This window comes from Populus nigra, chromosome 3 (genome assembly GCF_951802175.1).
Source record: "Populus nigra chromosome 3, ddPopNigr1.1, whole genome shotgun sequence".
In the NCBI taxonomy this organism is placed as follows: domain Eukaryota; kingdom Viridiplantae; phylum Streptophyta; class Magnoliopsida; order Malpighiales; family Salicaceae; genus Populus; species Populus nigra.
The window spans coordinates 6159934-6222623 of NC_084854.1; the positions used below are offsets into that span (position 1 = coordinate 6159934).

Genomic DNA, 62690 nt, shown 5'->3' on the forward strand with positions numbered 1-62690 from the left:
AGTATTTTTGAAGGCGGCTCCTTGGAAAGGCATCATTCGATTTGGATTAAAAGGGAAATTAGCCCCGAGATATATTGGCTCTTTTGAGATTAAATAAAGAATCAGGCCAGTTGCATATCGATTAGAATTGCCTGTATATTTGGATAAGATTCACAATGTGTTCCATGTATCATTACTGCGAAAGGCGAAGATAGACCCCTCACGGGTATTGCCACAAGTTCCTATGAAGATTAAAGGGAATCTAACCATGAAACTAAGCTCGTCAAGATCTTAGATCGAGATGAGAAATTGTTGAGGAATAAAAGAGTTCCCTTGGTGAGAGTATTGTGGAGAAGCTCTCGAATAAAAGAAGAAACATGGGAAAGAGAATCCGAGATGAAGGAAAAGTTTCTGCACTTATTCTTCGATATAGGTAAGTAACTTGAATTTCGAGGATGAAATGTTTATTAGGAGGGGAGATTGTAAATCCAGAGAGAAAAAAAAAACCAAGGCTGGATTAAATTAAAGAAAATAAACTAAAATAAAAAGAAGTGGGGGCAAGAACGAATACACTTCAAAAAAATGACGCCTAAATGCAAATAAGAATAATCATAGAGCATAAATACTCCTATTCTCACCAAAAACAGATCTGCAGCTACGTAAAGAAAGAAAAGATGAAGTTTTTATATCTACTTTTACAAATCCAGAGAGAAACACCAAATTTTTTTTAAAAAAAACCCATCTCAGATTGAGGGTTATAGGTAAAATAAACCCTGGTGGGAAAGGGATTAACAAGAAAAATTGAACAAGAAGAGAAGAGGGGAGGGTCGGCTGTCATTAGAAAGAAAAGGAGGGATCGAAGCCTTGATTCACATCAGGTAAGATATTCTAAACCTGGTCTTATGAGTCATTTCAAGTCGATTATGAATTGATGCCTGGATGTTAATTTATATATTGAGTTCTTAGACTTGAATTGAGGAAAAAGTAAGAGTTGTTAAAGTAAAGAACTTCATGTGTTGTGTGTCAATGGAAAGGTTGATGAATCTGGACAGTTTCATCTCTTGACCTTCAAAGAGATTTTAGGTAGGAGAATGAAGGAATTAGGATCAAGTTCCTTCATAGAAATTGTAACAAATTTCGCTTGAATCGGAGTTCTATAACTCCAGATATAGTTAAAAATCTGAGGATAGGTGAGACAGTAACAGTTCAAAAATGGACAGTAACAGTACAAATGTTTCTTAATGAGCGATTTTGACTACCTTAGAGGCAGAACTAGGTTCTTCCCAAAACATAGAACTTGTAGCCTCATGTCTTACATTTCTAACGCCATAAATTTCGCTTGAATCGGAGTTCTATAACTCTAGATATAGTTAAAAATCTGAGGAGAGGTCAGATAGTAACAGTTCAAAAATGGACAGTAACAGTCCAAGTGGTTGTTAATGAGCGATTTTGACTATCTTAGAGGCAGAACTGCGTTCTTCTCAAATCATAAAATTTGTAGCCTCATATCTTACCTTTCCAACTCCATAAATTTTGCTTGAATCGGAGTTCTATAACTCCAGATATAGTTAAAAATCTGAGGAGAGGTCAGACAGTAATAGTTCAAAAACGAGGCAATAACAGTTGGACAATGATGGTCCAAATATAAAGAAAGGAATGATAACTAGGATTGGACAAAGAATGACAGTAATAATGATTGAAATGAGAAAAACATAAAGTACTAAGAAATGACTGAAAGAAAGACTTATTGGTTGTTGATATGGTTATTATAAAACATATCCTTGAGTGAGGAAAATTTATGAGATAAACCTGTGATTTGCAGGAGGGACCACAGACGTGGTGCAACAGCAGCAGCAGAGGAGCACGAGTAGAGCTTCTATTGCAGGTAGGTGATTCACACCTACGCTTTCTAGTTAAAATTCCATGATTTAATATATTTTGATGTGAAATGTGAATTACTGAATGTATGTGTATTCAAGGTGAAAAGTTGTTATGTGAATTGCGAAGTGATGAAATTATCACTGACAAAGAAAATATGAGAAGTGTGATTTGAGGCATAAACTAGCATACATTGAGTGTATGTTAGAATCCCGGGTAAGGGGATCACCCTGTATTGGCTAGCATATATTTAGTGTATGTTAGGATCCCGGGCAAGGGGATCGTCATGAATGGACTAACATACATTTAGTGTATGTTAGGATCCCGGGTAAGGGGATCTCCACGTATTGGCTAATATACATTCAGTATATGTTAGGATCCCGGGTAAAGGGATCAGCATGTAATGGCTAGCATACATTTAGTGTATGTTAAGATTCTGGGTAAAGGGATCGCCTTATATCGACTCCTATGGGGTGGTGATGACGATACCAGTGAAATTGGTATCGGTAATGTGATAAGCAAAAGTAATCATGTTGATCTTATAAGGTCTGGAATGAAGGTTGATAGTGGTAGAGGGAACGATTATTAATAGTTTGAATAAGGAAGATATTTTAAATAAATAAAAAACTAGAAGGGAGAAGTAAATGAAATATGAATGTATGTTACCCTGTTGAAATTATTAGATATTCATATTGTTATATTTATGGTGATATTCACCTTGCAATAATATGTATTTTGTTTCAGGATCATCGCATGCACGACAGGAGTAGATCCTAGCTTATGTTCCCTTTTTGAGATCTAGGTTCTAGGGAGTATACCCTTGTATTTTGTAAACATGAAAATGGTTGTATAACTTAATTTGTATAATAAATATTTAAACTTGATTGGATGAATTTAACGTTGTAGTTTATATAACCCTATTTCATGTCTATGTATTTATATTTATTTAAATTATCCGTCCATAATGATATTTTTATTATATCATGCATATCATAAATATTATGGTTGATAGGTGTCAGTATAATTGTGGAATTGAAGCCCAGGTTAATTTGGGTCGGGAATTAAGTTATGAGATGCGAACTGTTAGAAGTGTAAACAGGTTACATGCCAGTAATTTGGGACCTTCTAGTATAGGGGGGACTCCGTCGAAATTCCGGTAGATGTTAACACGAAGACCATGATCGAATATGTATGTAAAAAAAAAATTTTAACTACTCTGTTTTTCTATTGACATGAGATTGTGGTTTTATCAAAGAAATGGGGGATGTTACAAAACTACAATGGATATTAGTGTTATTATTGGCCTTATTGTGATATGTATTATCAATAAGGTGAATACAAGAATCATTGCTTATGAGTTGAATAATAAAGCTTGTTAGAAATAAAACACAAAAGTTTTTGAACATTTTTAGTGTTTATTGATCGATTAACACTCTTAAATTCAATATATATTGGCCTTATATCTATAGGGAGATTACAACCTCCAACAATCATAATCTAATAAGGAATGTAACTAACACGTTAAATAAAAATTGTAATTAACTAGTTTAAAACAAATCCTTTTGATCAAGGATTCCTATATAGACTATGATTTTATCTAACGCTAGTAGTTGTGATGAAAAAAAAAAGCTTATTTTTTTTATCTTGGTGGTGGTACTTTTCATGTGTCATTTCTCATATTTGAAGAAAGTATTTTTAGAGGTGAAAGCTACTATCAAAAATATGTTTATTAGAGGTGAAGATTTGGAAACCGATAGGCCAAAGACAAGTTACTTTGTAAATAAACTAATTATAATGTTATATTCAAAGTATTTTTTTTTTATTTTATTATTTTTGGAATGAAAGAGTTCATTTTCTAACCTTGAACATAAGGATGATTTTTTCTCAGGTAGAGAAGTCTAATGCGAGATATATATCGACAAGTCCAAAACAATATGGATGCATCAAATGAGTTTTCTAATGAAAAAGAACATAATTTTTTATTCAATTGTTGAATCAGGTTAACAATTTTCCAATGCATTCTACTATGAGCTTTAGCCTCTTTAGGTTGTTTTCATGTTCAAATTCAACCCATAAAATGTTGTTTATGATTTATTTTTTTAATTTCCCTAGATATTTTAGGATTTTGATTCTTAATTAAGTTTTAGAGTTTTATTTTGTTTAGGTTTCTCTATGCAAATGGTGGTTTGGCTCCTATTTAAACAATTTTATGTGTTATATTTTTATAAGAGATTTTATATTATTTAGAATTTAAAAATTATATTTTTTTTCCATAATAATTTAGAATTGTAATTTTTAAAACTTGAAAAATTAGAGTGTTTTTTTTCTTAAGCTATACACTAAGTCAAATATGGCACCACATCCTACATCTTTGGGATCCATTAACCTTGGCTAGTCCTTTGGTACTTGCAATCATATTATTATTTGTGCCATTAACAATTTGCATCTTTCCATGTGGCTATTAGCCCTCAAATTTCCTACCTTGTATAACTTATCTCTAGATAAATCAACATTAATATTATAAAATAAATTGATTGGCATGTACAATTCACTATTTTTCTAGACACAAATTATTATTCATCATAATAAAATAATGTAATTATCATTTTTCTCTTTTTTAAAAAAATCAATAAACTTTTTATTGAAGATAATATGATCTTTTCCATAAGAATTATTAGTTATTATAAGAATAATTAGGGATAATTTGGTCTTTTTATTTTTTAAATACACGATGTAAAGATTATATTACTCTTAAAAGCAAAAAATTTTAAAATGTTGATCGGGAACAATTCAGTATTTTTATCTTTTATATGAATAATGTAAAAACTATATTACCCCAAGAAGCAAATTTTGTTAAAAGGATGATAGAGGGGAATTTTTTATTTTTTTTTACATTTTAAAAACACAATGTAAAGAGTATATTAAATTTAAAAGAAAAAATTTTCAAGCTTGTATCCAAGGACTTTATTGTATTTTTAAACTGCTTTTTTATTTATAAACAAGTTGACCGTGAGTGATTTGGTCTTTTGATAAACATAATTATTATTCTAGAAAAAAGTGGTGTATGATACGCACGAGCCATTGAATTGGCAGCACGTGCAGTGTCATCTCATGTCCAAACACCGCCTCAGAAGGCGGTGTTGGAAGCTTCTCATTTTTTTTAATTTCAATTCTCAGAATTTGATTTCAAATTATTTTTATATCAAATTTAGTCTCATTATTTTTATTGCTATTTATTTTGTTTTAAATCTTTTTTATTATATTTTTTTTTAATTTTATCCTTTAATATTTTGTTGATTTAGAATTTTGCTAAGGTATTTTTTACGATTTGCCTTTTATGAGATAATGTTTCAATTGAAGTTTTGGAACATTTTGAAATTTTTTTATTTCAAAATATTTTTATTGTGTTTTTGAATCGTTTTAATATGTTAATGTCAAAATTAAATTTTAAAAAATAAAACAAAATATTATTTTAATAAGTTTATAAATCATTTTGATAGAAACGATTAGATCATATTGTATTTTAACCTCATTAAATCTACACTAACTCGAGTGATACAAGTATTTTTTAAGGCTTCAAGCCGCAATCTCAATTAAAAAAAAAAAAGTGTCGATATTAATTCTTGTTAATCGAGGGATTACAAAGATAATTTTTATCTGATCTCAAAAACAGAAGAAGCTTGATTTCCTTTTATTGGATCACAACAAAAGCTTGACAAGACCATCTTAAAAGGGAAAATAAAGAAAGCTGAATTACAAAGATAATTTTGATCCCTTTCGTCTCCATTATCTTCTATTCCATATCCGAAGACCCCACTCGTTTCGAAGTACTGTATAAAACAAACAAACAGGAGGTTTCCAGTCTCCCATAGAAATTAAGGGGTTTCACATGCCTCTGTTCACTCGTACACAAGATAGAAACTTGACCAAGTTAATTGATACAACATGGTTCGAAGACAAAAATGATGAAAAATCGGACTTGGATTTGACAACGTTTTCCATGGTTCACGCTTTCCAGCACCCATTTTTCATTGACTCGTTTCAAAATTATTTTCCTGAATGTCTTTTGATTCCAAATCCATTTGGGAAAAAATTGATAGTTTCTTACCAAACATTCACAAGTGATAGAGACAGTGGTTCCAGACAAACGACATACGTAACGTTAGCTTCTTTCTCTGCCTTCCTCTCTATAGCCGCCGGGGTCTTCACCATACCCTACCGGGGGCAATGTAACGTGACCTCTTTTATCGTGATATGCATCTTATCATGTTTATAGAAGAATCCGGGACGACTTCCTTGGGCAAACTAGGCTTCAAAAAAAGCCTACTCATTTAGGTTAGGCAACCTAAGACAGCAGGTTCCACTCCACTTGTTATATAGACCATAGAGTGGGGTAAATGTCTTATTATAATCAGTATTTAAAAAGTAAAATAAAATTAAACAACTTTTAACACAATGCCATAATGGCAAAGACTATCTATCATTTGAACAATGTTTCTTATGTTATTGTTGTGAATTGTGCATATCTAAGCTCTACACCAGCGCCATCTTCATCATGTATGTATTGAAATAAAACTGGGAACAAAACAAGACCATTGAAATTAGAGTATCTTATAGATTAAATTCCGATGAAGTTTAGAATCCTTAAATCCATTTGGGCTAAAATGCTATGTCCTGTAAGAGCTTCATACAGACACAGGTGTCTGTAGTTAGATATAAACTAGATGCAACTGAATTAAAAACACCCCTCAAGTATCTGCTTTGATGGTAGGCTGTGACTAGTAACCAAACTTCCATCATGCAAAGACCTCGATCTGGCACGCCCAAGAACATTGATCAAAAGTTGCTTATATCACTACACCATCTGATATATGCGCAGCAACCTACAAATAAGGAGTGCGATCTTCCAACCAGTAAGACCAGATCATACACTAGAGGAAAGTTCCACCTTAACGTTTCCTAGTAAATCATAAGATTAAGCCAGCAACATGATCCACGTACAACAAATTTGTCCCTCAGGTTCTGTAATATCAATTGGATATGCAGATGAATAGTCTATGCAGTATGCACATATCAATCACAACAATCAAGTGATCCATAAAATCGCTACACGCTTAACGTGGACGTCCTAAATCTAGATTAATTCATGACCCTCGCTGTTTCAATTATATTGATTTCCTTTTTCTGCCAAGGATTTCATTAGGCATAACATCATAGTACACAACAAATAAAGCATTCCCTTGCAATCCTGTATAGACATAGCAGCATCCTGAAAGACGCTTACATCGGAAAATGCCCAACAATGTACCAAAACCACATGGTGCCTCGTCAACCAACTGAATAGAAGGCAAGGACATTAATATAAATATTTGCAGCTCACACAGATCTCCACTTCAGTAAATGTCCTTAGGCCATCTGACTCAAGTGCTCAACAGATCAAATTTTAGTGCTTATATGACAGATGGCAGGTTGATTTCAGGAAGGAACAATTACCGTAGAAAGGATGCTTCAAGACAATCCAGTTCATGCGAGTGCTATTAAAAAGCAACTTAAAATGACAGTCATGAGGCGATCACTAAATTAGAAGCAAAGCTTCTACAGCAGCAGGCGAGGGCTAACCCAAACTTCAGATCTTCATGCAGTCATGCTCTTGAAATGTAGTAATCAGAAGACCAATATATATGCTCTTCAATGCAAACCGAAATTAAGAAAAACAATTAGAATTTTAGATAATCTAAATAGGGTTAAAATAAAAAATGAAATACTGGAACAAATACTGAAAAAGAGTGAGTGTTGAAAAAATCAAGCAGTCTTGCAGGCTAAAGCCATTTCTACTTACCTAGGTAGCACTGTGGCCAAAGCTTGTATCCGTTCATGTGGACAAAACTAACCATACATATCAGCTGTGGGCTTCTATAAGGACTTATCTTCATCCATATTCAAGAAATCAGAACGAAATCAGAACAACATGCATCTTGGAGCAAGACTATACATAACAATCGAGGTGAGTTTGGCATTGTCCCAACACATTCCATACTATCAAAACCATTTTAGAATGTTAAAATGATTGACAATCATTCAACAACAAGCAACAAACAAATCAACCTTGACTCCATCACAGTATCATCCTTGTCAAAAAATCATCATTTTAACATGCCTAGGTATTTAATATTAAAACAAAACTACAATCAGCAATAAGAAAAAATGTGGCGGAAAAAGCTATAACTCGCAGACAAATTTTGGTTTAACAAGAAACAAAATGCGATAATATAAAGTGTAGAGCAAGGCCGATTCTACTTATTCAAAGATCACATTGTTAAACTCTACTTTAAATAGATTTGTGTCCTTTTAAACTAGCAAGTTCTATCCTTTTGTTTTAAACGTTACGTTAAAATTAGCTGTCAAAATTGCCTATAAAAAGAGACAATTATGACATGGTTTTAATAAGAAGAAAACTTTCTCTTTTGTATTCCTTCTATCAAAATTCTTACATAAAGTAATATATAAATTTTGATTCGCAGTTTATTATTGGTTATGCTGCCAAGAATATGAGATCAAGTAAGCCGAAGAAACAATATTGCAATCACATTACTAGTATTAAAGAGCAAACAATAAATTGAAGACCAGATGATTGATCATTGCCTCAATCTACTTCTTCAAGTCTATTTTCTATCAACAAGTACTGCAAGTTGATTTTTTGTTTACATGTTGATTAATATGCATGTTTTGTGTTTTGTAGAAACCAGATCATTAGAGTAAAGAGGAACAACAAACTTAGGAGCTATTTAAAGTGTTCCAACACACATTTCAGAAAGTGGGGCACAGGTTCTTTCATGAATCAAACAAGCTCCTAACTTCTTTATCTAATGAGATAATCTACCAGCTGTTACAGAAGCAACTGCATTGAATCCGCCATACGGTAGCATAGCATAGGGCTCAGAAGAGATCGAGATCAATGAAACAGAAATAATATAACTTGAAAAGACTCCAATGTCAAGCATTAGCAAGCTTAGAGCCTTAGACACAATTCAAAAATCCTACATAAGAATAAACAGGAGATACAAAATGCTAGTCAAATTAAAAACTAAGAAATTTATATGATTTTAAAAGATGCAGTTTATATGCTAACTTTGCCATGATGTTTGATGGGGTATATCATACACAAATGATCAATCAGATAAATTAGTTTCACTCTAAATTAGGCCTTTCCTCCAAACCAAGACACAGGCAGATTCGAAGACATTAAAGAAAGCAGACATGTCTTTTCAAAAGGTCAAAGAACACTTGAGGTGTTCATAAACAAGAATATGGCCTTTCCTCCAAACCTCAACTCAACAAAACACTCTGATCAGAAAACTAGAAGGCATCTTAAAGAACAACTCTATTTATCAAGCAAAAACTGTCCTAAGAAATCCGTGGCCTGATTGAAACACTCGACTTGGTAATATAAAAATCACATACATATATTTAAAAATCTACGGAAAAATCGAGAAAGAAACCAAAAAAATCCTTACAGCCAAGTAAATGCAATGCTTCCCATCTCAACTATCGACACTAAGAAGTAGCAAAAGTGTGCATTTTAACTAGAATATGAACAATATGATCGACAGTTTGAAAAAAGATGTAAAACTAAAAACCTCATTTCTTCGACAGCTAAAAGAAAAAAAGAAGAAAAGAAAATCAATGTGTCGTAAGAAAACTCACATTTCTGTGATCCACCCTCCGAAAACAGGTCCCAATATTCTTGTTCAAATACCAAATTGTAATCGGGTCACGTTAGTGTAGTCCCTCTATGCTTCCGCGTTCAAAAATCACGGATCACCCCGCGTCCAAACTCAGCAAAATGACTCGGTTCGTTTTGTCTTCAAGAAACAGCGTCAGCTGAGTCCTTGGGCGGTAGCGACCAAGGGAGGGAATCCTAGCAAGTGCCTTTTTTTTTTCTTGTTTGTTTTTTCCTGGAGTTTGGATTTGTAGTTTTTCCTTGTGGTGTAATTGAGCAATGTTAAGTGTGGTTTCAGTTTGGGCCTGGTCTTGGGCTATGTGTACACGTTTGTGTTTAACTTTGAAACACACACACTCGTTGTTTTTGCCCCATTTGGGAAGCAGCACAAATGTTGAGCAAAGTTGTTTAAGAAAATTAATTTTTATATTATTTTTATATACTTATATAAAAAAATAAATTTATAAAAATAAAAAATATTTTAATATATTTTTAAATAAAAAATATGTTAAAAAAATAATCAGTATATAATTCTGCTTGTACTCACTAGAAAAAAGCTTTTATTTTATTATTTTTTTTAAAAAAACTCAACCACATTACATTACAGTTAGAATTAAACAATATTAATTACGGTCTCATTATTTTTTATTAACATTAACTGATGCTTTTAGAACGTCAGGGGCAGGACAAGATAATTGTACAGTGCTACACGCAGCTTGGATAAAAGAAATCTTGAATATTAAAAAAAATATCCAAATATTTTTAATATATTTTTCAACTGCAAGAAAGATTTTGACCAAAATCCAGCTTAATTAATTAACCTTCAAACCTTATGAACTTAATCATTTTGTAACATGATTTCAAATTAAATCATATGAATTATTTTAAAATAACTTCATTGATTTGATCACAAATCCAAATGTAATCTAGATGACTAGTAAAATAATAATTTGACTTTAAAAAATAAAATAAATATTAAATATTAAAATAATAATATATTAGGTCGATTTAGATTAACCTGTCAAGTCTTCATCGAGGTAATAAACCTAGCAACTAAATTAAATTTAAACAAAAGATTACAATGGATTGAAAAAAAAGTTATTAATATTACAAAAATATTTTTATTATTTTATTTGAGAACAAAGTAAATAATAAATAGAGTTTAATAAAATAATATCTAAAATATATTATTAATTAATTTAAGAATTTTTTTAAAAAATATTAAATATATTTTAAATTAATGTGCTCAACATGGTTAGGGTTTAGTATTGGGTCAACTTCTGAGTACAAATGGTGCACCAACCTCACATACAATGTTATACCAACACTCGGAGCTCCTATTAAACATTAAAAAAAAAAAAATTAAGTGTCCAAGACACTTGAATCCAAAACTACACACACCTAGAAAGGCACCACTTCAAGGGTGTCACTTTTCATGGCAACAAACTTATCAACAAAAATAAATATAATTTCCTTATGGTCAGGGAGGTAGTCCTCAATTACATCTGTTTTGCTTTTTTTGCCATTTTTTTTCTAGTTTTGAGAGGGATATGAGGTTTTCTTGGCTGAAATTAAAAAAAAAATTAGGCCACATTAAACTTCCATTTACTATAAAGGTATTGGACATCATCATAATAAATTTATAATATAAATTCCAGCAGTCTCTCCACTTCTCTTTTAAACTCTTCATATACTATTTAAGGCTAAAATCTTTAAAGATGATAGGGCACTGAAAAGTAGACTCACTCATGTGAAGAATAATATTGCATATATTTAAGCAACACGACGTTCAATGCAAATATTGATCCACTATTTGATTTTCTTCAATATTTGTTGAAGAACATATAACTCTTTTGTAAACAATGAACAACAACTAGTTGAGCATGCACACCAGCATGTCATGAATTTCCAGGAAAATTCATTAAAAAAAACTTAGGCACTTCCATTTGATAAAGATTTGCTTGAAATTTTATTTAGGCATCTTTATCAGAGATACAACTCTCCTATAAAAATAAAAAAGACCAATCCATGAATAATGAAATGCTCTCATCATTTTCAAAGAAAAGTTGTTTTTTTACTCAAAATTTATCAAAATTCAACAAAAAAAGATGCATTTTCTTTAACCAAATGTAGAGAATTAGAATGTTGGTTCACCTAAACATGTATTATTTATGAATTTTGTGTTGAGAAGACATAAAAATATTAGTTAGGATTTACTACTTCCATGTTGAGTTGGATGACTTTGGGAGAGATTAATAAACTCAAAACTTTTTGTGAATATAATTTATTTTTAAAGATATCAATAACACCAAGGGGAGGTATGTTTTCTTTGATCCAATTCAATACAATTTAATTACTTATAAATTAGACATGATCATAATCAAATCAATCTATGCCTATTCTCATGTATACCAAGAACACCAAGTGAATTACATTCTCTCGTTTTCTATGCTTCAATTCATATCATTTGATTGTCGGTGAAATTATCCACATTCCAACAATTTTAGAATGAGATACCAATATTGTCCAAAAGATTCATATAAAACTTTTAGAGCTTTACCTGGAATCAAATTCATTTCTACTCCTTTTTCAAGTTCTTATATTAATGTAGTAAGTTCAAACATTAAGTAACATGCGAAGAAAATGGTAAGATAAATATTTAAAAGAGAAAAAAAAAATACACCAAGAGATAACTTCTTACAAAGGTGTTGTAAACAAACCCCAACTCAATTGAGAATCGAGTAGAAAAGATGAAGAACCAAAATTGACAAATCTAACGATGACGGTTAATAAGGCAAAAAACAGAGACGAAAAAAATCAATCAACTTTTATATTATAAATGAAAACAATGGAACACCATGCAAAGAGAAAGAGAGAAAATAAATTGCCAAACCAAATACAAGATTTGAGGAAAAAAGACAAGAGTTTCACAACAAATTGCATGATAAAGGTCTCTCAATGTTAGGCAAATTATAGTCCAGACAAAAAATTGATTCCCACCTTCAGCCAAGGAACAGTAAAGCCACAATTGCTTCTGCAGTAAAAGAATGTTCTTGGTTTAATGTTTTTTACTAACCTATCTTAAATTTGATGTTAAAAAAGAAAGAAGCATCACAGTTTCAAACAAAGCCAATTATTGCAAACCAAAATCATTTAAATTCTTTATATTTTTACACCAAATTCATTAGACAAAATCCAACCCACCATAGAAACATCACTAACAACACCATCATAGAAACCAAATACAGGATATGAGAAAAAAAAGACAAGAGTTTCACAACAAATTGCATGATAAAGGTCTCTCAATGTTAGGCAAATTATAGTCCAGACAAAAAATTGATTCCCACCTCCAGCCAAGGAACAGTAAAGCCACAATTGCTTCTGCAGTAAAAGAATATTCTTGGTTTAATGTTTTTTACTAACCTATATTAAATTTGATGTTAAAAAAGAAAGAAGCATCACAGTTTCAAATAAAGCCAATTATTGAAAACCAAAATCATTTAAATTCTTTATATTTTTACACCAAATTCATTAGACAAAATCCAACCCACCATAGAAACATCACCAACAACACCACCATCTCCCACATCAGCCATGTAGGAGAAAACCCTCTTTTTGAACCATTCTCTTCTAAAAAATAGCTCTTTTCTTTTATTTTATTTTTTGTTGATCCAGTGCCTACATCCCTTCTATTTCTTTTGTTGGTTTGGCTTACAAAAAACATGTGAAATGAACATTGTCAACACCACCATGTCCCTAACCAATGATGCAAGAGCAAGGCCTCCTCTCTACACCTCTTCCTTGTCTAGTGAGTCTTCCTTCCCTCTTTCATCATATGTCTAATTTACCTTCTCACTCTCCTCTCTCCTCTACCATTTTAGTTCGTAAAAAAAAGGCATGGATTTGAAAAACCTGCATCATAGGTCATTAGGTTGGGATAACCTAATAGGTTATAAATAAAAGAAAATTATATTACAATATTTTTATCCAATTAATTAGGTTGGGTTAACCTGTCAAGCCCTGATTTGCCAATATTTTTTTTAAAAAATAATATTGAATAATGAAATCAAAAAAGAAAATAAGATAAAAAAAAAAAGATGTTAACCCCCGTTAACTTTTTAAATATGTGAGTTTCATCATTAGATTGGAAATAACATGCATGAAAACACCATAAACCCAATTCCCAACAAATCAAACGCTAAATGATGAAATAGGGGAAAATCAATTACACAAAAGAATTCAAAACAAATTATAGTAATTAAAAGAATAAGGATAAAAATTAAAATATTAAATACATTAGATGGAAACTATAATTTTTTTATTGGAGGGTGAAATCAAAAAGAAAAATAACTCTAACGAAAGGATAAAAAAATAAAAAATGAGGATCAAATTGAAAAACAAAATAATGACAAATTGGGATTGAAGGATGAAATTGAAAAGAAATAAAACTTATACAAAAAGGCTAACAACAAAAAATAGAAATCAAAATAATGACTAAAGTTGAAATACCAACAACAAATAGGACCAATCTGTAATTTTTAGGGGAGAAGAAAGAAAAGAAGAAAAAACAAAAGAAAATCTCACCGACAACAAATTGTCTCACCATTGTCGACGCGCGTTGCACCAACATGAAGAGCACACGAAGGTGATTTCAATGACACGAGTGAAGGACTTTTTTTTACTACAAGGAGGCGCCACATGCACCACCCAAAGTGCGAGGGCACCTCCCACGTGATAGTGCGTTCTCTACACACGCAAACAACTTTTTTCATTAAAATAATATTTAAAAAGACTAAATTCCCCTCCACAAAACTGATAATAACATTAAAAAAAATATAATGAAAAGACTAAAATGTCCATGGACGCTTGTTTTATTTATTTTATTTCAAAAGTAAAGTTGTCATTTTACTGTGTTTTAAAAAGTGAAAAGACATAAACACCCATATTTTTCAGTTTCAAAATTATGACTCGGAGGGTAATTGAGTTATTTTACTCTGTTTAAAAATTGTAAAAGAACGTATATTCCTGGTCAATATACTTTAATGATTAATGGACCATGCAAAAAAACTAAAATACCCCAAGATCAAGGCTATTAATTTTTTTTATAATAATAAAATGATAATTACACTGTCATAGCAAATAGTAAAATGTGTCTATGTACATTATAAATTTTCCTTCCTTTTTAGTTTTTTATTTTTAAATCTTTATATGTGCTATACCTGTTAATGGATGTTCTACTTAAAATGAAGATATATACCAATTGAACAAAAAATATATATATTTCTTCTCCATTTTAGTGTACTGCATGGCTCTTTAGGTTTTGTTTTAATTTGCAATTATAATGATTATAAAAAAAAATAGTGTTACACGCATGGTAATATAAAATTTTAAGTTGTATCCTTTCAAATTCCTAAGTTAACACAATTGATTATGCTCAAGTCTCTTTCTATCATACACTAAAATCATTACCAATATTCATTATAAATTGGAACACATATATTGTGTAAAAACAACCAGGAAAATAAAAGAAGAGAAAGGGGGAAGATTTTTCTTCTATATATCACAAGGAGCTTGTCACTTTTGCTACTAATCTTCCTAGTGATTCCAGAATCTCAAAATAATACATCCATCCATGGATGATGATAGCTAAGAAGCTCAAGAGGAAATTGAAAGAGGAAAGAAATCCGTTTTCATATGGCGACTCTTTTTTTCTTTTTCCTTTCTGTGACATACAAATTAACTAGACAAAAACTAAGCAGTCCCTAAGTCCATTGGCTGCAATATTCCCATCACCTGAAGCACCCACAAAAGTAACCTGAATATCCTCACACATAACTTTCATGCTTAAATGCCTTTTCCACCATAAACCTGATCTAAACGTAGTCCAAACCAGCATCCTGAAATTGAAACTCACTGATCCATTGCTCCTTTCCTTGGCCAATTTATCCACCACCCAGTTCTCCACCAAGTTATCCTTGTTATTCCCTGATAGCTTGGCATTTATTACACCGCTCGTCTTTGTTTCCAGGGAGAAAGGCCGGGAAGTTATAGCTGAAGCAAGAAGATAATCTTCTTTGTAAAACACAAAGTTTTGTAATTCACTAAATTCTGTTTTCAACCTGGTATTCGGATTTCGAACTGTTAAATTCGCTTCCCAATTAGCCGTGAAGGTAGGCAAGGTGGCATTAAGATTCGATACCGAGAAGTTGTCAACGTGAAAAACAGGAAGTTGAGGGCGCAATACAAGCCACATAATGATGCTTGACGTAAATATTAACAACGTCAAGAATATTATTGTTGTAAGGAAGCATCGTGAGAAACCTGATGACCTTTCATATCCTTGTTGTTGATGTACTGTTGCGTTATAATAGGCTGCTGCAGGTGGTGCTTGTGCATAGGGATAATAACCTGGCGGTGGATAACCTGGATATTGCCCTGGTGGTGGTGGTGGATAGTCCATTGAAGGAGGATAACCCATAGCTGGAGGACATCCTGCCCCTGGATTAAGATCATGGCTTGCTGAAGGTGGAACATGATGGGTGCTTTCGGATGATTGATATTCTCCTTTGTTGTGTTGTTGATTGTGACTGGATTCAGAAGCCATAGTGATCAATGATCTCTCTCCTCGAACAATTCCCCGGAGAACGAGAGAGAGAGATCAGTGGGAGGCAGAGATTTTAATCTTGGGGGATGGAACCAATTAGGAGAAAACAAGGAGAGAACAGAGAATTGTGGGTGGCATAAACGCGTATAAAGGGTTTGTTGCATGCTAATTTTAAGCTAAAATAGACAAATGGAATAGGTTCACATGTCGATGATATTGATGTATTTAGCCGTATTGGGTTTCCTTTCTTTCTTTGGCAGTTAAATATAACTATCTAATTAGGTTAGACAAACACTAGCACGCGATTTCCAGCTATATATATATATTGATATGATACGAAGATTCCAAGAAATTGAGAGATGCATTGTTTGTAAATCAAAAACAGAAATCAAATCCAATAAATGTTTATAAGAAGATACTCATTCCTGTTGTTTCGTCTATGTTTTGAGAAGAATCCCATATATATAGAAGGAATATTAAAAGCATTCATATTCATCCTCACTATTCTCACTACTAATAGAGTGTTTAGAAGTGTAGTAAAGATTTCTTTTTAAAATATTTTTCACTTGAAAATAATAAATAAAAATATTTTTTTTATTTTTAATATTTATTTTTGATATCAGCACATCAAAATAAAAAAAAATACTAAGAATAACTAATTTGAAATAAATTTTTTTTCAAATTTTGATGAAAAATAGATTCAACCTGAATTTCAAACGGAGATTAAGGCTTTTTAGCTATTACTAGATTGATAGCCTGCGCTTCACCATGAGCTAGACCAATTTCTTTACAGCATAAAAAAATAATGTTAAAGCATGATTATTGTATTTTAAAGAGCAAAAAAAAATTCAATGACTTGACATAATAGAAAGAGAACTAAAAAATATAATTATCTTTAAATCCTAGGAATCAAACAGTAGAAGGATGAAATAAGAAAAAAAATCAATGAAAAAAAATTATTAAAAAACAAAACACCAACAAAATCAAGTGAGGTTGTCAAAACCCGTAGTATCATGCGAACAAGATAATCCAATAGAAAAAAAAACATATATATAAAAAAAGAAGTTTAATTTTAAAAAGAATCAAATTTTAAAGGATAAAATAAAAAAAATAACTTCTAAAAAAACTTAGGTCATCCAAATAAACCCCCCACCTAGATCATGAGATAAGAATAACCTAACTGAAAAAAAAAACTAAAGAAACTAAAGAGGTTTTTGAATGATGTAATTAAAAAAAGCAATATTAACCCGTGTTAATTTTTCAAACCCATAATCTTATATAGTGACTAAACTAGAAGCATCATATTTAAAAAACAACTATTTAAAAACTTAGCTCGACATGACTTGAATGGTTGACACATGTCCTATACGACCACTGGCTTAGACTGACTTAAGTTTCAAAAGAAATTAAAAAAAAATAATCCAGGATAATATAATCAAAAACCTGGGTTAATCAATGTTTTGATTAAACTGGAAAAAATTCAGTCAAAACATGAAGGGATTTCGTGGGAAAAGGAAAGAAAAGGGCTTCAACAGTGTTGCATGTACATGGAAAGAAGAAGAAGGGTGGTTTGTAGAAAGAGAAGGGTGGTTGTGTTACTAGCATGAGGAGGAGAAGAAGTTAGTCTTTCAAATTTGAACTGCTAACCACCCTCCTCAGCGTTCACGGCTGAACATTGAAAATCACTATTCTTCTTCTCATTCCTATCAGCAACTCTACTGGATTTCATCCAGGTTGAAGATCATTACATCAAACTTGCTACACAAAAGAGCATATCTTGTTTGTAAAAGATGCGAGTAACCATCCATGTCTTCCTAGGAAATATCCGAACTCAAGTTAGGATTAAAGATTGTGAGATCAGGCAAAACATTCTTCGAGTTTATTTAGTATTATGATAACATTTGTTTTTTAAAATATTTTTTATTTAGAAATGCATTGAAAATATATATTTTTTATTTTTTTAAATTTATTTTTAACATTAACACATCAAAACGATCTTAAACATAAAAAAAAATTTAAAGCAATGATAAATATAAAAAAAATTATTTAAAAAAAACATTTTTAAAATACAAAAAAAAAGGGACTTAACATCTTTATTCACGAGATTGCAAGATTTGAAATGAGAGGAGAATTTAATCGGATTGTCGGTGATTCTGGGTCAAGATCAGAATACATCATGAACATGTTTACTGATGAATTAAGGATTATTATTGTTGAAACTAAGGTGGGAAGAAAGAGAAGAAGGATTTGGATGATGCTCGAGGACTCGTTGTTGGACTCTGAAGGGTATATTGGGTGGTTGGCGCTGATAGGAAGTTGCGGGGCAGGATTAGCATAGGTTTCACATTTTTTGATTGAAGATCACCTGAAGAAGACATGGACTATATATTAGGTAACTAGAAATTAACAGGAAGAATTGGTGATCATTTTGGCCATTAGCTTCAAAATGATTAAGTAACTCCGTTTCAGGATAGAATTTTTGAGGCTTCAAGAGAAGAATGTTTGACTCTAGCAGTAGGATAAGGACTGATACATGTTCTAGTACCATTTTTAGTTGGAAAGAAACTTGCTAGGCTAGCTACACATTGTTAAGCAGCAGCCATGGCACGATGACGAACCCATATATAAACCTATCTAGAAGATCTGGTTGGCCATTTGATAATATTTGACCCCCCGAAATTGTTCTTCTGTTGCTAAAGCAAGAGAAGGCACCGATCAATCACAAGGAGTGAGAGCATGGTGACCAGCCAAAAATTTTTGGCTGAGGGCTGATGTGCAAAACTTCACTTTCGGGAAACTAGAATGGAATGTATGTGATTTTGGAGTTCCCCACCAGTTGGTGATTTGTACCGAAACAAGAAAAAGGAAGAAAAGCAAAGGAGAGAGAGTGTAAATGTTTTGTTTTCGTTTGTTTATCCCCCCAAAGGAGGTAGGTTGTCCATTTTGTTGGTAAAGTGTGCTTAGTACATATATGCCTTGACTGAAACATACTCAGGACTCAGTAGTTGGGAAATAACAGCAAAACTTAAAGAAGAAGAATACAAGCCTAATGTGGATCATGAATATATCAAGCCACCTATTATTTGACCTTGTAGTTGTACAGGAAAATAAATGGTGCCAAATGCCTAAATCTTTCTCGCAAATGTTTACCGTTTTTGCTCATTCCATGTCTTACCCTCAAAGAACTCGTTCATCATGCGATCAAGGACTTCAGGAGAGTACCTAATATACTTCTGAGGGTTTTTTCCATTCTCAACCATATGCCTGTAACATGCAAAACAGTATATCTTTGTGCTGTGAGTAAAAGAAAGAAAGGATGGATTCTTTTGAAATGTGATGATAAGGAGAAGCAAGGAGAAGAGGAGGAAGCAGGTCCCAAGGATGAAAACCATACCCAAAACGCTTTTGAAATGACCTATATGCAGGCAAGAGAACTTCAGCAACAGCCAGCCTCAAAGACTCGCGCAACTCGCTGTCTGGAACAGTCCATTGAGATTGTCTTTGATGAAGCTCCTCAAATTGGGCATTGAAGGTCTTGAATCTATCTTTCACCATTGCTCTTGAAATTCCACTGGCACTGCCATCAGCTCCCATTGCACTGCCACCGCCTGATGCACCAACTTGAACAGAGAGACACTGCAGGATCTGCACATCAAAGACAAGCTGTTTAGCATGACTTCTTATTGACTAAGATACAAAAAAAAAATTCACTAGAAACCATATAGTCGAATACAATTTTGGGTAACTACTAGTTCATGTCAATCACAAGCGCAATTGTCAATCCTGAATGAAGTAAAAAAGGATAACAATCTTCAATACGCATGAGGACACCAAGGAAAGTTTAATGTTATGCAAATTGATATGCAAAAAAGGGATGCCGTAGATATTCATTCATACAGCATGTATCAGGCTGTTGTAATTTTTATGTAGACAAACAAAAGTTCCATTGAGAAATTGTAATGAGATAATTAAATACAAATTAACAGAAAGAATCAACAAATGGGTCCTTATTTATGCCAAGTAAACATGTCAGCAAAGAACAATCCTAGAAGGACAAGATTAGTGGGTTCAAGTGATATCCCCAGCATCCTAGTCAAAGGAAACAAAGATTCTGATGCAGGGTAAGTCTAGTTAAAGAAACGAACCTTTGCCCAGGAAATTCTCTTATACTGATTAGCATGCTGTTGCACTATCCTTCTGTGTATTTGCACCCAATCATCACCCAATAAATCCTTCGCTTCTGACCTGTAAATAGATGTTAGAAGGTGGCAGGCAGGCAGAGCATGTACAGAGTATCAACCCTTGTTGTATAAAACACGAGAAATATGAAAAAAACCTCTGCACGGATCTCACTATATAGTGAATGTTGTTCATAAGAAATAATTGGGTCAGAGCAGGATCTCTATACTGCTTTGATTTCCCATCTAGGCTATTTTGAAGAGCCTGCATAATCCTTGTTGTTACAGATGCCAACAGAGCATCCGGATCACTTGCATCAAACTCTCGAAAGAGCTGTTTCAAAGTAGATTGGTAACTGCGAAAATTAAAAGATCATCAGATGCACGAAATTTGCAAGTGGGATGCAGAGAGCAGTAAGAGGAGATGAAGTATGGCACTAGTGTGCCAGGCTTAAATAACTTGGAGCACTGAAGACTGAAATGCAGAAGCTCAGATAAGAACAAGTAAACGGACAGTTGAAGCAGCAAAAGAGAGATGGTCAAAATACAACCAATTTAATGAAGGGGAACTATATATAAGGCCCTGTAGATCAGCTTACCAGCAGATCTTATGATCACAGTAACCAAATGAACAAGCAGTAGACTTGAAAAAAGTAAAAAAGATGATAAAATTGACAAACTTCACCAGAAAAGAAACTAGAAAATGTAGCAACAATAACTTACTCGAAGAGAAACTTCACGTAATTTATCACATAGCTAGTCAGAGGATGGACGGTTCCATCTAGAACAGTGGTTTTGGTAGCATCTTTTTCTACAGCTTCTTCAAAATCAACAAAGGTCTCTTGAACCGTTTCAGCTAGTCGCTTCGTTAAGCTCAATGCAGCCTCCCGCATTTCAATGCAGGCTTTACTTCCGAAGAGTAATTCAGTCTGCAGATGTAATCCCACCCCCCATGCCAAAAAAGAAAGAAAATGAAACAAGAAAAAATAAGCATCAACAAGAATTGAAGAAAAAGATTGAAGGACAAGAATGAGAAATTATCTTATCAACACATTTTCCACAGTGAAAATTCGTAGTGCCATTTTTGAATGCCTTGAGGTTATCAATAAACATGAAATGTTGTTAGCTCCATCATAAAGAAAACAGTTGGTTTTCTATGTTCTTATTGTCATTTTAGTTGCCTTCATTAATGAAGAACTCAAGAATTGATGCCAAGAGGTACAGATGCAGGATATTTTTATGCATTTCGGTTTTGCTTAAATGGATCTTCATCCCCGTGGACTGTGAGCTCCAAGGCGACCTTGCACACCATGTTCAATTGAAATTCACATTTCAATTTGCCCCCATTTTCATCTCTTGCATAGTTATATCTGCTTTCCACAAGACTATTTTTGCATACATAGGGCTTAAATTTACTTATCCTTTCATTTTTCTAATTCATTTTACTTGCATCTGCAACTAATGATTCATGGTTTAAATTCTACGCACTTTGAAACGACTTTCTATCATCATCATAGTATCATTACGTCCAAAAATATTTAGAATTCACATGATAGATTATTTAATATTCATGATTTTTCAGCACAATTTGTTAAAGCTTTCAAACCTCTGAGTGAAGTTCCCGCATAATCTCATACATATCTAATAGAACAAATAGTTTTTCAGGTGATCTCTTGCTTTTGGCTATGGCCTCTCCAAAACTAAGAAGCACAGACACACTGTTTACGGTGACTTCAGCAAAACATTGATCCCGGAGTGAATCAACCCCATCAAGTATTTGATCACAAATTTTCTTTTCGCCAGCAAATAGCAGTTTAACCTGTTCCCAGCATTAGAAAAAAAATGAGAAACCAAATAAACACGAATACCAACAATTGAACAGTTAAATCCTCACAGCAATCCGCATATAATGTATCCAATTCCCAATCTTAGCCTCCAGGACCTCCCACTGCATTTTCTGGACATCATCTTTACCAAGTCTCTCAACTCCTAACTTCCTGAGGCTTTGTTCCAAAACTGAAGCACGAGTGTCCCTGGAATGTGTAAACAGCATGGATCATCGTCAAAACTCCAAAGTCAGTGATAATAAGAATCATTAGCTGATAAGGACAGTCATGAAACTTTACATTTGTTCTTCTGTGTGATTTATTAGCAAATAATCATTTCGATAATAAAAGCAATGTTCACTTCCTCCATTATCTCTCTGTGAGGCAACATTTGTCATGCGTCATGTTCTTGAAAGGTAATGTATCCGCTACATTAATTGCTACATTTCCATTAAAGTAATTCCATTTCTTATCAAATCCAGCAAAGACATGTAATGATTTCCCAAACTTTGGTGCATTGAGCAAGTCCATCGCTCATTGTTGAAGACTCAAAACTGAAGTCTGTTCCAATTTATACTAATCTACACAAGATTGTCCAAGAAAGATTATCATAAAAAACCAAGCTAGGATTTTTTTTTCCAATTTCAAAGTCTTTATCGTGGATCAAGAAAGGTAGAGCAATGCAGATTTTTTTATATTCCAAGTTTCAAGCATATCATTAGCTGCAAACGATAAAGACACCAGAATTGGAATAAATGAATTCTTTGACATGTATTTGTCTTGAGAACTTGTAAGAAAGAAGACAACCTAGTTAAGATAACTCTAATTAAGAACAAAGAACATGGTAATGACACCAGCAACAATAACAAAGTAAAAGAGAAATTACCTGTAGATTCTAAATAGCTGTTGTTGATGACCAGCTTGAGCCATTTGTTGAGCTAAATCATGTAGCAGTGGCAGAACCCTCGGCGGAATAAGAATTGGGAGCGTGTAAACAGCATTTTCTAAGCTCTTTTCTTGGTGATCAATAAGACTCTTGCCGCTGCCATCACCATGGTTCCTAGGCGATCCAGATGATGATGGACGTAGAGAGTCAGGAAGACATTCAAAAAGTCGATCAGGTTCCACCGGCTTGCTGTCATTGAAAACAATCCTAACTTATTTCAAAACCATTATTGGAGATCATAATAAATCACAGCTTGCATCAGGCACAAACTAACAACGAATCTTTCACAATTAATTGGCGCTTTGCGGCCGCAGAAGTCATTACCATTTCCAATATTCGATTCATTACTCAATTCAAAACACAAAAAAAAAAAAAACTAGTCTTTTCTGTTCAAGCTAATCTAAGGACACCATCTAACCAAATATACTGAACAAATATCATAACTTTCTATGTCATCGTTCATTTCTTGAAACAAAACACAATTGAAGCTCAATAAAAAAAGAGCAAGAAACGAAGACAACGAACCTGTAATTAGATAAAAGCTTTCTAAACTCCTCTTCAAGCTTAGAAATAGCTTTAGCAAGTAACTGATTGGCATGATTAAGCACACCATCACTGCATTTAAAGCTTTTGTTGCTGCTAAAAAATTTCACATTGCTTCTTAGCTGATCAATCGCTTCTAAATAACTTTCCAAATCTTCATGTGGCCCTCTCAGTATCTTAGCCTCTGCCTACAACATTCACAAACACACACGCACATCCAAATTAATTAATTACTTGATAGCATTATAAAAAAAAAAAATTAAGAAATCATTTTCATTAAAGAAAAAAAAAAGTACCTTTCGCGTGAGGTCAAATTGAGATAAAATGACCTCTGCTGCCTTCAACGTTTTATCAATATTTTCATGTGCTCTTCTAATCGAATGCGTCCTTATCTACAGAAATTAAAAAAAGAAAAAAGATTTACCTTTTTCTAACAACAATGCAGATCCGTTAAAACAGAAAGGTGAGAAGTAGGGGTGATACTTAACGTACCTGAGTGGGACGCATGGCGGTTTCTAAGGCGGAGAGACGATGGTCGAAGGAGCCAAGGATGGAGACCATGTTATCAGTGATGGTTTGGCTTTTTTGTAATGATTCTTTTATGAATTCAGCTCGTTCTCTTAGCGCCTCCATTGTTTGAGGCACCCCCATTTTTTACAGTTATTTTATTATTTTTATTAGATTTCTAGTGATTTGGTTATTGAAACGTTGTTAGTGTCTGGTTTGTATTTCTGTACTTCTGTTAAGGGATCTAGGATCCAGGAGAGGAGACAAAACATGAAGGGATTTTGGGAAAAAGGGGGATTTGATGTTCTTTATATAAATTTTCCAGTCAATGAGCCTCCTCTGCTTTGTCGCTTTGTGCATCACTTCTCTTCTCTTCTCTTTTCTTTTTTTAGGAGGAGGGGAACTGGTTTCATTCATGCACTCGTAAATTATTCCCTTAAATGTATTTATACGCTTACCATGGAGAGGTCTTCCTCCTTTGTCTGTGTTTTAGAGGATAACACGATGCCATTTCGCCATAATTTTTTTTTTCTTTTAATTAATGATGCTATTGCCATTTCCCTCCATCTTACATCTGATCCTAGATCATCAGTGCATGCGCTTAGCATAAGGATTGAAGCCCGGATACAAAGAGTCGAAGACCTTGGATAGATGGGGAAGTTTACAAATAGCCCAAAAAAAGGGGCCACGATGACCAAAAAGAATAATAATAAAAAAAAAAAAAACCCTCTACGGTGTTTGAATTTGGGATGTATGTGGTGCTAGCTAGCCAGCTCTCTCGGTCGGGAGGACACGAAGATGTTATAAAACAGAGAGAGTTTGTGAGTCACAATCGATGGAAATACAGAAGATCTTCAACATATAAACAATCGAGTGGTTGTTCGATATTAAGTTACGCTGGCCTTATGACTAAAGATGCTTCACCAAGCTCCATACCATTTCGAAGCCTTGAGAGCAGGTGGTGAAGGCTGGCTGTCCTGTGGTCCTTCCGGAGATTTTCTGCGTTTCATTTTCATTTTTTTTTTTCAAAACTTTTATGGAGTCTTTTTCATATTTGCTTCTATTCTTGGTGAGCTATTTTTTTTCATATTCACTTGTAGATTATAATGACATGTTTATTTATTTGGTTGGATTATTTTACATTGGTAAAGATCTCATGTTTAGTTTCGTAGCATGTTTTAGTAAGCTTTATTGCTTATTTGTAATTGTACAAACTTTATATTTTTTGAATTTTGATTCCTCTATCATTGCTACTATGAGTGGTGATAACTAGAACACAACCAAAAAAAAATCAAAACATTGGCAGAATATTCTATTAATATAAACAAACAAATTTTATCCGTATAAAAATCACTAATAAATTTACCAATGATAATGTATTGTCATGAAATATCTCGTCACTAATATTATATTTATCGGTAATTTCATCAGTATTTTTTATATTAATTGATATAGCGACGAATTATCTCAGTGTCATGACCGAGGTCATGGGTTTGGTGGATTGATGGCTCGGGTTGTTTTTATATTCTTTTCTTAATTAATTTCTTATTTTAATCTCATCCTTCAATATTTTGCCACTTAAAAATTAGACTTCGTAATTTATTTTAATTTACTTTCAATGAGGTTACATCAGTCTTATGATCCCGATTACAAATATGACAAGTTAACTCATTTTTTTTAGATTTTTTTAAAATTTTATTCTTTAATGTCGAGTTGATTGAGAATAAAATTTTATTATTTATTTTGATTTGTTTTCTACAAAATTATCATAATTTCATAACCTAAATCTCGGATTTGATATATTACTCTTTTATTTGCAATCTAGATTATTTTTTTATTTGTAAAGTTAATTAGATCACATCAGGTTACTCCTCATTTACTAGGTTAATCCAAGTCAATTCAGGTTTTTCATTCAATAGGTTGATCCAAGTTAATCTAGGTTATTTTTTTACCCGCAAAGTTAAGTAGATCATATATATCAAGTTAACCCTTATAATTTTAGAAAAAATAATTTTTTATGTTAAAAAAAAAAAACCCGAGCTGCAGAAATGAACAGTTCAATAATCTCATCTTTTCCTATTCGAGCTAAAACTAACCGTACTAGTATTGGAAATGAACTTGACCAAAAGACAGCTTAGATGAAGAGAACATGCAAACACTTTTATTTTTATGAACAAGCTCAACACTTGCATAGACAGCCTAAACACAGCTTTCTCCTTCTAAGCAAAACGACTAAATTTCTTTAGTTCAATCTACAGCTTAAAACCGAAAAGCATATTAATGATTATTACCCATTTCTTTTCTTCTCCTAAAGATAACTATCTTTCCTGGACACTTTTGCAATAGACATTAGTCTTAGCTCAGTAAGCCCAATCCTGAGGCAAAGCCATCTCAGGGGAGAGATGATAATAGCAATCCTCCTGGTTGCTGACACCAACCCTTTTCCGGTCATTTCTCTGTTGAGTGAGTGGGGACTCTTGCCTATTTCTCGGTCCAGCTGCTGTAAGAACAAATGTGATCAGCTCATATTGTGATAATTTTGGATGAAAGAGGTGTTGGTAGAGGCTAATATATAATAGAAAATCATTATTGTATCCTTAAAATATGTTCTTCTCAACTGCCTAGTACGCTCTTTAGTCTCTAGTCTGTAACCAAACAGACCATTCTGCATTACGCACTGAAGCACTGACAGCAACAAAAAAAAGCAATGCTCCCTTGGCAGCATTTTGTAATTTTGTCAAGGAATACAATTGTAGAAAGGAAAACAATAGGGGCTCACGAGTCCCAAAAAAATTGTGGCACTAATCATCTGGGACCATCCATTCGATATATTTTGACAAGGTGTTTCAATCAAAATCCATAGAAATACAAAGACTAAGCAAGTAACTATCCTTTCTAATGTGATCAAGAAATTTCTAATACCACTACTATCTTCTTAAAAACCAAAAACCCATAAAAAAACAAAAAAAAACCTGCACCATATATTTAAGAGCAATTAAGCAGTATTAGGGAGTATTATCTGTCTCATAAACCGTAATTTACTAACCAAGAGTCCCAAAAGCTAAACGATTAAGCAACTGACCAGCTTGCTTCTTTTTAAGTACATTAGTACTGGTTCTTGTGGTGGGGTTTGCAATGCGAGGATGGAACACACCAGTACCTCCAGATTCTTTCATATTGCCGCCGCCAAGTCCAATCACATTTGCCTGAGACGGATAAATCTGGTTTTGAAGAAGGCGATTTTGCTGCCTTTGCAAAACCCTAGCTCTTGTTTCCAGATAAAAATCATTAACCTGCACACATATCAAATCAGTTCCACCATTAAGACCTATCCATGTTATTATTAGTATTACAATTAAAGCTGCAAAAAAAGAAAAGCCTTGGCATGACATATCATAAAAAGGCAAAAAAAGAAAGAAAGAGAGCCCGGTTCAAGTTCCTGGTTCTTCACCCGTTGTTTAACTTGGAAGCTATAAACCGGGTCAAACCGGGTGGAAAGCTGTCCAGTTCCATTCCCACAAAGCCTTTGACCAACTTCAACACCGCGACTGAAACCGAGATCATGATACGCAGGTAATAAATGGTTCACTGAAACATCAGGAACCACTGGTCTGATACACTACGTAGAGAACCGCCAAAAATACAAGTTAGATGTCATGCAAGAGTAGTACTAGTCCACACTAGACAGAGAGAGAGAGAGAGAGAGAGAGAGGAAAGCAAAGAGAAAACATGAAAGAACCTGTGAACATGGAGTTGCTTCTGGAGCAGAAGGTCTGTGGAGTAAAGCAGGCAAATGGTGATCCATATTGCTAGATAAGTAGTGAGAATTAGCAGTATATCTAGAAGGAATGGCTTCACTTAGGAACATGTAAGATGGAAGCCAATGTTTAGCTTCATCATCATCCAAATGTTGCTGATCCATGAGATAAAAAGAAGAAAAACGGATTGCAATCGGGATAATTTTCCTTAAAACTCTGGTGGTTTTATACAGGGAAAAGACCGGGGGTGGTGGGTTCTGTTCTGGTTTCTTGACGTTACATGCACATCTGGGTCCATTTTCTTTTTGGTCCGTACTTCCCTACCAATAAACGAGTGAATCAGGGCCGTATCACTCGCTTTATTACTCTCCCTCTCTGCCGTTTTAGGATTTTTTTGTCCTTTATCCAACTCCAGCGTGTGGTGTTTGAAGGTTACTCGCTGGGTTCTTTTGAAATGTGGGTGATTTGACATGTGGTGGTCTGATAAAGCGAGTAGAGCAGCGCTAGTAAGTTTGTTTTACGGAAAGTCTGGACACAGAGTGTGTCGAGGGGTAGAAAATCAACGCAAGCGGATGCGATATCTGGCTATCAGTATGTCGTGTCTCTGACACGTGTCAGTCTAGAAATCATTATTTAGGGGTTACCACCATGAGGTTAGGTTCACTTTACGTACTGTGAGGTCTCCATAAAAACAAAAAAAAGGGATCGAGAATCAAGATGACAATTGATTGAGCAGATGATAAATGGTTCCGTCTCAACGGTAATGGAAGGAAATGATCCTCGATGCTACATTCTTTTAATATGAAAGATAATTTATATTGTATCCTCTCATTTCATATAATTATTATATTCATTACTATAAAAATTATTTATGAATCTCATCTTTATAAATAACATGAAAAATTAGGCGATTTTTTAAGACTTGATCACAAGCTTTTTTACAAAAACAAGTTGCATATTGATATATAAGATATTCTGAAATTGAAATTAATAAATATAAATAGAAGTTGAATGCATGTATGAAAAAAATTTGGATAGAGCATACAGAGTAATGTATGGTGTGAGCTTAAAATAGTCAATCATTTCTATTCTCAGTAATTCTTACTTTTTATAGATATTTTATAGCCAAAAGACAATAAAAACTAGTTGTAAGTCTAGAACGAGAATAGAATGGCAAACTTATTGTTGGAATAAGGTTGCAAACTTATTACTTGAAATGGTGTTGTATGTTCTTGGTCAGACCATTATGCTAGGTTATTTGCTTTATAATATGAAAGCTCAAGCGAGGTGCCTATTTTGATGACCGTAAATTATTGCACTTGTATTAAAAAATAATATAGTGGTTATAATAGCATCCAGGTTGCTTGCTCTAAATAGTAGGGTGGCACTTGAACTGTATTGGTTTTGTCAATTCAATTGGGGGTGCATGTTTTTTGGGCAATGAGTTTTCTCTTTCTCTATTGTATCTTTTTTTCCCATTTGGTTTAAGTCCTAAAATTGAGGGTTTCTTGAATTAGATGTAAGGCTTAAGTTGGTTTAAGGTTAGGCTTGTCCAAACCACTTTTTCTCTTTAAACATACTTTTTTTTTTCTCACTTTCGATTAAGCTTATATTAGAAAAGGTTTGGTTGGGTTGATGACCATATTTTTGGTGAGTCAACCAGATGTTAGGTTGGTTAATCGAAAGTTAGGTTCGGTAGAATTGTTGGTGACCGAATGTTCGACTAGATGTTTAGTGGGTCAATCGAATGTTGGGTTAGCTAACTAGCTATTGGGTTAGGTAGGTTTGGTTGGCCTATTTAAGAGGTTATGTTGGGCTGAGTTGTGCTTCTTTTTTCTTCTTCCCTATTCACCTTCAGTTGAGCTATCAAAAGTTGGGTCGCCAACCTCTTTCCCCTTCTCCCCTTTTCATCTTCGGTTAGGGTTGTCGTGGGAGGTTTGATTAGGCCAAGATCCTTCTATACTTACCTTTGATTAGGTTGCCAACTTGCTTCCTCTTCTCTCCTCTTTATCTTCTCCCTGTAACTTTGGTTGGGTCAATAGGGTTTGGTTGGGTTGACCAACCTTCGTAGGGTTTTTTTGTCCCATCAAATATAATTTTAGAAATATTTATATTTAAACTTCATGTATAATTTATTCTTAAATGAATATGTAATTTTAAATAATATATTGACATGAACATTTTCATATCAAAACATATTGAGATGGATGATATATTAGCTTAATATTGTATCATGATATTCAAGACTTGCGTTGCTATTTATAACTATTGCATTAATATATTTATTTAAAAGAAAAGTTGGGTAATCAAAGTATCAAAATATAAAATAAGGATAAAATAGAATAATAAATTGAAATGTTAATCAAGTATGTTTGATAAAAAAAGAAAAACAATCTATTTTCATTTACTTTTAACTAATACAGTTAAATGAAAAGGTCATGTTTATATATCTAAATTTGATTAAAACTTGGTTTTAGTTAATAGAATGGTTGATTTTTTTTTAATTTGTTCAAAAGCTAATAACATTGAATAATTTATTTGTAAACCTATCAAACTTTTTTAAAAAAATAAGATGGTTTTACTCTTTAAATAACTTAAATTTAAAATAAATTACATTCGGTTTAATCCACTAAAAAATCCCATTATTTAGGCTATGCCCAGACGATTAAAGTATGACCAGTTTATACGGCCAAATTATACATTGCATGACTACAAATTCCATGTTCCATGCAAGCTAGCCTTCTCCCTCTTCATCTCACTCTCTCTCCTTTCTCTCTTTTCTTCCTCCCTCTCTTTTTCTTTTTTTCCTTACCAATTAGTCATGCCATGCAGATACCTTTATGCATTTGTTTTAGTCCCCGTGAATATGGAAGACAAACTTTTCATAAGCACACATTTTTTTATGTACACAATATTTTTATACATGCACAACTTTTCTACACCAGTGTCATTTCTTGGTATATCTTCACAAATGATCACAAGCACAACAAAAAAAAACTTGCTATCAATATCTCAACAAATGACACTATACCCGATGACTTAATTTTCTATGAAAATATTTTTCTTGTCCAAGAAGTAAGCTCAAAGACTGGGAGTATAAATATACTTGGTCACCACGTAAGATAGAAAAAAACACAAGCTCTAGCAAAAAATCCTAGGTCTTGGACTTCATACACATGCATTAAAAGTTATAGTCATATATGACCATTAACCTCTTAACAATTTCAAGAACCACCATCAACAACCCAACAATTCTATGAACTATCATCAACCATTCAACAATTCAATGAACTATCAATAATCAATCAACAATTTTTATAACCATAATTAACCACTCAATAATTCGTAGAACATATAATTTCTGTATATTATTTTTGTATTTACTATACATTATTTTCTTCTCCTACATCTTACTAATTTAAGCATTGAAGTATCCCTTACATTTATAGAAAACTTGTTTAATAGGAAAGCTTTCAGACCAACCCAAAATTACAGTCTTAAAAAGCTTAATTCATATCTGAGGTATTTTCTTGACTTTACCAATTGTGCCATTTATAAAAAAAGTGAACAAAATATAGTTCATTATCTTTCACTCTCATCAAAATTCTTTTCACAATAGATGAAACTCCAAGACATAAGAGAATGGTTAAACTCCACATAAAAGGTACATCATCTCCCTAGGTTTCCAACAACTTTTCCATCAAGTGCATATACTTAATGATAATATCATAACTATCTAATTGCATCTTCATACTCTTTCTCCTATAAAAAATAAGCTCATATGCATCCACTGTTAAATGCACAAAAACAACTCTATTTCTCTAAGGATACAAGGCAGAATAACATGCAAGCAAGTAGGCATGAAGACACTCACACTCCTACATTTAGAAAGAGATGCAACTATCATAGAAAGCATTTCCATACTAGATGTTTTAAATGAAGATCCATTTATCTCCATCTGAAACACCATTTCTAGGAAAATACCCAGACATGAGACTAGATCAATAACTTTATGAGTTACTAAAAACAAGCAACCCCTATCAAGTTGAAGAATCTCTATTTTTTCATATAATATTGCATACTTATCTCTCCAAGATTGTGTCTCTACAAAGGCTAACTTAGAAAATTATAATGGATTCATGAAACCTAAAGAACACATACAAAATATGAGAAGTATTTTAGAGCTTGTCACACAATATAATGATCTTATATGCAAAGTTCTTTCAACAACACTTCATAGATCTACTTGTTCATGATACCATAGCCTAAAACATAGCTTTATCATCAACTTTCATGATCTAAGTGCCAAAATTATTTCATGATTTAGTATAAGTATCCCAACTAAAAAAAGCACAACTTAGCTCTTTGCCATCACACATAAAAAAAGATAAAAGCTCTAGAGCGTATATTCAAAGGTTCAATAAGAAAATTCCAATTGTAAAAAGACTACTTGAACTCATTGTTACAAAAGCTCTGATTAATAAAGTCTATAACTATTCATTACAAGAAAGGTTACATATTCTCTTTACAAAACTCTTTTATATATCAAACATACAATGGAAAACTATATCAATGTAAAAGAAGCAGGTGTAACAAAATAAGAGCATCCTCATTTCTAGCCGTATAAAACATAATCTCTCTAACATCATCATTCTCTTACCAAGACATAAAAAAGAAGCATCAAAAGACATATTTTTTATCGTCTAATAATTTATAAGCTCTTGACCGAACCTCTAGCCACTACACATACTAAGATGCTAACTACTATCAAAGAGAAAAATTATGCAATATCTTCCTACCATGAAAAGCAGTGCGAACACGAGGAACTATAATAAAGTCTTCCATTTTCATCGTGACATTAACATGACAATAAGGAATGCCACACAAAAAAAAAGATAGAAAGATTGATTGTTATGGGTTATCTCCAACAGTTTGTGAAAATAAAAGAAAAATCATATAAATAAAGAAAGGGAATTTGCACACTTGATGAGATACCTGAAATCAAATGATCTTTAGGAATTACATCTCCACTTGTATGAAAAATATTTTAAATTTTTTAATAAAAGCAATAGTTCTCTATGATCTTTAATGAAAAATCTTTATGTCTCCAACTAAAGTCTCAATAAAAAAAATATTAATGCCCCAAACAAAAAATCTTCATAACTCTAATGAAAATTTTGTTGTCTCCATTATCATAACCTGATTTTTTACCCCTATTTTTTTTTCAAAAACTATATAAAAAAATATCTTTTCAATAAATTGAAGAACCATGGATGAATTTGAAATACATTGTCAAATTAGAAAATTAATTAGGGATTTAATTAAAAAAATTAAAATTAAAAGCTAATTTGATTGAAAATTGCACAAACTAAAAACCTAAAAACTAAAGTGAAAAGGCACCAAGTTATGAGGTTTCAAGTAGGTTAGTTAAGGGTTCAATTGATAGAAAAAAGTTCTAGATTGGGACCAATTTAGACTAAAGTGAAAAATTAGCAAAATAAGGACCAAGATTAAAAAGAAAGATATGTTAAGGGATTAAACTGAGATTAAACCTAACAAAATAATGTCACTTTGATCATAAACGATGGATCATTTAATACCATCAATATAAAATCTTCAGCCTTATACAATCTTCTCTCAAATCAATTTTTTTCTCTCCAAATCCAAACCATTTTTCTCTCTAATCTAATAAGTTAATCATTGGTGAATTAAAAAAAATAGAAACAAACTTAGCTAATTTTTTTAATCCCAGCTAGCAAATTATTTGGTTTACACATATAATTTTAGGGATATGATAAGGAGAAAATCAAATCTCTAATTCAATGAGTCATTATTCATAACAACATGTTTTTAAAAAGGAATTAAAAAACTAGTACAACTCTAAATTTTTTTAGAGAAATAATACAATTAGTGGGTTACCTTGTTGGAAATAATGAAATCTGATGGGTTAGACTATTCTTAATAGCACAACCCATTTCTTTAAATATACAGGTTGCAAATATGTTTTTAGACTAAATAAATATAGCCAAGCTCATGAATAAGTCTGAATGCGTCAAACATTTAGCTTGATAAAAACATTTATAATTTCAGATCTGATTGTTGGATCATGTTTAAATTTTGTCAAATGATTCTAAATGTCTAATTTTATAAGGGAGCTAACTTACTATAACTAAATAAGTTTCAAAAAACCTTCGAATTAGACCTAAAAGATGTTATTATTTTTGCTATTTTAATTATTTTCCTTATTAATTTCATATTTTAATTACCTTGGCTATTTAGATTTAATTCAAAAGTGTGTAACCTTGCCACCGTTATTGGCAAATACTATCTTGGCTTTCTTTATCATTGTAATTACAATGAAACCTTTCTCATGACCATAATTAACTATTCCATAATTGGATTCTCTAGGCATGCTACTTTTTCGAAACTCTCTTTTTATTTAATTTTTTTTTAAAAAAAGATTTTGATCTCTCGTATTGTACATAACCCTCCCTCCTCTTATCGAACTCCACCCTAAACAAAAACAGCTTGAAGAACAGTTGAACTCCCTCGCAACTATCTTGTTCTGTTCATTAAGAATACTACAGAGACCATACAAATTATTTTAACTAAAAGAAAACAAGAACATGAACCTAAACCTGATTGCAATAGTTCCTATTAAAATTAAAAACCCACTCCAAAGCAAAGAAAGGAAATGATCCTCATTTCAATCATGCGAACCTCTCAGTTATTCCCTTATCATTGCCACTCTTCTTTCTTCAATTACAAGCCATTACTAAACCATCACATGCCTTAACGTGTAAGATGTACCATAATTCCCCTACACCACAAAACACCATATCCATCTTTCTTTCCTTGAATTTCGACTATTCGATACCCGACATGGACCCGGATCTCCTCTCAAGCAAGTTTTTTAATGAGCCGTGCAATCAGACCCGCTGATGACCGAAACCCGAAAGTAACAGCATTGGAAACACACCAACAAAACCCAGGGTCCATACCCGTTCTTCTCTCATACTCGACCTGACCCGACCCGACCCAAATCGAGGCCTTGGCAACTCATTTCCGTTAATTGCAACACTTTTATCATCCCTCCGTAGAAGCATCAAATTTCCTTGTTGAGGATCGAACCTGGACCTCACGGTGTTTCCAGTCATCATCTCGTGTCCCTTTACCCTCCTCTCGCGCCTCGATCTTTTCAACGCCACGAGAAATAACCAGTCCTTCTCGCGATATATTTTCGAAAAAATAGTTTTGGCAGCCACAGGAATCCTCGATCCCCTCTTCTCGCGGTTTACGAGAAAAATAGAGAACTGGTGTGGAGAAATTCCGATTCTCTCGCTGATTATCAACTGCAAGCCCTTGAAATTCAAAGTAGGCAAGACGACCAAATCTTACAAAAAAGAAAGCGGGCAGTGGATAGATGCTTGGAGACCAAGTAATTTTATTCTCTTAAACGACGGGTTATGGAGTCGTGTCATAGTGTTGTCAGGAGTTATAATATCTATCGATTTGTAACCCCAAATTGCCCTATAAATTTGAACAAATTTGCGAGCGTACCACTGTCTGGCTCTTCTCGCGCCGCCTTATCCTTAACAAGGAGTAGAAGGAGAAGCAGAAGAAGGGAGCTGCCGCCGTCAATGGAGACGCCACCGGATGGGTATAGAAGAAATGTGGGGATTTGTCTCGTTAATTCCTCTAAAAAGGTTGATTAACTTGAAATTGTTTATTTTATTTATTTATTTTTGGTTTTGAAATAAATTTAATTGTTGGCTTTGGGTGTAGATATTTACTGCTTTGAGGATAAACATCTCGGACACGTGGCAGATGCCTCAGGTAGTGTTGGGTATTTACGTGAGCTGATTTTAGTAAATGCTGGGATTGATGGGGGGTTAGAGGTATCAGATTTGTTCAATGAAATGATTTTATTGGACTTTAGATGTAGGGTATGAGTTTTGATGGGGTGTGGATGGGAGGAGCTGATGACCGCTTCTCTTTAGTGACTGATTTTTTGGTGTATTGCTACAGGGTGGTGCTGGTGAGGGTGAAGACCTATTGACTGCAGCCATGAGGGAATTGAGGGAATTGAGGGAAGAAACCGGTGTTACTTCAGCTGAATTTGTTGCAGAGGTGGGTTTTTATTATTATTATTTATTTTCCCCTTGTTTTAAGTGTTAGGGTTGTGTATGAGATGAACATCTAACAAATTGAAAAGGAAAGATGTGTCTTTTGCTACGTGTTTGAGTGAACTGAAATGATTTTGATATTGGATCGGATGTGTAGGCACCCTACTGGCTTACTTATGATTTTCCCCCGCAAACCAGAGAGAGACTCAGTCGTAGATGGGGTACCAATTACAAAGGTCAAACACAGAAGTGGTAAGGATACATTCTCACACAGAGAAACAAAAACAATCAGATGGATCATATCATGGAAGCTAATTTGATTGACCCAGATGTGTGTTTGTTACTCCTGACTACAGTTTTTCGTTGCTTTTAGTTTTGCTTTCATGATAACCACTGCCTTGCCTTTTGCTGCCGTTAATTCATAAATAGGAGTGATTCCATGTAATGGTTTTGAAAACAATGGTTTCTTTGAGCATCCTTTGTTATTTCGGGAACATAAATGTTGCTAAAGGGGGGCATGTCTCTGTTTCTGCCTTTGTGTACTTATCATGATTGAGTCTTTTTCTCTCTACAAATTGTCCTCGCTTAATCTCAAAATGTACCTGCTTTCTTCACGATCTCCTTTAAATAATTGCAGAAAGTATAGATCTGCCCCTTTCTGATTCTAAGACCAAGTTGCTGGATTTTTCACAAAAGTATGTCCTTTTCAATTTGTTCATGCTCGTAAAGAACTTTTGAAAACAGGTTTCTTTTCAAGTTCACTGGGAAGGAGGATGAGATAAATCTTTTGGGTGATGGAAGTGAAACTCCAGAATTTAAGGACTGGGCATGGTTGTTGCCGGAAAGAGTATTGGAGCTTGTGAGTAAAATATTACTTGGAAATATATAACCGGAAATCTATGTTTAGATGTTTGATACTTGTTTGTTCATTGAGCAGGCTGTGGATTTCAAGAAGCCAGTCTATGAACAAGTTATGAAGGTATTTGGTCCATATCTTCAGGCAGATGCGGATGAAGATAGCGCAGCACAAAATGAAACCGTGGCCGAAGTGTACGTGGAGTCAACTCCTGTGTAAATTACCTGAAATTTTAAATTCTTTACTTTCATTAGCAAATCTCATGACATAATAAACTATGGTACTTCGCTAATTTTTATCTTAATATAAGCCAACCTCAAATAGAAACGACCCCGATTTTCACTCGGCCATTTCAATGGATGGTTTTGGCTTTTGATTTAGGGCTTGAACGCGTTCCAACATGGGTCAGATCCATGCTGCTCCGAACTACCTTCTTTGTTTGCTAAAATATCTTTTATGATTATATTTACGGTAGATCTTAGAAGAGTTTATTACCCATTTTGCATTCTGCAGATGCAAAATCACTCACTGTGGTTTTACTGCCCGGCTCTTTCTGAGAACTAACAACTGCATTTCTAGATGAACTTCTCTATACTCACATAAGGGGATAGGTGCGGCCTTTTGTTTGGGCCCATGCTCAATGCAAAATAATTTCTGTAGTTCATTTTGATGAATTGATTTCATCCAAAAGGCTATTATCCAAAAAATCTAATCCCCCTGTCCTATTTATTAGTGTTATAATTACTATTTTGCCTATAAGGTCTTCTATCTTTAGCCTTTGCTTCTGGAATAAGGTTCTTTTCACCATAACATAGATGTCTTATAAGGATTGTGTGGAGTTATTTTGATAATTGTGTTTTGTTATACATAATAAATTTACTAACGTAACCCATGAATAAAATAATTCAAGATCTTTTGTATAAGAGTGTTTTTGTATTTTTATATTTTATAGAACAATTGAAGTACTATATTACTTTACAATTTGAATTTTTTTGCCTTAGTTTCAGGGGATTGGTTATAATTTCATCATGGTTTGTTTGTTAATATTGTTTAGTTCTAAGGTTATTTTTAGTTTTTGCACAAAAAACAAAAAAGTCGACATGTGCCTTGCACATGTCAACCGCTCCTCTGCATTCCAACGACGTATACGACTTGCTCTAGTGGTTGGAACCTTAATTCTACTACATCATTTGATTTATCTTTGCGTTCGTTTTCTCTTTAGGTGACACGTGCATGGTGCGTTCGTTTTCTCTTTAGGTGACACGTGCATGATGATTCGATGTGGTTTGGCTTGAAATTGGTTTTCCTTTCTTTTTTTCATTTCCTTCCTTTTCTTTTTTAGATTGCATGCTGGTCATGCAAAAATTCATATCAACCTTTTAATTTATTTTTTCTTCTGATTCAGTCTCTTTTCTTATTTGTAATTTTTATTTATTTATATTGATTATTTCAAAATTGATTTTATTTTTTATTTCATCTCTTATCATTTGATTTTTTAAATTTGATCATCATTTTTTAATTTTAATTTTTTTTGTTTTCAATCATTTTTGATTGATTTTTTTTTAATTTCATCTCTTAATATTTGTTTGATAAAAAATATTATTTTTTTTGTTTTTTTGGGTTTGTCTTCAATGAGATCATCTCAATCTTATGACCCAGATAATAAATCTGAAGGATTGGCTCGGGTCAGTTTCCATCTTTCCTTAAAGCATTTTTTTATATATAAAAAAACTTTGGTGTCTACATTGCTTTTCTATTTATAAAGTCATCACAATTTCATGTTCTAGATCATGTGTAGATCATGTGTTTAATTTATTGATCCGAGTTGGTTGTTGGGTTCGCTTGAGGTTTTTTTTTTTTTTTTTGCTTTAACAAGGTTTTTAAATTTATATTTTTAAATTCCCTTATAATAAATTTCTTCAGATAACCTGGATCTAAAAAGGGTTTTAAGATTTCATCATATTTAGGATTCTGCCAGGTAGCCAATTCATCGTCCAAAATAGGTGGTGGGTCTTCTCGGATGGAGAAGAGAAACGAGGAGTATTGAAGGAACTTATTTCTCCTTTTCTGTCTGAGTTTTCTTTTTTGGTAGCATTAGCTGTTATTTTATTTTGAGTGATGAGTTTCCATCCTCTATTTTTCTTGAAAAGATTGACCTGCTTATAACCTAGAATTTATAAATTTGTAACGCTATACGTTCTTAATCTGTAAAAAAAAAATCAATAAAAATCAGATTATTTATAAAATTATCATTATATTTTAGTTAATATATAATTAAAGGGCGTTTATATTAAATATTACATCTTTGCTATGAAATTATATATATATATATATATATATATATATATATAAAAACCCTAGCTATTCATTCTCATTCTTTTCTACTCCCCGGAATCTAAGCAACCCAAACCTCTTCAAAACTTTAAAATTTACAAATGAAGATAAAGAATTGACAACAAAGAAGTTGATTTTAGAGGAGAGTGTGGACCAGCAATAGATCCAAAAAGTTAAATTAAATAATAAATTAAACTATTTTAACTATATATATAGATATATATTATACCACAAATGAAAGGAAAATGAACGGCTAACATGGCCCCCCTCTGATTATCTATTACGTAATTCAAAATAGTAGGCAATACATGCCATTTAGGGCTTCGCACCTGTGCATTCATGCCATGGAAAACTTGGGCCTATAGATGCTGCCTTCATTGACTTGCTAGCAAAGCCAGATTCTGTTCCACATTCCCAACCACCATGCCAATTCCTCGGTCACCTTATTGTGCAGTATCTCCAGCTTCCCTCTATTTACTGGGAAATTGAGTAGCCTGCAAGAAAATGACAAGGAGGTCGGCATTCTGAGAGAGAGAGAGAGAAAAAATGACGTGGATATTTTTTCAAAATAAGTTGTCGCTGCTTTGATAGATTTCTTTGTTCCTTTTTCATGTTTTATATTTCTTAAAGAATTTTCAGAATGTCAGTGATCAGAAACTCAATAAATGCACAGTAATGCGGCTTCAAGTTACAGAAGAGGGAGTCACTACCGCAATAACCATACCCTTCTACCGACGCAATGAACTTGTTTGAGTCCTTAGTCGATCAATTGCATGCTTTATTACGTGCCTTTCTTCTATTGGCACGTTCAAGACTGCAAAAATAACAAAAAAACATGAGATGACATGCATTAAAAACCAAGAAAAAAATATATCTCAAAGCGTAATTTGCAATGTATGAGACAGGGTGTCCAATGACCACCCAGAGTCAAGGGAAAAAAAGAAGTTAATTTTTCTTCCACTCGGACAAGTTTTCCAGGACCTTACAGTTATGTCTCCGAGTATCCATAATCATAAACATCATGCTTTAAAGAGTCAAGCTATGCAGATATGAGGAGGTTTCACTCCGAAGCTTTCCAAAAATATTTTCTACTGTTAGAAATGCCCCATTATTTACGTAGCTATACATGATATCTAGCAAGACCAATATGCATAAGGAGTATTTGATTTAAAAAAGTCCAGCTGGACCTTCAATCTCTCCTCTCTACCCTTCAAATGATGCGCTCTTTTCCTTCCTTTGTTGATCGATCTACAAAAACAGAGAAACATAGAACATGGATATGGACATGAGACACCTGAGAAGCAAAATTATACCTGTAAAGAGCATATGCTTCGTGAAATATGGTCAATCTCTTCCTTATATGAATAGAGAATTTGCTGAACCTTAGCATCCCTTTGCATCCATAGTAGGACAGAAACAATGGCTTTTATCCTACTCGAGTTCCCCTTGGCATAACGGATATGATAACCAGGTAGAAGTGATGAACTATTTCCATTAATCAATGACCCCATCACGTTCAACACAAGATTGAGAAGTATGCAACTTCTATCAAACAGGAAAGAGCTAGGCAGAAGATAATAACACCATGTCTGTGTTAAGTAATATTTATCTAGTTTTATTTATTAAAGGTAGAATAATATTTTTAGTTTAACTTATATATAATTCTTTTGTATTTAGGTTAACTTAAGCACTCATAATAAACATGTTATTGAGAATTCTAGCCTCCTTTTATGTTTGATCTGAATATGTTAAGTAATATTTATCTAGTTTTATTTATTAAGGGTAGAATAATATTTTTAGTTTAACCTATATATAATTTCTTTGTATTTAGGTTAACTTAAGCACTCATAATAAACATATTATTGAGAATTCTAGCCTCCTTTTATGATTGATCTGAATTACTTTAACATGATATCAGAGCCTAGTTGATCGAACCCTTGGCTTGTTAATTTTATGAAACTCGCTACCCTTGTAGAAATCATGTTCACCAATGTCAGAGCCACTGCTCGTATCAAAATCGTTATCATCATCCACTTCATTCCCTGTAGGATGTTCCAGCACGCTCAATGCATTCCTTTGAAGCTTAACTTCAGATTTATTTTTTAAAACATCAGACATGGGTTGTTTGACCTATTAAAAGATGGAGGATGAAGATCAAGTTTTGTGCTTGCGGCTGAAGAATTAATATTTGAAACTTTATTTTAGATTCTTCAGCTTCTGCAATTTGGTATTTCTGTTCTGCCTCTGCAGTTTTTTTGGTATTTTGTTTTCTCTTCAGTTTCTGCAATTTGGTATTTCTGTTCTGTCTCTGCAATTGTTTTGGTATTTCGTCTTCTCTTCAGTTTCTGCAATTTGGTATTTGAGTTAAGTTTCTGCAAAAAAAATAAAAATTGGAGTGATATTTTGTCTTCCGCTTCTGCAAAATCTAGTATTTCGACTGTCCTTCAGCTTCTGCAATTTGGTATTTCTATCTGTCTCTGCAATTGTTTTGGTATTTCATCTTCTCTTCAATTTCTGCAATTTGGTATCAGCTTCTGCAATTTGGTATTTCTGTTCTGTCTTTGCAATTATTTTGGTATTTCTTCTTTTCTTCAGTTTCTGCAATTTGGTATCAGCTTCTGTAATTTGGTATTTTTGTTCTGTCTCTGCAATTGTTTTGATATTTCATCTTCTCTTCAGTTTCTGCAATTTGGTATCAGCTTCTGCAATTTGGTATTTCTGTTCTGTCTCTACAATTGTTTTGGTATTTCGTCTTCTCTTCAGTTTCTGCAATTTGGTATTTGAGTTAAGTTTCTGCAAGAAAAATAAAAAATTTGGAGTGATATTTTGTCTTCCGCTTCTGCAAAATCTGGTATTTCGACTTTTCTTCAGCTTCTGTCATGGCATCTACTACCAAAGAGATTGTTTTGTTACGTTGGTTACTTGCTGATATGAGAGTTTTCTTTTCTCATCCTACTCCTATGAATTATGACAACCAGAGTTCTATTCAAATTGCTCACAACTCGGTTTTTATGAGCGAACTAAGCACATTGAGATCGATTGTCATCTTACTCGTCATCATCTCAAGCATGACACCATTACTTTGCTTTTTGTTCATTCTTCCTTGCAGATTGCAGATTTCTTTACCAAGACGCATTCCATATCTCGTTTTTGTCTTCTAGTTGGCAAACTCTCGATGCTTGTAAATGTCGTATCGTGAGTTTGAGGGGAAATGTTAAGTAATATTTATCTAGTTTTATTTATTAAGGGTAGAATAGTATTTTTAGTTTAACCTATATATAATTTCTTTGTATTTAGGTTAACTTAAGCACTCATAATAAACATGTTATTGAGAATTCTAGCCTCCTTTTATGTTTGATCTGAATATGTTAAGTAATATTTATCTAGTTTTATTTATTAAGGGTAGAATAATATTTTTAGTTTAACCTATATATAATTTCTTTATATTTAGGTTAACTTAAGCACTCATAATAAACATGTTATTGAGAATTCTAGCCTCCTTTTATGTTTGATCTGAATTACTTTAACAGTCTGTTCATGAAGGGAGCCCGTGCTTTCATCAACATCTTCTGGAACACACTGTAGAAAAGTGAAATATTTATCATTTCAATTGCTAAAAAATCATTGAGAGGGTTGCTTGAGGTTTATGAGCAAATTCATAAAATTTAGTGCAAAATAAGAAAGAATAAATCCCCAGCCCACAACATAAGGAAAAGGGAAGTCTAAGATAGATAAAACTTCACTGTGAGCATGCAAACAACTGCTAAAATGCATCTTGTTCCATGAAACCTGGAAATTAAATGAAGAGATTCCTGGCCAATAAATACTCCATCCTCATTGAAAAATTTAAGGCCATTGTATACATAACCATGAGAAATGATCAAAGATCTATGCCATAAAGAAACCAGCACAGTTTCAAAAGCATCCCAGTTCCCACCAAAAAAGTGTACAGGAAACAAGATCCAATATCATTGACTTCACAAAGACCTAGGTTGCTAAGGTCAAGACTCAAGATACATACAGCTGCACTTTAAAAAAAAAACCAAATTAATATCGTCTTGCAAGACTTATTTATTGATAAGTCAACATCAAAAATCCTAATGACAACCCAGCTCTTTTTTTCTCTCTCAAAAAAGAAAGAAAGAAAAAATAATGATGCCAGCAGCACTCCAAAAGAAAAACAGACATTGATACAAATACAGCAAGAAAAGAGGAAGGTCTTAGTAAAGAAGGAGGAGAATCAGGACAGTTGTTGAATAGTAGAAATACTTACATGTGCAACATCAATGAGATATGCTGAAAGGACATTACTTAAAGAGCAAATACTTCGTTCGGAAAGTCTTGTTGGCTTAGTGTCCAGCGCAATAAGCATTCTGAGCATAGCACAACAATTGTCCAGAGGTGGTTCTAATGACTGAAAAAATGAATAACCCATCGTGAGTCAAGCAAAAAAGATATTGTAAACAGCATTCTACCTTTTTGTTGTGTTCTTTTTGAAATAAAAAAGATTTTGTCCGACAGAAACCTCAGAAACCAAAAAAAAAAGGACCATCCATGTAAATAACATAATTGCGTAAAAGTCAATCAACTTACCATCTGCTCTAGTATTACTTTCTCTGGCATTGCAAAAACAATAGAATTGTCACCCATCTGTGACAGGCATGAGCAAACAATATTGGTTAGTGATTTAAAAGTTCCACGATTTGAAGTCTCCATGTTGTTCTCTATTGCAGGAAAAATATTTTCTGCAGACATAAATCTCCTTGTCAAATACAAACTACATAAACCATTGATCCAAAATTACTTGCCAAGGGAGAAATCATTCTGAATTTACCAGGAAAAACCTTTAAAACGTGAAACCAAAGTGATGAAAAAGCTAATGTGGTCAGAAATCTGAACATGGCCAGCTTTGAACGCTGAATGCAAAACCTCTATGATCCAGAATAACATAAATGGATCCAACTCATGACCTGCAATGTATCAGAAAAGAAGATTTGAAATAAACAAGCTTATTAACAGTCAGAACTTAGTTTTCTCTTTCACAAGTATTAGGTCCTACTTTAAAGTTTAATGCTTACAACAACTATCTAAAAGCAAAAACATTTCTTAAAAACCTCATGAAGGAGGAATAAAGGATCAAATAGACAATGTATTTACACAATGACTACTCCATAGTCCATTATAATGGGAAGAAATGGTGAAGGAAAATGTCGTCTTCATTGAATTGCAAATTGTCTACTAAACTGTCATTTCAAAATAAGTTATTCAATAGGAGCTAAATCAGTGGAAAACATTATGTGCAAGGTTTCATGCAGAAGTCTTTTTATTGACCCCGCAATGAAAACTGTTGCACCTCAGGAGACATTAGACACGACAACAGTGGCAGAAGCAAGCACGAGTTCAGATGTTGGTTCCATGCTAAAAGTAGCAATATAAATTTTGGTGGAAAAGAATCATTAAATATAAAGTTAAGTAATGCAACATCTTGAAAGTTCATTTGAAGTCCACCAAAACTGGTTTATATTAGTTCCAAAATGAGGCATCAATTAGGTGAAAGCTAAAGGAAATTAGGGACTACAGTGAGGGGAGAAACGCACTTACACAAGCAGCAAGAAGCAATTGACTTCAGCAAAGTTGAATCCAGTTGAGAAAAATAATCAAGACAACAGATAGAGAGTTCTTGAGAATCCCTGTCAAGCCTTAAGAAAGGACCATAACATATGTTCCCTGCTCAACAGAAAACGAATATGACAATGACCCAAGTAATGGACCCCCCATGGCCTTGTAACCAAACATGAAATTTATTGGGAAATATCAGCAATAACCTTCATCTTGATATGTGCTGTAGAACTCTTTCAGTAAGCATTGCATTTCGTCATATAACAATGAACATTGCCCCAGGCGAAGTAGAAGATGCAGCACAACCTGTGAGGAAGACAGCAAAAAAAGTTGACCAAGTTTATGCATTAACTGAGCTGCCTACGGAGTTGATTACAAGAAGAAAAGATAAACCTAAATATTGATGACATGAGTTGTGAAGATTTCATCTTCAACAACTACTCAAAATACGATGGGTGCTTGTCACCTAGCAGGACAAGCAACGTAGGCAGCTCTCTTATCCAAGTAATCTGATAGTCAAATAGTTCTGAATCACTGACATCTGTGCACAGTAGATCTTCTCTCTGAAAAATTCCAAAAGGTATTATTTGAGAGATTCAGTCATTTTTTTGTAGAAATAGCCAAGCACAGACAAAAATGATGAGAATATCTTCCAAGGAGGCAAAGAATAAGCTCTCTGATGCTAAGGAGTTGAACATACAGAAATGATCATTTCTTCAATGGCAGCAAGGCAAGCCAATTTTACTGATGACTCTGGACTGCAATCCTGGAATGTCTTTGTAAATGCCTGCAACAAAGATATGATTGTTTAACATCTTCATTACCAGATCTTACGGTTCTCTCAGGAAGCTGTAGAGTTTTGATGAGAAAAATCTATAACCAGGAACCACGACAGTGACAAAAGACAATATCATAAAGCAAGAGAAACATCAGCCAGTATAATTTACTGAAGACAAATTAGCATGCAATTCTTAAAGCATGAGTCAAAACTGGAGAAGGCGACGATGCTTCCAATTTCCAATCACCTGTGACACATGTTTTGGGATAAAAGGAATCAGTGTCGATATCTGCTTTTCTCGAATTGCTTTGCCAGATCGCATGCAACTGCAGCTCTGAAAGAAAAAAAAGGATGCAACAAATCAACAAGAAGTGTATAAAGGCGCTTCCACATCATTTAGAAGTATTCTTTTTTGTAAATATCAGAAAAATCTCCCGGAAAGGTAGTGCAACTCAAGGCGCTTTCATAATATGAGAGTCCAAATAATTTTTTAAATGATATCGTGTATTGAAATTACTGTAGAGACTAGTTTAAATCAGTAAATTTTCTGCAAATGTGAGTTCCTTGGTTTTAAATCATACTCGGGATTAGCAGCTATGAAGTTCCAACTTAATCACTGAAGTATATAGTGTTGTTTTAACAAGAGTTTTTTTCTCATTCTGCGCAAACAACCACAAGACTACTCCCGAAGACCCACTCCAGTTTTTACAGAACTCGGAAATGCTCCAGCAAAGGGTCTCAGATTTTCAAGAAAAAATGATGCTCCAGAAAATTTAGTCTAAAAGTTCAGAGAAATGCTTATTACTTCTGAATGAAAAAAATGAAAAAATCAGTGTGATACATTTTAGCTTTGTAACTAATTATATTACCCGCGTGATGTCGTGATGTCGTGGGTTAATTTTTTTTGTATAAAAAATATTAAAAAAATCTAAGATCTAAAAGCGTTAAGTTTTTTTTAAAGTTATACCCAAGAGTCTTGGGTGTGGCTACAACGTTTGATTCAAGTGTAATATTTATAATATTAATAATAACATTAAACTTGCATGATCTAAGTTTAAGTGGGTTTTTCTGCAACACCGGACCTAAGAGCCTTAGATGTGAGTCTGGCTGTAAGGTCGTGTCATAAAAGTGTGATAATTAAATAGATTAATTAAAAAGAAAAAAAAGTAAAAGGAAGAAAAAAACTAATGAAAAAAAAAGGAAAAAAATAAATTAACTGAGTTAACCCTTCAAACCAGGTTAATCTGTCAAACTTTGGATTCGTGTCATGAAAGTTTGATAACTAAACAAAAAAAAATGACGGGTTAACACAGAATTAACTAGGCTAATCCATCAAATCAGGTTAACCCGTTAAACACGGGATCCGTGTCATAAAAGTTTGATAACTAAATAGAAAAAAATTGAACATTAACAAACTAAATTAAATAAAAAAAATAATTAAAAAGAAAAAAAAAACAAACAAAAAGGCATCATCCTTTTCACTGTGGACTGCATTGTGCAGTCCATAGTTAAAGGCATAAAAACAATAGAAAAGCAAAAAGACAAAAAAAACTAAAGGCACTAAATAGAAAAAAAAATTAATATTGATGAAATAAATTAAATAAAAATAAAAAAGAAAAGAAAAAAAACTTATAATAAGAAAAAAACCAATGAAGAAAAATAAAAAAAATCTAAATTTACTGGGTTAACCCGTCAAACCTTAGATCCGTGTCATGAAAGTCTGATAACTAAATAGAAAAAAAAATTAATATCAACAAACTAAATAAAAAACAATTAAAAAGAAAAAAAAGAAGGCATTAACCTTTTCACTGTGGACTACACTGTGCAATCCACAGTGAAAGATATAAAAATAAATAAATAAAAAAGCAACAAAAATTACTAAAAGCATTGGTCTTTTCACTGTGCACTGCATACAATATTAAAAAATAAAATCGGAAGAACAAAACTAATGAGGAAAAAGAAAAAAAAATCTGAATCAACTGGATTAACCCGTCAAATTGGTTAACCTGTCAAACCTGGAATTCATGTCATGAAAGTGTGATAACTAAATAAAAAAAAATTAATATTAATGAAATAAATTTTAAAAAAAGATTAACTAAAAAGGAAAAAGCAAAGAGAAAAAAAAAACTACAGGAAGAAAAAAACTAATGAAGAAAAAAAACTGAACCAATTGGGTTAACCCGTCAAACCTGGGATCCGTGTCGTGAAAATCTGATAATTAAACAGAAAAAATTTAATATTAAGAAACTAAATTAAAAAAATAATTAAAAAACAAACAAAAAAAACTAAAGGCATGAACTTTTTCACTATGGATTGCACTATGCAGTCCACAGTAAAAGGCTTAAAAAGAAAAAGAGAATAAAAAGACAAAGGCACACGCCATGGGTTAATTTTTTTTCTTGCATAAAAAATATCAAAAAAGACTAAGATCTAAAAGTATTAGGTCTTTTTGCAAAGATATGCCCAAGAGCTTTTGGTCTTACTGCAACGCTTAACCCAAGAGTAATATTTATAATATTAATAATAATATTAAACTTACATTACTCAAGTTTAAGTGAGTCTGCCTGCAACACCGGACCCAAGAGCCTTGGATGTGGGTCTGGCTGCAAGGTCGTATCATAAAAGTGTGATAATTAAATAGAGTAATTAAAAAAAACAAAGGAAAAAAAACCAACATAAAGAAAAAAAACTAAGGAAGAAAAAGAAAAAAATCTGAATTAACTGGGTTAACCCTTCAAACCAAGTTAACCCGTCAAATCTGGGATTCGCGTCATGAAAGTTTGATAACTAAATAAAAAAAAATTGACGGGTTAACCCAGAATTAACTTGGTTAACTTGTCAAGCCTGGGATACGTGTCATGAAAGTCTAATAATTAAATAGAAATAAATTTAACATTAATAAACTAAACTAAATAAATAAAATTAATTAAAAAGAAAAAAAGCAAATAAAAAATTCTGGGTTAACTCGTCAAACTAAGTTAACCCGTCAAACCCGGGATCGTTGTCATGAAAGTCTGATAACTAAATAAAAAAATTAACATTAACAAACTAATTTAAACAAAAAAAATTCATTAAAATAAAAAAACACAAAAAAAAAACAAAAAAAAAACCCATAAAAGTATAAAAAAACTGAAAAAAAAAAAAACAGTTCAACATTTTATTGTGGACTGTATGATGAAACACTTAATAGTTTTAGTTTATTGTTAATGGTGGCACCTTAAAGGTAGGTCTGACTTTTTCCTGCCATCCGAAATGAAGTATCAGCAAACATGATGCGATTAAAGTGACCAAGACTTCTAAGTCCTAAGTTCTACTATAAAATAATTTTGAATAAGGAAAGGAACATATTAATTTGAATTATATGGTCCAACAAATGTTTCCTAAATTGAGATCTTTTCTGCAAATTCAAGGAGTATAGGAGACACACAGGAAGCACACCTTTACAAGCAACATATACTCTACAAATGTCAGAAATTCTTCTAATAAGTCAGCAAGTGGACAGATCCATTCACTTAAGTGCATGAATATTTCTGTAATTACAATGTTCAAGATAACATATTTGTCATCATCCTGCCAAGCAAGCAAACAGCAAAAGTTAAGGCATATGAGCTACTATAACTGCAACTATAGTTACAAAGATATTTTTGAAGAAAAGCTTCCTTGTGAAAAGAAGAAAACAGGAAGTTACTGCAGGTGAATATACTCAGTAAAAAGTGTTTGAAATAGAGGAAACCATGGGATGGAAAAACATTTTGAGTTATATTTCCACTTGTTTGGTTGAGAAGAAATAGAAGCGAGGATGTAGAAAGAAGAGGCAATAAACTTTTCTTAAGGTTCCCCATATCTTATCCATCAGTAGGAGCAGAAAGCCTAAATGAAAAACAGAGAAGATATACTAGGACACAAAGCCATACCTTTTCTAAAATGCAATGTATTGGACTGAGGGGAAACACAACTAGCAACTTCTTCAACAGTACCGATGAGAAACTTTGATCAAGAGGTTGTGATTTAGGATGGCCTTGCAGAACCCCATGGATAAAGAACGAGACTCCAATGTCTGTGCTCCGAAGTATGTTAAGCATGCAATCAAATGATTGTGCATCTAGTGAGTCATGAAGTATTGGGAGAAAATCTTGGAAGCAACTAACTAAAACTGGTACAATATCTTTCAGCTTCTTGATGATGACAGAATATTCTGCACAAACAAAGACAAAACAATACAAGGTAATGGCTTGCCACATTTACTATAACAGAATAAATTACATTAGGGTTATAACACAAACAAAGGACATTTGAAGGTTACATAGTTGCGCATTGAATGTTGAAAATAAGCTATTCAACCATAATTATTTTTTATAAAAAAATGAATGGATTTCTCCTATAGCATGGCATTGAGAAACTAACAAGCAAAATAAAAAATAGCTACTATTGCTAAAAATTAAGTTAAATCGAACATAAAATTTTCTGGTGCAAAGTTAAGCATGTTATTTAAACAGTAACATAAACATATTTCCATGGCAGAAACAGTTGAATGCTGGTAGCAATGAGCTTGTCACTCTAAAGAAGTGGGGGCAAGGTGTTTAGACATACCTGCAAATACTATATATAGGCACATCAGGCTCAAAAGCATGCAATGTTTTTTTGCTCAGGGACACTCTATGAAATTGAAAAAGGTGTAATCAGAAACCATTAGGCAAATCGAAGGCAAGAGACTTAGCAAATGGGCATTATATTACAAACAACATAACACAATTAGACATAATAATAATCAATCCCTAAAGTTGTACTTTAAAACTATAAATTTACATTTCAATATGAAGAAGAGAATCTGTTTATCGGCGTATTCATTCCATCCTCAATGCATACCATAGGGATATAAAGTGCATGAGGGCGTCTCGGAATAACAAGTTAACCAAAGCTCCAGAACCATGTCAATAAGTCACCAATTCTATGAGATATGTACTGTATTGACCATGCTATTGTGCAAGATAAGAAATCTCAAGGGCCAGCAGAGATTCACTATGAGGGTCATCACCCAAAATCTTCCATGTGTTTGCAAAAATAATAAATTATCTGTGTCTATCTAATCATGTTTTTATATGTGATCCAAAAGCCAACTACAAATATTTATAATATAATTTCACTAGAGTTCCTGTTTTCATAAACTGTCAACTGATTCGTGTATGACCTTCAATATTCGATGCAGTTTAAACTGCTTATACAAATAAAAGATCCATACCACTGTTACGATGAACTCAAGAATCTGTCATAGACCACTAGTGCTTAAAACTTCTGCTACTATGACCACAATATAACAATTGGAAAATTACATAACTATCTTCCAGAGTATGATGGCACAATCATGCATGGCTGAGTGTGAAATATGACCAGACAGTTTGTACCCAACAGAAATTTTACCAAAATCACTAGGATATAAAAAGGAAAACAAATGAATTTTGCAAGTGATTCTCAAAGAGCACCTTCACAAGCAGGTTAACATCTTTTACTAGATGGCAACAGTAAGAAGCATCTCACCAAACCAGCAAGAGTATTTTTCAGCTTGCCTTTGTCTTCTAAATAGAATTGGTTCTTCCATAGAATATCTTTATAATTTTGAAGTATCTATTAACGACACATTGGCAGAAAAAAAAGCATAAAAATGCAAATAGAAAAGAACGATAACCATGTCAAGTAAAGTTTATAATGTATCATTTTGATGGCAAGTATGCATTTAGGAATAACATTCTTTTAATTCATATAAAATTATTAATCTATGAGATTATTTGACAACTCAACAACATATATTTTGCATGAACCTAAAATGACAGCATCTACCAAACCATAAAAGGAGAGAATCAGGAATATTCAAAAGGTAAGAAACTCATCAAAGATTTAATGAAAAGAAGGATATCCAATAAGGCCTGATCCAGTAAGCAGCCACAACACCATATTACAAGCTCATGATATTATGTTGCACCGTGCCACATGAAAATCCCTCCATTGCAGTTTTGTTTCGAACAACATTATGGTCAGGATTTGGACCCTTATTCACATTCCACTAGCCATCGTGAATAAAAATAAAAGGTAGCACAAACACAAAACAAGTGGATTCTCAAACACCAAGAATAAAGAAATGAACTCTAATCATCTAAATAATATGAACAAATGAAGATACCTTTTCAGCATACGAGAAAAATAAAGGTGGATGATACTGAACAGCGTGATCAAAAAATTTGAACGCCATAAGCCGAACGTCAATTGCTAAATGCATCATTGCATTAAAAATATAGGCCATCATTAACGAAGTGGCAGGTCCTTGATTATCCTGGCCAAACAGGGATAAAGAAATAATGTCAAAGGATGGGATAAATTAATGGTGATAAAGAGTGATAAAATAGCAATGAAACTGACAGAATGCCTCATTATAATGAGAAATGACCAGCAACAAAAAAAAAGAAAGGTAATTGGAAACACAAAACATTGCAACCTTTTGACTCTGTTGTTGTACAGGATACATTTGATTGAAAAGAAAATTGCAAATCTCTAATCTCATCAAATCAAAAGTAGAACTAATATCTTCTGATAAAAAAAAATAGTGAAATTTCTTTATCCCCTAGTCCTAAACTCCATTTACCAGTCCACCCTCCAACAGAAACTGATAACCACCACTCCTATAAGCAATATTCTGGCTAGATATTGAATCATACAAGCAACTATGCCGCTAGGTGATTCTATTAACGTTTCAAAGCTCACTAATGGAAGATTGGGAGAAAAAAATAAGCCCCCGGTTATTTTTTAAATTGAAAACTCTTTGAAGAATCCTTCTTTCTTATTTTAAACAATTACTATATGAAGCTATATCCAAGAACCAAAGACAAATTTATTCAGGCATTTTGATTATGCCAATCTTTAGATGAAATTTCCAGTCTGTGTCAAGTCTTTGAAATTGAAAGACACTACAACTAATATTAATAACTGATCAATATGAGTGCATAATCTTAGGAATGATGTTTAATATGGTTCATTCCTTTTACTGCTTTCCATCTAGTGACTGCTCTTAAGATTCAAACATGAGGGCTTGTGCTTTACCAATTATCATTAGGAGTACACTAATAATCATATAGCCGAAAATCTTCCTTGTTTTTTTTTTCTATCATTGGATTACAAAAAAACCATTAACATCATGATGACGATCGGTAGCTACATGCTCTTATGATAACCGATAAGAAAAAGAAATGCAAATCTAAAACATTAAAAAAGAAAAGCCATACCAACAACAGACAAAACTTCGAATGTTTATAGAATATAATTTATTGAGCCAACGCTGAAACGTGTCTTTATAGATTAAAAGCGTCCAAGCAGCCACCCTGCATAAACATGCAAGAAAGAAAATGACAAATTACCTCTTTGTAGCCTGCTAAAATCACTGACTTAAGAAGTTGGTATAGGTTTTCTCGAACAGTTTTATCATCATCACTTATCCGTTCACGTAGTTTTTCTATAACAGCATATCTGTGCAATTTAAGCTATACTTGAGGAATAAATCCTTCATACCCATCAAGGCACTTCAATAGGAATAGAAAAAAGAGACTCTTGTCAACATCACCATTTCCAACAAACGCAAGATAATAAGTGCAGAGGCTAAAACGTATACCATAAAAATAATCATGAAGGAACAAACAGTTAAGTAGCTACCAGATAAGTTCAATAAAAGCATTTTTATGAATAAACAGTTTCTTTGTCTTTTAATTACAAAGCTAAAACTCTTAAGGGAAACCTTTCATTCTAACGGAATGTGAAAATATCTACAAGAAAGTACCTTTACGGACTATGGCATTCTGATGGGACGTGTGTTGAAGAAGCTCTTTCAAAGTCAAGTCTTTCTTGTCCACAGCTAAACCCGCTTTCTCCGATGCCACGCTCTGTTCCGGAAGAACAATTGCTACTCGTAACACACACAAAGAAACTTCCATTAGTAACATTACTTCATTAAAAGCACCAAATGTTAAGAAGAAGCCAAATGGAAGGATACACACACACACACACACACACACACACACCTTTAGATTTAATTTCTGTGTTAGTAGTATTCTTAGAAGGTGGCAATTTACTGCTGATCTTTCGTTTTATTTTCTACGAAATTAACAAGAAAAAAAAAATGAACAATTCAAGTTCCCAAGCCATGAAATTTAGAAAAAGAAAGAAACTGGTAGAAAAAAACCCTTAGTTTGAAGTCGATACCGCGCTTTTGCTGCTTCTTGGAAGAACCCTTAGTTTTTGCCATTTTCACTACAAATTACAGGGTGGAAAAAAAAGAGTGTACGCATTAGAATTACGGTTCTTTTAACCGATAATAAATTCAAATTGAGAATATAATTCAGAAGTAATGAATTGAGAATAAAATTTACTTACTAGAGAAATAGAAGCTGCGAAAACAAAGAAAAACAATTACTGAGATTTTGGAGCACAGAAAAAGGTAGTAGGTTTTTTAGGGTTTCAATATCGATGCGATTTTGGTACTAAAAGTTTTTTTTTATTATTATTATTATATATTATTTTAATGTACTAATATAAAAAAAAATTAAAAAAAAATTATTTTAATATATTTCTAAACAAAAAACATTTAATTTTAATCATCACTATTACCACAATCTCAAACATATTCTTAGAGCCACCGCTAAACAGGAAGGGAAGGAGAATTAGATCCACTCCGGTTTTAGTTTAACTCTGCCCCGATTCTAACCCGTGTTTTACAGTACTATACAGTAGTATTTGTTTTTTAAAAAAATCTTTAATCTTTTGAGAGATAACAAATAAACCCAAGCAAATAGGGTTTTAAGGAGTTCTTTGGTTGTATTTAAAAAAATTAATATTTTTTAGTTTTAATTTTTTTTTTGTTTTCTTATTGTTTTGATGAGCTGATGTTAAAGATAAATTTAAAAAAAAAAACTATTATTTTAATGCATTTTCAAACTAAAAACATTTTAAAAAATAATATTAACCACACTCTCAAATATAAAGTAAAACAATGTTTTTTTATGTAGCTCTGGACTTAGATTAATTGTGGATTGTGTTAATAAAATTATGATTTTACCCCTCATGTCTTAAGAATTCAGAGTAGTTGGGTTTTTTTTTAATTATTTGAACAATCAAAATATAAAAAAAATCCCTTAAAACTAAACTATATAGACCTAAATATCATACAGGGGGTTTTTTACCTTTTTAACTTCAAATGGGCGATTAAATTATTGGAATGCACTTGAGGAAAAAAACTAGCTTTAATTAAGGGTTATTTTCATTTTTTAACCTTTTTTTTGTTATTATTAGATGGGATCAGGTATATATTTATACTTTAATATTTAATAAATATTAAAAAATGAGCTTACGCATGTGTTCCACGTGTCAACATGTAAAGGATTGTCTCGATCTCCAAGTTATGTATGCAACATCGCTTAATGGCCAAACAACAGTGCACAAATCCTCTTGGTAGCCCCTCCATGCCTAGACGGTGTGTGTCCTGAACAGACATCAGGTTTGGCACTAAAAGCCCTTTGTTTTTTTTTCCTTCTTCTCTCTTCTCCTTGTTTTTTACGTGTCTTGCCTTCAAATTTTCAAAGTTACTTGTCAATTTGTTTTGTTTTCGAATTTGGTCTTTGTTTTCTTGGTTTCTAATTTTTATCCTTGGCTCTTTTATAAAGTTATGATTATTTTTTTAATTTCATCATTCAATTCGAATTTGTCTTGCATTATATTATCCACTTTGATCCTCATTATTTTGATTTTTGATTTTTTTCTTGACCTTTCTGTGCAATTTTTATTGGTTTTTAATCTCATCCCTCAATCAAAATTTATGGTGCATTATTTTTTTGCAATTTGATCCTCATTATTTTAATTTTTATCCTTTTATTAGTTTTCTTTTTTTTTCGATTTCACCCTTCAATTGAATTTTTTTTGTTTTCCTCTAATTTATTTTTATTTTGATTTTTATCCTCATTTTTCTAATTCTTTTTTTATCCTTTTATGTAGTTAATTTTTTTTTAATTTTATCCTTAAACATTTAATTTGTTGGGGATTGTGTTTACAGCTTTTTTATCCTTTTGTGTAATTTATTTTTTTCCCCAATTTCCCCAGATGAATAGTGCTTCTAATCTGATGACCCAGGTCATCGGTTTGAAAAGTTAACATGGATCGACATCTTTTCTTTGGCTTATTTTCTTTTCTGATTTTATCGTTTAACATTATTTTTTCAAAAAAATATCTTTGTAGTTTTCTTCAATTTCTTTTATGTTTGCTTATCCTGATGTCATGGCTTAGGCCATGAGTTTTGTAGATTAATTCAGGTTGTCTTACCCATTATTACCTAGGTTACATGTTTATCCTACTATCTGGGGTTAACTCGGGTTATTTTTTCATGTCTGGTTTTGTTTAATTTTGTACTTTTAAAAGTTTTTTTTCAAGTTATCGTGATCGATTTTTCTAATTTTGTTGGTTTACTATCATCACCTACTTTTTATCATCCAATTAAAATAAAACCTATTTGTTAGACTCAGTCAGGGTTGTCGAACCCTCACGAAAGTGCAACATCATCACAACCCTTCCTAAGCGAGTTGAGAGGTATTTGGTTGGATAAAGAGTTACTACCTAATATTATGATTACTAGAAACCCTAATTAATCTTTAGAGATTATAAGCAAGGGACTAGTTGTGTAAAAGGGAAGGTATTAATATCTCTAGTATGTATTATCTAAGGTAAGCTACATTATTTTTCTTCATTTATGGTTGCTATGATCTAATGATGTTTCTATTTGTATTAATGTATCTATGACGAGATTGCTATAATGAACAAACTCTAGTTCTTTAGGTCAAGAAATTGGTTTGAAAGATATTTAAAGAAAACATGTATATTCACAACTTATGCACTACAAATAAACCATAACTAGAAATCCAAAGAGATTCGGTGATTTTTATTCTTTTCTTTTCTTTTCTTTCCTTTTTGATATCTTAAATGTCCATGACTCTTGTATAATAAGACACATGTGAAACATTCTCAATTATCATTAAAGCTTCTTTTAGGACAAACTTGAAATTCTTGACTATAACGTCATTCCAAAAAATATTTCAGATAAAACTCTTTAAAGTTTTTATTCTTATATTAAAAGTAAATAGTATATTTTCTTGCCAAAAATAAATTTTTAATTTTTTTGAAACGTAGGCCAAAATCCTTTGGAATTTTACAAACTTCTTGTAAAATCCATGCAACACCTTTTTTATATATAAAAAAAAAACATGCCAAAATATTTTAGATTTTTATAAAAATTCTCAAATAATTTTTAGGATCTTTGGCCATATGCAGAAAAAAAAAATTATTATTGTACGATATCTTTTATATTATTTTTTTAAAGTTTTGTTTAGCAAAAACTCATTTTTTTTCTTTGAATTAAACTGTCAAAATAAACTAAAGACATGTTTGTCAAACAACTCTTAAGCCATAAAATGTTTTACCAAAAAATTTGAAGATCAAACAAGGCCTTACCTAAATGACCCGAACTTGACCCAATCATGTTGACTCCAAATCTTTGGTTTGACAATAAACCGAACCAAAAACACTGATTTGACCAAAAAACAATCCAAAACCAAAATTAAAACCCAAAACATATCAAACTTGCAAAAAAAAAAGTGAAGATTTTTGTCAAAAACATATCAAATACCAGAAAACTTAAGAGTACGAAGAACATGTCTGATAACACATGAATCAAAATCCAGACTAGATATAAACAATCCAAGAACATGGGCATGTTAGAAATCGATAACTGAACAATAATTAAGCATCAAACTCCATCAATTATCAACCAAAAATTATAATTTGAACAAAATAGGTTTCGGTGCAAAAAGAAAACCCTAGGACTAAAACTAAAAAAAAAATCAGTTGTTAATGTAAATTAACCCTTGATTATTAATTAATCAAGTCTCGAAAAATTGTTGGTGTAAGTAATTGAACCAAAACTAATTCAAATCATGGAGCTAAGGTAATGTTCTTTCTAGGAATACAAAAAATAAAAACCTATAATTATCTAGAAATACCCCAACTACTGCCCAAACCAGAATTTTGCCTTGCAAGCCTAGAAACTAAGCTTTTTTTGTTCACATAAACCACATTACCATTGTTACACATGATTGAGCTAACATGAACAACAAACAACACTAAATCATCAAAATCATGCCTAAGATTTCAATTCTCAAAACTACCAAATTAAAACAGTAAGTATATTCGATAATTTGGTGATCAAAACTGGCATTTTAACACTCAATAAAACTCAAACAAACCTAGAAACCATAAACGGTAATGATTTTTTCAAGATTAAATTTGTAATTTTCTCAAATAAAATAATTTAAAACAAGTAAAAACTTAATTCAAAATAATATTTTTCAATAACAATGAATGATCATATTTTATGTGAAATATTTGACATAAAAATATTATAATTTATTCCTTATATGTTTTTAATTTTAATTAGAACAATATGATATTATTATTCCTAAAATTAAAAATTATCTAATTTTATCACAACTAACAAATCAAAAGGGAAATATATTGTAATAATTAAATTAAATGAAAAAAAGAAATTACCACCAATTCTTCTATGAGCATTATAATAATCATTAAAAAAACAATATAATTTTTATCCTCTTCTTTTATAACTCTATATATATGTCCATTCAATTGATTTTACATTATTATAATACTATTAGTTATATTGTTTTTTTAGTATTATTTTTTATGAGGTTACAAAAATCATTGGGAATATTCTAGGATGAATTATTCTTAGAAACTCTTGCACATTATTCACAGTGTGTTCTACGACCTTCACTTCAAGAATACACTGGCTTCTTCTTTAATAGATCTCCTCAAGGGTGGTAATCTGTTCCTGAATAAATACATGCACAAAGTCCCCTGGGGTATTGGTGGGGGACCCTCCGAAGGTCAAGTCAGTACTATGTATTTTTATGTCACAAGAGACATTAATTAAAGTATTAATGAGCTTTTATGAAGATAGAGAAAAGGAAAGGGGAGAAGATGTAGAATTAAGGAAGAAGAAGCAGAGAATGTGTTTTTGTCTCAGAGTATAAGGTTTTAAATCCCTTTCTGTATATTTCACTCCTCTTTTATATTACCTGACTTGACCTACTTCATACAACGTATGAGGGGTAGAGATATAATCTCATAATAGGATGAGATTAATATAATCATGGACTGCTTGTTCATATTTAATAGGATGTGATGGGTTTATAATTACCAACCCAGACCAAGAGTATATGAGACTTAGTATGGAGTTACCTTTCAGCCTTGCACTCAACCTGAGGGGCATTAGGTTCAACTCACACACTTTTCTAATAGGAGTTGGGTTCAGCTTGTGACTGTACTCAAGAATTGTCAGGGACGGACGCATTATAGCCCAACGTGGAGTTAGGCACGATTGCGTCCCTGACCCAACAGAGAGCTAGGCACGGACGCGTCCCTGACCCAGCATGAGACTGGACACATTCCTAGCCCATCATAGAGCTGGGCGCAAGAATGTCATGGCCCAACCTAGGGTTGGGCACCAAAAAAGACATAGTTTTATTTTGGGTTATGACTTCGTGCGATGGCCTTTTAAATGTGATTGATTTATAGAAATCATGACCCATCAATTTTTATTTAATTTTTTATAAGACATAGTTTTATTTTGGGTTATGACTTCGTGTGATGGCCTTTTAAATGAGATTGGTTTATAGAAATCATGACCCATTAATTTTTATTTAATCTTATATATATATATATATATATATATATATAGGCGTCCTATATCCCGTGTCAATGTCCATGCTTCTCAGATAATCACTTAAAGAAATATAAAAGGACAAGATGGATCAAAATCAGATGAAAAGGTTACAACATTACTTTTTTATTTAATTGCACGAATATTTATTTATTTTTATGGCTAGAAATCATTAAAAAAAAAAAACTGGCAATGAGAAAGCCCTGGACATGATGCCAGAACTGATAATTGAATGTTGACAACATGTATGATGTAACATCCAGCAAACAAAAACATCCAACATCAAGTCGTTGGCCATGTAATGGTGTTTGATTGGTCACAAGAAAACATAAAAGCCAACTGGTCAGCAGGCCATTATCCACCACCCACGTGGCTGAGTCTTCACGTCACTTCCATAATTAACGATTTATATTCTTTCAGCTGAAAAGGACCTCATTATTGAAGACTTGCCAGTTTCATCCTCATGCACCATGACATGACAGCCACAACCTTTTGGGTTTTTTTTTTTCTAATATTAGGTGAAATAGTATACTTTGATGATGCCGATTATGAAGCATCGAGCTCTAGTTTTTTTTATCTTAATTGGTTGGTTACCTAGTTGAATTTAATTATATTAATTGATTGATTATTTTATATAAAAAAATTATAAATTTATAAAATTTTTATTTCAAATATATTTTATGAGTTAAAATTATATTTGTTTATCTTGTAAACTAAAAAATAAACTCCAATTAAAATCTCAAAAGTTATTACTCATATAATAAAAGATGATTATGAACAATCGGGTACGAGTCTATATAACTAAATAAGAATATGTTCTAGATAAATTACGTGAATTGTCTAGCAGATTTATTTATAGACCAATAAGACAGATCTAAATTCAAGAGGAGGTCCAATAATATCAAACTAGAATGAAAGTTCAAAACAGTTATAATTTTTTATTCGATCATTGGATCACGTTTAAATTTTTACAGGAGTTTTTAGAGATTATTTTTTTTATAGTAGCGAATGTATCACTAGACAAACTATCGAGTATTTAGATATAAAAAATCTCACTAGTATTTTAATTTGGATAGGTTTAGAATTTTTCTTATTATTTTTAAAACTAATTAACCTGTTTTATTGACGAATTAATCCACCAAGTGATTCAGAAATAACATAATCTTACCTGGTCACTTCAAAAACAAGATATCTCCTAAAAGTAGATTCCTAATCGCGACAAGTATGTCCTCTTTCGCCAAAACATTTCGCTGTTATGTCAGTTCGCCATTTCTTTTTTAATTTTGTCCCATTTGCATGTGTCCTGGTACCCGTTTCGACCTGGCAAGTCGATAGGTTAGGTGCCACGTGCTGCTATTAGAATAAAATGCAGACAGAGATAAGACCAAATGGCCTGGAAAATTGCTTGTGTGTTCCATCGATGAATAGGCGTGCGGTGCTCCGAACTAACCCCTTGCAGTGGTCTACTGATTAACAATAATTTTTTTCTAAAAAAAACTATCAGTTTGTTTGTAATCTTGTAATTACATTTATTATTTAATTTTAATTTAATTTAATTAATTAATATATTAAATTTATTTTATTTTTATATTATCTTCACCACTTTCTTTTTATTCTTTTAAAGATCTTTAAGAAAATGAATGTAAAAGTATTTTAAAGAAGTTAGTTATAACTTGGATTTATTTTTATATTATTTTTAAAAAATTAAATTACATTTAAATTTTAACTATTAATATTTAAATTGATTTTAAATATGAATTTTTATTAAAATCTCTAAATTAAAAAAAATCCAAAACATGTGGTAAAGAAGACAAAGGTTCCGGCTTAGCTGGAGTGAAATATCAAATATTAGGTGTTGTTTTGCGCTTTTGGGTGTGAAAAGACCTCTTTTTTTTCCACGGATTTTAAGTAAATTTTTAAACCTTTTCACTTTCATAGTTAGAGTTTGACAGTCATACATAATGCCCCCTGAACTTCTTTGATGTTAAACTTAGATCCCTGAATAGAGAACGAGGAGAAGAAAAGTAGGAGAGAGGAGATAAAAATATATTAGGAGCTGCCATCCGAGCACCTAATCTAGCAATATTAATGTCGATGTGTTCATTTTTAAGATTAGAGTTTATTGATGAAGGTCTTAGCGTCTCTGGTAATTGGGAGAAAGAGTCCCAGAATGAAAATTGAGTTTGTAAATTTGATTTGATATTTTCAAATTTTTTAGAGTGGATTTGAGCATGTCTTGAGTTTTAAAATAATATTAAATATTTTTTTAAGGGATTTTATGAAGTTTTAAAATAATATTATGATTCAAGTTATTAGATCTGAAGCAGCTAATATGAAAAAACTATAAAATTCAATTCTCAATCAATTAAATGTAGAATAATAAAATTGAAAAAAATAATTTTAATTATACAAAAAGATTTTAAAAATATAACAATTAAAAGAATAAGGATCAAAATTAAAATTAAAATAATTTTTATATTTAATTGAATGATGAAATTGAAAAAAAAACCAATTTAGTAAAAGGACAATTTTTTTTCAAAAAAATAAGAGTCAAAATGATATAAAAATTTAAAACAATGTTGTAATTAAAGGGTGCAATTGAAAAGAATGATAACTTTTACAAAAGGATCAAGAAAAAAATTAAAAATCAAAAGAATAAGAACTAAATTGAAAAATATAATATCATCAATTTAAACTAAATGATGAAATTGAAAACTAAAACTTTTACAAAAAAGATAAGGATAAAAATAAAAAATTCAAAGAATCACGACCAAATTAAAAAATATAATATTTGATAAATTAAGATTGAAAAATAAAATTGAAACAAATAAAACTTCTGCAAAAGAGCCAAAATAAAAAATCAAAACTATAAGAACTGAAATTAAAATATCAACAACTAAGAGGGTTAAGTTTTAATTTTTTTTGGTGAGAGGGAAGGGAAAAAAAACACTCATCAGTACCAAACTTGACCACCAACTAAGATACACACTAAACCAAAAAAAATAACATGATAATGCTTATAATGACATAATAAAAAGACATTTTTAAATATTAGAAGATATCACACGCATGTCTAAGTGCCGTGCCGAACAATAAAATTTAGATAATTTGTTTTACTATGCAATTAAGATGATAAATATTTATTTATCTCATTTTTTTTATAATGGCAAATAGACCATGATAAAAACCCAAAAATACCCTTGTAAGCGTGAAGGGAATAAA

General features: G+C 32.3%; 5 protein-coding genes and 1 long non-coding RNA gene across 7 annotated transcripts; 1 reads left to right on the forward strand and 5 right to left on the reverse strand.

The window, feature by feature from the left end:
- Positions 1 to 6996: 6996 nt before the first annotated feature.
- LOC133689246 (uncharacterized) lies at positions 6997 to 9813 on the reverse strand. The gene is made up of 3 exons (XR_009841280.1): positions 9562 to 9813; positions 7697 to 7784; positions 6997 to 7543 (listed from the first exon to the last, which is right to left on the reverse strand). It is a non-coding gene; the product is annotated as an uncharacterized LOC133689246 (long non-coding RNA).
- A 5339-nt stretch (positions 9814 to 15152) lies between these two features.
- Positions 15153 to 16296, reverse strand: LOC133688188 (uncharacterized). The gene has a single exon (XM_062107588.1). The coding sequence runs from the start codon at positions 16179 to 16181 to the stop codon at positions 15318 to 15320; it is 864 nt and encodes a 287-aa protein (XP_061963572.1). The 5' UTR covers positions 16182 to 16296; the 3' UTR covers positions 15153 to 15317.
- A 3031-nt stretch (positions 16297 to 19327) lies between these two features.
- Positions 19328 to 24325, reverse strand: LOC133688373 (exocyst complex component EXO70A1-like). Its single transcript, XM_062107843.1, has 11 exons — positions 24167 to 24325; positions 23971 to 24066; positions 23657 to 23862; positions 23072 to 23320; positions 22254 to 22392; positions 21966 to 22178; positions 21083 to 21288; positions 20518 to 20715; positions 20327 to 20426; positions 19576 to 19826; positions 19328 to 19445 (listed from the first exon to the last, which is right to left on the reverse strand). Exons 1-11 carry the CDS (start codon positions 24323 to 24325, stop codon positions 19328 to 19330), a joined length of 1935 nt encoding a protein of 644 aa, XP_061963827.1.
- A 1995-nt stretch (positions 24326 to 26320) lies between these two features.
- On the reverse strand, positions 26321 to 28243 carry LOC133688003 (uncharacterized). Of its 2 annotated transcripts, none has more exons than XM_062107370.1 (4): positions 27921 to 28243; positions 27633 to 27800; positions 27264 to 27474; positions 26321 to 26678 (listed from the first exon to the last, which is right to left on the reverse strand). In XM_062107370.1, exons 1-4 carry the CDS (start codon positions 28101 to 28103, stop codon positions 26542 to 26544), a joined length of 699 nt encoding a protein of 232 aa, XP_061963354.1. In that variant the 5' UTR covers positions 28104 to 28243; the 3' UTR covers positions 26321 to 26541. The 2 variants fall into 2 exon arrangements, with proteins under 2 accessions (XP_061963354.1, XP_061963353.1); XM_062107369.1 differs by having other exon boundaries at positions 26321 to 26681.
- A 6870-nt stretch (positions 28244 to 35113) lies between these two features.
- Positions 35114 to 37248, forward strand: LOC133688547 (nudix hydrolase 26, chloroplastic-like). Its single transcript, XM_062108056.1, has 6 exons — positions 35114 to 35645; positions 35725 to 35775; positions 35968 to 36069; positions 36223 to 36317; positions 36810 to 36924; positions 37003 to 37248. Exons 1-6 carry the CDS (start codon positions 35406 to 35408, stop codon positions 37138 to 37140), a joined length of 741 nt encoding a protein of 246 aa, XP_061964040.1. The 5' UTR covers positions 35114 to 35405; the 3' UTR covers positions 37141 to 37248.
- Positions 37249 to 40458: 3210 nt separating this feature from the next.
- On the reverse strand, positions 40459 to 53936 carry LOC133688459 (uncharacterized). Its single transcript, XM_062107949.1, has 20 exons — positions 53894 to 53936; positions 53472 to 53594; positions 53056 to 53150; positions 51828 to 51977; positions 51630 to 51710; positions 51193 to 51274; positions 49567 to 49847; positions 49091 to 49222; positions 45900 to 45986; positions 45575 to 45661; positions 45351 to 45437; positions 45081 to 45180; positions 44857 to 44982; positions 44100 to 44225; positions 43849 to 44000; positions 43529 to 43669; positions 42778 to 42834; positions 41216 to 41385; positions 40569 to 40740; positions 40459 to 40503 (listed from the first exon to the last, which is right to left on the reverse strand). Exons 1-20 carry the CDS (start codon positions 53934 to 53936, stop codon positions 40459 to 40461), a joined length of 2337 nt encoding a protein of 778 aa, XP_061963933.1.
- Positions 53937 to 62690: the final 8754 nt, after the last annotated feature.

Bases quoted from the DNA above. Each gene is read 5' to 3' on its own strand.
- LOC133688003 (XM_062107369.1), bottom strand. From the start codon at position 28,103: ATGGATCAGCAACATTTGGATGATGATGAAGCTAAACATTGGCTTCCA. The intron at 27,475-27,632 runs GTGAAGAACCAG...ATATGTGTGCAG, and splicing joins GCTTCCAAGTTAAACAACGG to GTTAATGATTTTTATCTGGA. The intron at 26,682-27,263 runs GTCAGTTGCTTA...TTGTTCTTACAG, and splicing joins ACTTAAAAAGAAGCAAGCTG to CAGCTGGACCGAGAAATAGG.
- LOC133688459 (XM_062107949.1), bottom strand. From the start codon at position 53,936: ATGGCAAAAACTAAGGGTTCTTCCAAGAAGCAGCAAAAGCGCG. The intron at 43,670-43,848 runs GTAAGTTGATTG...TCATTTTTTCAG, and splicing joins AAGTAATACTAGAGCAGATG to TCATTAGAACCACCTCTGGA. The intron at 40,504-40,568 runs GTATAATTTTGC...CTGTTTTTGTAG, and splicing joins GAAGCATATGCTCTTTACAG to ATCGATCAACAAAGGAAGGA.
- LOC133688188 (XM_062107588.1), bottom strand. From the start codon at position 16,181: ATGGCTTCTGAATCCAGTCACAATCAACAACACAACAAAGGAGAATAT.
- LOC133688547 (XM_062108056.1), top strand. From the start codon at position 35,406: ATGGAGTCGTGTCATAGTGTTGTCAGGAGTTATAATATCTATCGATTT. The intron at 35,646-35,724 runs GTTGATTAACTT...CTTTGGGTGTAG, and splicing joins TCGTTAATTCCTCTAAAAAG to ATATTTACTGCTTTGAGGAT. The intron at 36,925-37,002 runs GTGAGTAAAATA...TTCATTGAGCAG, and splicing joins CGGAAAGAGTATTGGAGCTT to GCTGTGGATTTCAAGAAGCC.
- LOC133688373 (XM_062107843.1), bottom strand. From the start codon at position 24,325: ATGGGGGTGCCTCAAACAATGGAGGCGCTAAGAGAACGAGCTGAATTC. The intron at 24,067-24,166 runs GTACGTTAAGTA...TAATTTCTGTAG, and splicing joins CCGCCATGCGTCCCACTCAG to ATAAGGACGCATTCGATTAG. The intron at 22,393-23,071 runs GTAATTTCTCTT...TACACATTCCAG, and splicing joins CAGCTATTTAGAATCTACAG to GGACACTCGTGCTTCAGTTT.